This window comes from Cyprinus carpio, chromosome B2 (assembly GCF_018340385.1).
Source record: "Cyprinus carpio isolate SPL01 chromosome B2, ASM1834038v1, whole genome shotgun sequence".
NCBI classification, from domain to species: Eukaryota; Metazoa; Chordata; class Actinopteri; order Cypriniformes; family Cyprinidae; genus Cyprinus; species Cyprinus carpio.
Window position 1 is genome coordinate 5,235,892 of NC_056598.1, and position 72,089 is coordinate 5,307,980.

At 37.0% G+C, this 72,089-nt stretch overlaps 1 protein-coding gene across 2 annotated transcripts; it reads right to left on the minus strand.

The window, feature by feature from the left end:
- Positions 1-19,227: 19,227 nt before the first annotated feature.
- Positions 19,228-37,879, minus strand: LOC109089475 (blue-sensitive opsin-like). 2 transcript variants are annotated; one of them, XM_042717811.1, is made up of 2 exons: positions 37,635-37,879; positions 19,228-21,326 (listed from the first exon to the last, which is right to left on the minus strand). In XM_042717811.1, exons 1-2 carry the CDS (start codon positions 37,845-37,847, stop codon positions 21,081-21,083), a joined length of 459 nt encoding a protein of 152 aa, XP_042573745.1. In that variant the 5' UTR covers positions 37,848-37,879; the 3' UTR covers positions 19,228-21,080. The 2 variants fall into 2 exon arrangements, with proteins under 2 accessions (XP_042573745.1, XP_042573746.1); XM_042717812.1 differs by lacking the exon at positions 19,228-21,326 and adding an exon at positions 30,909-32,566.
- Between the last annotated feature and the right edge of the window lie 34,210 nt (positions 37,880-72,089).

The window sequence follows — 72,089 nt, forward strand, 5'->3', positions numbered from 1 at the left end:
TCTTGGGGTAGGTCACCAAGAACCTCCCCGTCCCGTCCAGGGACCAGACATGAAGTTCGCAGAGGTCTGGACGCATGTGCCAGAGGAGGCCCCATCTCTGAGTCAGTAGATCCTTTCTCAGAGGAATCTGCTAGGGAGGGGCTGTCGCGAGGAGCATTAGTTCTGGGAACCATGTCTGAATGGGCCAATACGGCGCCACAAGCAGGACCTGCTCCTCGTCCTCCCTGACCTTGCACAGCGTCTGTGCGAGAAGGCTCACTGGGGGAAATGCATACTTGTGCAGGCCCCGCAGCCAGCTGTGTGCCATTGCGTCCGTGCTGAGTGTTCCCTCAGTCAGGGAGTAGAACTGGCAGTGAGAGGTTTCTGGGGAGGCAATCTGGTATACCTGAGCTGCTCCGAAAGGTCTCCAAATCAGCTGGACCATCTGGGGATGGAGTCTCCATTCTCCTCTGAGCATAGCTTGTGACAGCTTGTCAGCCATACGGCTGGGCAGACCCGGAATGTTAACCCTCTGAAGTCGATTAACTCGGATACGCATTTTGAGGCATTTTCTCCTGATAACCCTGAAAAGAACTAAAATTACACTTTCAGTTTTGATCGTACAGATAAGAGCACTACATCAATCGAAACTGTAAAGGGTCTACTTTTATTTGTATCCACACAAAATAACAACAAAACTTTGTGCATTTATAAAATAAAGAAAACAAACAGAGTGCGCTGTCTGCAGCCTTGGTCTGCGGTGATCTTCATTCGGAAATGCATCATTAAACTGAACTGTAACTCAGTGAATACTCAACACAGAGACATGAGAGATAGATCTATAGAAAGCTTGACATTTCTACAAAGCAAGTGCTACCAAAAACAAATATTCTGTGATAAAGTAATCCATATGAAAACAACGCGATGTCCATCTTTCACGTCTCCCTTCATTATATCTAATGCGACTACGCCCACGCACCCAGCGCGCTATTATTATTATAAGCATCCACATGAAGTTTGCGGCGGGTAACCGCCCTCATCAGAGCAAACAAAGCAGCGAGACTGTACTTCACGTTTTTTAAATGTTACTGTTCTCTTCACGCTGAGAGGAATAAGACATAATTCACCTCAAGAAGGCCGCTGAGAGGAATATGATTTGGATCACCTCAACTAATCTACTTGTATTAGTTTTCATATAACTTGTACACATTTTACTAGTTAGATTTTTTCCAGACTATAATTCCTGACTAAATGTATAATCAGGTGAAACATTATGAAGTTTAATTTACATCATCTCAATGTTTCACAATGCCAGGATGTTTTTTATTTATTTATTTTTATTAAATTTTTTTATGTTCTATAACATAGACAGCAATACGATATAAAAGTAATATGAGTTATAATGTTGCTAGCTTAATGTCAGTAAGAATGATTAGACAAAACTTTACTGAGATAGGCTATTCTCTGTTCATGAATATAGCCATATATGTTTAGAACTATATATATTTTATAGGCCTTCATACAAAGCATGCTTGTGTTTTCAAGAATGTAACTAAGCTTCTGTTCATCATTATCTGCTCTGGTGTAAAAAAAAAAAAAAAAAAAAAAAAAAGTCTATCAAGTAAGCTGTAAATATCACTGACAATAAATGTTCTATGTGGTAATTGTGTTCTTTTTTTTTCCTGCAAATTACTAATAGTATCAGTGTCCATCACAATAATGTTAATAATGCAGTTTATTTGCATAAACAGCATGCTTACTTTTTTATTTCAGATAAATAATAACCTGTTGCAAAGCGAGTCAATGCAAATAAGCAGCCCACTCAGGAACCTGGAACACAGCTAAGACCAAGCGAGGCACACACTCCCATCTCTTTAAAGTCTCTTCAAAAAAGTATGTCCTTCAGAGCACATAAACAATATACATTTTGGAAATGCCAGGTATGTGATGTTCATATATATATTTCAACATGACACATGAGCCTGCATTTATTTGATCCAAAATACAGAAAGTTGCATTTGCTAAAGCAGTAATATTGTGAAATATTTTAAGTTATTTAAAATAACTGCTTTCTATTTGAATATATTTTAAATTTTAATTTATTCTTAACTTATTTTATATTTATATTTATTTTTATTATATATAAACTTATTTAGAACACAAGTGATGATAAATACAATAATCATGTTAGAAACTATGCTGTTCTTTCAATTAATAAAAAAAATCATCTTTTTTAAATTAATAATAATAATAATAACAATAATAATAAACGTTTTTTTGAGTAACAAATAAGAATATTAGAATGATTTCTGAAAGATTGTGTGACTGGAGTAATGATGCTAAAAATTCAGCTTTGAAAGTCAGCTTTGATTGTTCCTAATAAACTGTTTAACTGCACTCGCCAGGGGAAATCTCAAGTTTTTTTGTGGGATAATTAAATATATTCTAAATAAACTACAAACTTAAAAATATATACATTTATTTTGTCCTCACATTATTTCTTGTAACTCTTCCCTCTCGGTCACATACCTGACTGAAAGGTCCATTATGCAGCTCATTATGTGGGTCTTTGTCTTCTCAGGTGTGAATCACACAAATATTCATGATAGTTGATGCCTACTCATACGCCCTTTAGAAACAAAAAGTGTCTTAGAAATTTTAAATTAATCTATTGTTTTCTGTGAGTGAGTAAACAAGATGATTTTCACATCATTTTGAAGCAAAAATTCTGGGCTACAAGCTCCAGGTTTGACAGGCCTGTGAACAAATGTTCTGTATGTGTTTTATGACCTTATTTCAGTGACTTCAAAATTGTAGTTTTTTACTAACCACGCATAAATGTTGTTTTCTCAAAAACACAATCATGTACATACATGCTATTTATGTATTATTGTAGCCGATTTTGTTTTGTTTTATTTGTTTTTAGAATTTTGACATGTATCTATTTATAAGCAACTGAAAAAAAGCACAAAAGTCAGGGGATGTCAAAATTTCTCCAGGCCCCCAAACCCCCCTAGACCTCAGAGGGTTAATGGCACAAACTGAGCTCAGAACCTTCCGTCTTCAAAGGAGGAGGTGGCAGGCGACAAGCGACAGGAGCGTAGACCACCTTGTTCGTTGATGTACGCAACGGTCACCGTGTTGTCCATTTGGACCAGCATGTGCTTGCCTCGTAAGCGCCATTTGAGACGGTTCAAGCCGCACCGCTAACAACTCTAGGCAATTGATATGCCAGTGCAGTTGGGGGCCCGTCCACACCCCTGACACTGCATGCCCATTGTACATGGCCCCCGAGCTGGTGGTGGAGGCATCCGTGTAAACCACAACATGCCTGGAGACCTGTTCTAGGGGCACTCCGGCCCGGAGGAACGTAAGGTCTGACCACGGGGTGAAGGTTTAGCGACAGGCTGGTGTAACTTGGGCACTGCCATGCCCACCTCGGGACTCGGCCATAAAGCCAGTGCTAAAGCGGTCTTATATGAAGCAGCCCCAGCTGTGTAACTGCCACTACAGCTGCCATATGCCCCAGGAGCCTCTGAAATGAATTCAAGCACTTCAGCACTGTCCTCACACCTTCCTCTGTGAGGCGTGCTGTCTGTTCAACTGAATCTAACTCTTAACCGTGAAAAGAGATCCTCTGCGTCGGGGAGAGTTTGCTTTTTTTTCCAGTTGACCCGAAGACCCAACTGGCTGAGGTGCCAGAGCACCAGGTCCCTGTGCTCGCGCAACTGAACCCGAGACTGTGCTAGTATAAGCCAGTTGTCAAGATAGTTTAGGATGTGAACACTCTGCTCTCTGAGGGAAACAAAAGCCCCCTCCATGACTTTCGTAAAGGCACGGGCAGACAGGGACAGCCCGAAGGGCAGGACCTTGTACTGACATGCACGTCCCTCGAAAGTGAACTGCAGAAATGGTCTGTGGCGTGGAAGGATTGACACATGAAAGTATGTGTCCTTCAGGTCGATCACTGCAAACCTGAAGATGCATTTCTGCATCAACATCTTGAACGGTAACCAGTGAAGGGCCCGGTTAAAGACACGCAGGTCCAAGATTGGTCGTAACCCACTGCCTTTCTTGGGTACAATGAAGTAGGGGCAGTAAAACCCCGTATTTATACTGGCTGGAGGGATCGGCTCTATCACATCCTTTGCATGTAGGACTGTGATTTCCGCACACAAGACAGGAGCATCGATGCCACTGAACTTGGGGGGACGCCGGGCGAACTGAATCGCATAACCGAGGCTGATGATCTGCAGAAGCCAGCAAGACCGTCTAGGTAGAATTAGCCAGGCACCCAGATACCGTGCAAGTGGGACCAGTGGAACCACACCCTTTTCCGGAGTGGGGCAATGAGGTAGAATGCAGGGACCCAACTCGGGCAGCTTGTGAGCGGACTGAAGAAAGGTCTGAGTGTGCAGTGCAATGCTTATGCTTCCACAGGTTGGCAAAGGGTGCGTGAATAGGGCCTTTGTTGACGCTCTCGAACTGCCTTCTGCTGCCTGCTGGCGATGGAGGAGGATGAGTGTGGTCCGGTGTTGGTCCGTCCATGACTCTCCATGCCCTCCTGGGACCCAGGGAAAGATAAAACCACTCTCTCGTTGAGATTTTCCTGATTCTCCATCTATCCCTCCTTCCTCCCTCTCTGGGTCGTCTGTCCCGGGGCCTCTTGCTCTTCCGGTCACCACCAGGTTTGACGGGAGCCAGGACAGGTGGGACCTGCCTATGCCCAGCTCCACAGCACTGCTTGCTTGAGGCTGCTGTGGATGCGTTGCAGGAGCAGGGGTGGACACAGGGGGCCACCCTCGGTGATGAGCAGGCTGGGCGGCTGTTGCCGGCGATGGGGGGGGAAGCAGCTGCCTGCCGGGGCAGGGTGTGACGAACCGCCTCAGTCTGATTCTGTGCAGCCGAGAGCTGCTGGGTCTGGGACACAGGACCATTAAGGAACCCAACTTTGTCGCCGTCCCTCATATCGACAAGACACTACTAGAGATGGTGCTCCTGGACCACAAGTGTGGACATTGCATGACCCAGAGAACTTGTAGTGACCTTTTTCGTTCAGAGCACGAGGTCATTAGCGGTTCGGAGTTCTTTAAGAACTTCCGGATCATGGCCACCCTTGTGCAGGTCCTTCAGTGCCTTCAGTGCCCTCCAGTCTCTCTAAGCGAGATCCCAATTCGTCGGTCACCGACGTGACGTTGAGAGTGACTGACTGAAAGGGAACTGTAGATTTTATTACTAATTACAATTTTCATCATGTAATTTTTAAACAATATGGAGTACAATTTGTAAGTTATTACCCAAAATGAGAGGGCAGAATAAATCAAATGCTCTTTAATTAATTTAATTAAGTTTTTCACTAGGCAATGTCCAAGTATACTGAATCTATGGTTGGCTAGAGATTGTCTTTTTTTTCAACTGCTTTCACACATTTTCAGAACTTTACACACATATCCAAGAATTGCACACACAAAATGCAAAATGCCTCACATCTCTTGCAAAATAAAGCACTACATTCAAAATATCACAAACACATCTCAAAAGCAAACATTTGTTTGATGTTGTAAACACCTTTGCTATAATATTATATACACACAGTTATTCAAAACCTAAAACTCTTCTTTTATGAGCTCCTATGTACAGTACATTTCTGTACAAGACTGAAAATAATTGGCAGAGAGATGTTTAAAAATTTACGGATAAACATGAAAGCAAGATTGAAACCATTTTTTTTACTGTAAGCTTTTGTGGTTGTGAATTACAATATTACACAGTACAAAAGAAAATAAATACATCAATCATGTATAGTTGTGTAGATGTGTATTTATAGGCCTTTTCTAAATCCATGATTGGTTGGTATTACTGTAAGTAAAGCACATGTGAGGAGTTACCGTGAGGCACTGATGAATTAGTGTGGCATTTTGATTGTCTGTGTTTGAAAAAAAAATCAAGATACTTTCTGTTAAATTTTTGTGTTACACAGAGAATTGTGTGTTGTAAAAGTACTTTATGAAATTGAAAACTGAGTCAAAGTCCAAGAATTATTGCATGGTTTTGCAGATTTGGTGTGTGGCTCTGGTGTTTGAGTGTCAGGTTTCAGAAATTGTGTGACAAGTAAAGATTCTGCGTGTAAGCAGTTGAAAAAAAAAAAAAATCCTGTAGGTAGACTATCAGATGTGTCTAGTAGAAGAGTAATAGAGATCATTACTGATTTAATTAAGCAGTTTGAGTCTGACATAGAAAAGTGTGTGTGTGTTAGAAGGAGAGAGATGGAAAAAAGAGATAGTAGAGCAGTAATTCCTGGTTTGTCAAAATGTTAAAGAAAGTGGATGGGAATACAGCCAGTTCTCTTCCAGTAGAAGGAAACTTTGCTGTGCGCATATTAAGTAGGCTCAAGGTGAAAATATTTTAGAAAAAATCATTCATATGTCTGGCACAGGCCAACAAACCTGACTATGCAACACAAACCACGACTATGTTTTCAAAGTTGAAATACATTATTTTTGTATGTCATTGAGCAAAGTATGTAAAAGACCTGATGCATTAACCTAAGGCCGTGTTCTATTCAATGTATTTATTGTATCATATTTATTTGCAAGAAACATGTTTGATATAGCAGTATTAGTTTTAGTATTAGCAGTATTTTATTAATTATTTCAATTTGATGAGTATTTTCATTGCCAAAACCAGGGCAAGTATTTCATTTTACAGTAGATACATGTAAATACATGCTTTGTTAATACATCACCAGCGCAAGTATTATGAATATATTGAAAAAATTACATGAAGGTCAGGATAATCATGGGGGATGTAAAGTATTACCTCACCCCGAGACTCCTGGCTGGGCATAAAAGTGAATATTTATTAATAATGCAAGCTTTTCATAGTGTGCTCGTGTGTGGAAAACCCTTCCAGATGTTGACTGGAACTGAAATACTCAGTCAAAGCCAGTGTCTGAACTATGCCTATGAGGATGATGATGGCTCCCTGATGGAAGAAGACACTAGGAGAATAGCAGTCTGTGCCCTGTAACACCTGTTTCCTTTAAAAGTGAATGCATCATAGTTCACATTATTCACGTTATTATGGTGTGCATGTGTAATGTAAAGTTAAATGCAGGAAACTCAAAGACTTGGAGAATATGGAAAATAAGTTATAGAGAGTGACATACTTTAATTATGAACTTTCTGCCAAACAGCCCATCAAAAACAAGGCCAAGTGGACAGTATCAGGTCAGCTTTATACCTCAGACCAATAAGGTCATCTTCAAATAGCAACTAGAACTCTTTTAAGAAACTTCCACTCTGTTGAGAGGAGCTCCCTGTGTACCACAGTATAGGCAATATTTCCTTCAGGCCAACAGGAACTTTAGTCTGTGAAGTAAAAATTGCATATGCCAGCTTGTGCTGTGATGAATAGAACTGTTACAGATAATGTTTTATATTTGTTTATATTTTATTCTGCTGTAAATTATGTTGTTTGCTATGTAGTAAATAACAGCAACAGTCTGCATTTATCTAGAGGCTTTTATCCCAAGCAATTTACTATGCATTCAAGGTTTAATCTGTTTGTGTATTCCCTGGGAATTTACCCCATGACCTCAGTGTTGCTGCTAGAACCAAGCTCTATCATTTGAGCTACAGAAACATCAGTTATGTAAAGCAGGCTAGCAATGTTTATGTTTCGCTTAAATTTTAGACCAAGTTATGCGGACAGACAGTAAATAACTGGGAATCTGAATAACAATCACTAATCTTTTTATTCTTTATATGGGCTGAAGCTGTCTCTGACAAGATGTTGATGTCTTCTCTAATGGCAGCTAATACAACATCATATTGTATGATGTTGACTCTCATACTGACTCTCTCTTGCTCTCTATCGAGAGGGAACATGTTCAATGGCCTCCTTACTCAAGAGAGTGTCTACTTCCTGTTCTATTACCAGATCCTGCTCAGGGAATGACCACGTTGAAACTACGCAGACGAGAACCAAACTGGATTCGGTACCCTCTTTCTACAGTCTGCAGGACCCACTGTGAGACATTTGGCAGAAGTTTCCACACTGCCAGAAAGTCTACTAAGGGGAGAGGAGTCACTTCGGTGCCCTGAAGCGGATGATCGGCAGGAAACAACCAACCTGACTGCTCTAGTGCCTTCTCTGGAGGGGATGAGCAATCCCATGCTGTACCGATGCTGGGCGGCAGCTAGGAAAATCACTCGTTGGGGCCCACTGAGCCCTGAAGCAACGGGGGTGGAGGGGTATCAGAGTGGCCCCCTGAGGCCACTAAGAAGGATCGGGCACTGTGTGTGAGATGTGTACCTCTCTTCCCCCTTGGTGGTGGGTGCTGCCCTTGATTGAGGCCTTCTTGGCAAGAATGAAGGTCCGCAAATCCGCCTTCTCACCAGATGACCTTGACCGCTTTGCTTTTGGGCTTGGTGGTATGAGGAGCTCAATAACTGGGGCTGCTCCCGCTTAGCAGCCCCGAGGACCTGGCATTGAGGGAGAAAGCACTGGAATGCCGCCACCTGGTTCTTCACCTCCTGAAACCTCTTTCATCCACCAGGAAGAATCTGTCCTTGTATTGTAGTTCGGACAGATTCAACCACAGATGCTGCTCTGTGGCCACAACATATCTGTGGTAAACAAACATATTTGTGCTGTTTAATGCATTTGAGACACTGTGTTTTCCTCAGTGCATAACTGACACGTCACAGGTATATTTTTCATCTGTAAATGTTAGAAAGTCATACAAATATATCCATTTTGCTGTCAGGAGTGGACGAGGCTTACGCGAGTGAACGAGCGCTGCTGCGCGCTACACAGATGGAGCAGAATAGAATAATAGTGCAATAATTCTGTATAAAATATACATTCTGCTAAAATATTTGTTGTTGGACACTAAATGTGACACATGTAGAATTTTAATTCTACATATAAGTAAGTGTATTTTTATGATAGCAGTAACTGTAAATCAAATGTAAGCTGGCTAATACAACCCTACTAGCTCAAATTAGTTTCTCTTATAAGTTAAAATGTAGTCTGATTTTTATTATTTATTTTCATTTTTAATTCAGTGATTTTAACTTTTAAGTTAGTGTCTTTAATGCTTTAATGCTTTAAAGAGGCATTTTAGATTGTAATGTTTTAATGTTCAAATAACCATAAAGGCAAAGCTGTCATAAAATCAGAGAGAAAGGTTGCATGGCTAGAAACTGAATGTGCATGTGAATGTTTTCATACATCTTAAAAAAAAAAAAAAAAAAAAAAAAAAAAAAAAAAAAAAATATATATATATATATATATATATATATATATATACATTAAATACAGTTGATTGTAGCCTATGTTTTTATTTATTTGTTTATTTAAGTTTTCTGTATACTTTTATTTTTGGAGTAATAATAAAGTCAGCTAATTGTATGTGAGAGAGTCCGTGGTAATATTAATTCCTATTGGTCAGTATTAGAGGAGCTCTGCTTAGCCTGACAGTTAGCCTGCTCCTGACCAGGTTAGTTTCCCAGCATAAGTTGCCACAGAGCTTGAGCTGTGGCGACTTTGCTTTCAGAAACCAAATCAAGTGAAAATAAGTCAGAATAACTGAAATACGCCTGGCTTATTTGATAAACGAGTTTTATGAAACCGCCCCCAGATCTCTGTGTGGAGCACTGGCTGATGTCAGACTCATTGTGCAAACAAAAATCTCACCGGATTATTACAATTAATGACCAAATGAATGTTTGGAAATGTAAACTAATATTTTCTACTGACACACTACAGTAGAAGATAGAAATAACTGAAAACACAAATATTCTAATAATTTTAGCCACCACTGTATGCCTCACAATAACTCTTCAGAATACTGCAGTCTGACAATGGGCACAACTATTTAAGACTAACGGGGAGGGAAAGGTAGAAGTAGAACCGTTTTATTATTTATTTATTTATTTTTGTAAAAACGGGAGTGAGGGAGTAAGAGAGAGAAAAGGAGAGATATAGCCTACTGAAGCAAGAAGACATTTGTGTTGGTATTTTATGGCCAATTTCTCTGTGAAGAAAATGGAGGCAGTGTCTCCTCAGACTTCAAGATAGATAGATAAATAAATAAATAAACTAACTAACTACAAAAATAAAGTATAGTGAATATGAAATATAAGATAAATATATAAATAATATATAAAATAATATATATAAAATAATAATATATAAATAATATGTATATATAAATATTGTTTATACAGTGCTTTTTTTTCTAAAGGTGTACTGTACAACAGAGACACCAGCAAATACATTTTCAAAGGAAGGGATTGGTGATTTATCTTTCTGAAATTACATTTGAATTTTTTTTTTTTTATGCATGTAAAGAATATGACCATGTTTACATGTGCCAAATACAGAATCCCGTGTACAAAACATATAACATCAATAAAAAACATAGGCTAAGTAAAGAAAGTGACCATATTTATATGCCAAACACTGAATCACTTGGACAAACAAACATATGTACTGATAGCCAACATTACAAGTTCATGATGTTCCTGTATTTGCATTCATGTGTCTGTGAGCATGCATGTGTGTATGTGTGTGTGTGTGTGTGTGTGTGCACGTCATTGTGTTTAGGGGTGGGGGAGGAAGCATATACAGATATAAGTAGTTTAATAAAAAAAAAGCAACAAATGTTATTAGTATTAGTATATCTTTAAAAATGAAGAAGAAATGTTATTAGCAACAATATTAATAAAAACCATAATAATTCATTAGGACCGGAAAAGGGTGGAGGACACTGAAGAGGGGAAGTAATAATAATAATATTAAGTTATAAATTACTAAATATTTAATAATTACTTCTGATCCCGCAGTGGATACAGCATACCATAACTTAATCCCCAGCCTGTGTCACGCCAAAATGGGAGTGCCAGGGAAAGATGCTGCGGGGCAACATTTGACTGTTAAAGTCAGTGACCTTAACACAATGTCATTGTGATTTTTAACTGTTGGTAAATTGGTGGCTAAATATTTAGAGGTGGACCTCCATACTTTTTTATTAAAAATTATGTTTTTCGATGACTCAAATTATCCAAATTTAAATAAATCCTGTGTATATTGCCTGGTCTGCCTAACTGAATTAAAAATGAGCGACCATAAGTGTCTTGATAGCAATTTGAATCATTTGCAGGAGTGAATATTAAGCATACTAGCAGCAGCATTTACGCATCTGTGTTTATACAGCTGGATCAAACACAGTCAAGAGCATGTAATCACCCTGAGGACATGCCGATAGTAATGGACATGAAAATGAAATAAGCATTCCCGTGTATGCATTTCACCTGGGGTTCGTTATATTCAGTGGCGTAATCTCAATGTCACATTTTTTTAAATAAAAGGTTAATGTTTCATTAGCTGTCTGAGTGTGCGGTCAATTTCAGCTGCACGCAGCATCAAAAGCATGTGATTTTATTGATCCTAATGGCTCTATACAATTAGAAAATATTGTTACAGTAATGACAGTTATCAAAAGACAAATTTATATATTTGCTCAGGAGGGTGATGGGGTCTTATCTATCGGATTGCACTGATATTCTTGTTAACACTTGTGAACATTACACATAGTGCATCTCTGATTAGAGTTAAGCCAGTCAGTGTGGTAGCCCAGGCTCTCGTAGTCATAGGCCACTATTGTTAAGCTAGTCACCGTGGTAGCCCAGGCTCACATAGTCATAGGCCACTAGTGCTAAGCTGGTAGGCATACCCCACGCACACATAGATAGCAATACATGCAGTTTAAATGGCTCTTCGGAACAGCAGCAATACATAGGTCTTGGTGGTAAATCAGATTTGTGGGGTTGTCTTGTTCTATTCCTCTCTGTTAATCTCGTGTGTGGGCACATGTACTGTATGTGCACTGATGCAGCAATTATATCCTTATACTCAGCACACGCACATATTGGCTTGTATTGCTCATTTCTGTGTCTCCTGCATTGTGGGGGGTTATTCATATATGTTATATGTGCAGCAGCAGTATTTCTTACATGCTCACAGCAGCATGTTGTGAATGTGTTGGCAGTAGCAAGTCTTGGTACTTGCTCTGCCACAGCAGCAGCATCATAGCAGATCTATTCAGCCAAGACCAAATACATTAACATTGTCATGTACAGTACATTAACATGCCAATCCCTCCGAGAGTTGTCATGACAGAAATACAAAGTTCTGGCATGAAACTCTAGATGGCGTAGTCCGATATAGCTAACTCAGTATGACATAATGACATCATTATCACATGTCAAAGCTGATTGGTTCTCTCCTGTATCAGTAGCCAATGAGCTTGCTGCTCAACATTCAAATATTTGGCTAATGCTTGTGGTAGCAGTTGCAGCACACTTCATAAACCCTCCACCTTCCAAAGCTTCACCTGTATAGATCTGCTATGGGGTGATCATGTATGCTGTTGGGCTTATTCATATACAGTATGTTATATGTGCAGCAGCAGTATTTCTTACATGCTCACAATAACATGTTTTGGATGTATTGGCAGTAGCAAGTCTTGGTACTTGCTCTACCGCAGCAGCAGCAGCGTAGCAGATTTATTCCGCCAAGACCAAATACATTAACATGGTCATGTACATTACCACGCCAGTCCATCCAAGAGTTGTCATGACAGAAATTACAATTCATATACTGTATCATACATTTCAGTCATATCCGAATGAAACTGAACTTAAAATGATTTTACATATGAGATGAGAGGAAAACTCAAAAAGGCTAATGCAAAAGTGTTCATATATATCCCATTTCATGTTAATTTTTTTTTTTATCACCATGTCCTTTTCAGAGCTCTGTAATGATATACTGTTAAATGAGTCATTTTGGCATGGTTATCTTATCATTTATTTATGCATATTTTAAAATAAGAAGTGAAGACATGGCTGAGAGCAAAGCTTTAACTCTAATTACAATACAAATTGCACCAAATTAGTTTAATAGCTTTATTAAAATTTACCAATTTATACTGGACCAATCTGGTACATGTACAGTTAATACATGACCTGTCTGTATCGGTCTGAGGATTATCTTTGTGCTGTTGGCTGTTGGACTAATCTGGGACTGTTGCCAAGTGTCTCAGAAACAAGTGGGGCTATAGACCAACCACACAACAGTGCATTGCTCCATAGCTGAGATACATGTGGCATACTGAGATTCATGTGCTCTGCATCAGTTTCTTGCTTTCTTCTTTGTTCTATCAGATCCACAATGTTCTGAGGTGTCATAGGTCTCAATTCTCAGGGAAAGGCAATTACTAATGTATGAGAGTTTTGACATGGTGAAAAGATATGGCGTCAGAATGCTGAAAGTTGTAACTTCCTACCAAACATTAAACTTTCTTTCTCTCTAGTAAAAAGAGAGAGAAAGGAAAATGAATAAAAGAAAGACATTACACTGAGCCTAAAGATGTGAGCCATTTTATGTCAAGAGGGAGGTTTTCTCTTTCACTTTGTCATGGTAAAGGATTCAACTCTGCAGACAGTAATTACACACCTCTTAGAGAAACGTCATCAGCAGTAGGACAAATCATTATTCTGCTGCACGACAGAATTAAAATAACAAGTGTCACACATAAACACTGAAGTATAGCTGAATTCTCCCAATAGTGGTTCTGATGTGAACAGTGTCTGTCATATCTGAAGGACTGTATTGCATGTTTATCATCTTCAATTATGTCTGAATCTGCTTACTGTAGCTGTGACCACTTGCTATTAAATTTCAAAATGAAACCAGAAGAGAATGGGAATTATTTTGCACTTCAGGTGCTTTAACTGCTTTTTTACTGTAATAGAGTTGGAGGCTTTTATTTTTAGCCTAAAAGAAAAATCTGTGTGTATCTACAGTATAGAGGGTTTCTATGTGTAAACACTGTAGATATCTCTAGCATATAAATGGCAACTGTATGCTTGATTTGAGCTTGAAATGGTCTATATTGAGCAACTTATGCATTCTTTTTTGCAAAACGAATTATATAAAACATAATTAATGGATAACCTGTACTGTATGGACATTCTCTAATAATGTATTTATTGAAGTACTGACTTCTTATTTTGTGAGTTATTATATGGGACACCTGTAATGCGGGACACTGTTTGATAGTTTGCAATTGGTGTTGTTTGAAACTTTTTTCCAACTGTTTTACAGTATCACAATATCATTTAAAAAAGTTAAAGATCACTGCTCAAGATTAAAAAATTAATATTGAATCTAAAAACTAGAAATGCTCACACCCAGTACACATATTTCAAGGCATTTCTTTTATACTTAATAAACAACAATTTAATTGTAAATATAATCAATTAACATTATCTAATTAAATTAACAATTTTACATTTCACAATCTCTTCCCTGACTGCTGATCTGACCTTTTCATTTCTTTCATTTTCTTTAATGTGTTCAAGGGCTGCGTTATCCTAATGAGCAACCTGGGCTGTAGCCCAAGGCCCCGAACACTATGGGGCCCACGAGTCAATTCTCTTATGCATTTTATACAGGGTTGCCAAACGTTCCATATAATACGTAATCGTCCAATAGTTAATGCATCAGTTTGTCCCGTATTTGCAGGTATATGCCGTATGACCACCTAGACTATACAAATAACAAATAAATTATTCTTTTTCCAAAGCTTTGTTTGAATTGCGAACGTAGCCGCTCATGGAAGGCTTTAAGACCAAGCAGAATCCTCTGCTGCCTAGTTGCTCCCGCTTCACAGCAAGCGGGACTCATGTTTTGATTTCAGCAAATCAGTTTGTTTGAATGCAAAGATGTGATTATTGATCATAAGCACAACATCCAGCTAGAAAACATACTATCTACCTTTTACTAATTGCAATAGTTGGACCGAGGCTATGGTATAACCTTCCTTTATCTGTGAAAGCTTCAAATTCTGTCTATGAGTTTTAAGCTAACTTGAAATCTTATTTTCTTATTGGCCTTTTAAACCTTGTATGTTAAATTATCTTTTGTGTTTACTGATGTTATTCTTTTTACAGATTTTTATTTTATTTGTACAGCACTATGGTCAACTGCTGTTGTGTATATCGGTGCTTAATAAATACAAATACCTGAGGGAAGATGTCTTTCACTATTGTAAGTTAATGTTGTTAAATAAAGAAAAAAATTATACACTTTTAAAATGTCTGTAACTTCTAGCGCATTATAAGAAGAGCAGGAAGAAGCCCTTTTTAGTGGTGAATGATATTTAATTTTATTTGGGCTGTTGTTGATTTGTAAGATTATTACTCGATAATATTGTTTAATTTATGTACATAATATTTTGCCTCCTATGGGATTATGACATGTGCATGTGATGCTTAACATCCAGCGATATCATCGGCTTGATTGCACAGATAATATTTAAACTGAACTAAGCTGGATGATGACATCACTAAATTTAATGAAATTCGATGTTTATTTTGCATTATTAACACACTATTTTCCTATTTAATACTGCAAAGTTGCTTTGACACAATCTGTATAGTTAAAAGCACTATATAAATAAAGGTGACTTGACTTGACTGTTGCTGGCTGCCATAGTAACTGTAATAAGATAAGGAATTCCTTTAAAGTATTTGTTTTGTGCACCAGAAAATCTGTTGTGTCCGGTGCTGAATGCATGGCTTGCAGTGCTTAAGTTAAAATACTGAATGTTAAATAATAAAATAATATGTTATAACGTATGCTTTTATCATTCTGTGGACAAAATCCTGTGAACTTCATCCTGATCAGGAGCTGTATATGCACATGTGTGCTCCTCTGTTTTCAATGCAGCTAACCTCGCGTCACTTCATGTCATCTTCCCACTCATTAAACAAGACAGGTCCTTTACTGAAAAACAGACATTTACTGCGACATTCTAAAGCAGGGATAGGCAACTCCGGTCCTGGAGGGCCACTATCCTGCAGAGTTTAGCTTCAGCCTTCATAAAAACTCACCTGCCTGTATCTATCTAGTAATCCCGAAAACACTAATTGCCTTGTTCAGGTGTGTTTAATTAGGGTTGGAGCTAAACTCTGCAGGACAGTGGCCCTCCAGGACTGAAGTTGCCTATCCCTGTTCTTAAGTGATTAAACTATGGTGCCATGTGCTTTTTTAAAACCATTAGGTTTCACGTTATATTGTTGAGTCTGAATATATGTAAATATGCATGCGCAGTAGCCGCAGCTGTATCCCTTCTAGCCTTAACCACAAATCAGAAAGGAGAGTACTTCGCTGAACTTAAACTTGAAAAGTGTTCCACGGTTGAAATTTAATATTTTCTGATGTTTATTCGTGTTAATTTTACGTGTTTTATGTAAATATGAAAAGACGATTGCTTCATGTGTTTGAACTGAGGCAATAGTCAAGTCAAGTCACCTTTATTTATATTATATTTATATTTATATTTATTTCACCTTATATTTATATAGCATTTTTAACAATACAGATTGTGTCAAAGCAACTGTACAGAATTAATTAGGAAAATAGCGTGTCAATAATGCAAAATGACAATAGTAAACACTTTTCAGATAAAGGCAGTTCATCATTGAATTCAGTGATGTCATCATCCAGCTCAGTTCAGTTTAAAAAGTATCTGTGCAATCAAGTCAACGATATCGCTGGAAATGAAGTCTCCCCAACTAAGCAAGCCAGAGGCAACAGCAAGGAACCAAAACTCCATCGATGACAGAATGGAGAAAAAAACCTTGGGAGAAACCAGGCTCAGTCGGGGGACCAGTTCTCCCCTGGCCAGACGAAACCAGCAGTTTAATTCCAGGCTGCAGCAAACTCACATTGTGCAGAAGAATCATCTTTTTCCTATGGTCTTGTCCCGGTGGTCGTCTAAGACAAGGTCTTTACAGGGGATCTGTCTCTGGGGCTCTAGTTGTCCTGGTCTCCGCTGTCTTTCAGGGCTGTAGAGGTCCTTTCTAGGTGCTGATCCAACATCTGGGCTGGATACATACTGGATCCGGGTGACTGCAGTGACCCTCTGACTTGGATACAGACTGGATCTGGTGGCTACGGCGACCTCGGAATAAGAGAGAAACAGACTAATATGAGCCTAGATGCCATTCTTCTAACAATGTAACAAGTACATCGGGTTTTATGGGAAGTGTTCCCGGTTCCGGTTTACCTAATTAATGCAGCCTAAAAATCCTTTAACGGATTTGGATATTAGAAGTGTATTAGTATGTTATGTGTAATCCAGGTTAAAGAGATGGGTCTTTAATCTAGATTTAAACTGCAAACGTGAATCAGTCACTCACCGACAGCACTTGGGAAGCTAAGGACTGAACGTCCAGCTTGTAAAACCTGGTGAAGATATTCTGAGAAGACCATCCAGTTGCAAAGCATATATCCTGAATAGACATACCTCTCAACCACACCCAGGAGAAGGCAATAGCCCTTGTTGAGTGGGCCCTAATGTGCAATGGACATTCCAAACCTTGGCTCATATAACAGCATCCACAATCCAATGGGAACGCTTCCTTATTGACACAGCCCGGCCCTTCACACAACCATCGTAGCACACAAAAAGCTGGTCAGATTGCCGAAAGCTGATCGAACGGTCAATGTAAATCCTCAAAGCTCTGAAGGGGCACACCGAAGTCTGAGCTTCTGCATCACGTGAGGTCGATGACTTAGAAGACAGGGCAGAAGCGGGGGCTGCATATTGCATTGAATGAGTGAGAGAGTGGAGTACTCTACACATGGCAGCCGCAGATGTGGGGCTGGTTTCATGTGAATAAGAGAGGGTGTCCTCCAAACATGGGAGCTACTGATGAGGGGCTGGTATCGTGTGAATGAGTGAGGAGCCAAAGTGATGAGGCGGGGGGCTGCACACTTAGACAGTGGGTCGTGTGGCATCTGCGGCGACATGAGAACCCTTAGCTCCAGTATCTGCACTCAGCTCTCCGCTCCGCCATGGAAGGGGGACGTGAGAAGCCAGGCTGATGTCCTGCAGGTTTGATGGGTGAGAGAAATTCAGACATTTTGTCAGCATTTTTTCTTTAAACTCCACCACTGATCGAGGGCAGACGGACTCATCAGCGTTGTAGCCTAAATGTTTGTGTAATAAATTTAATGTTGAATCAAATAAAATATTTATTTCTAAAGCTACAATCTGTAATGTCTACTTGATACTTTCTCATTTAACATAAAAATTGCTTTAAATAATTTTTTTTTGTGGATATTTTCAGAGTCAGATTTATTTTGCAATTATTTAATTAACACATCATGTAATTAATTAGATAAAATAAATTTAATCAACTGACAGCCCTAATATACAGTATATATATGCTCATAATTGTAGATGAATACTTCACTTCCAGCTTACTTATTTGTGGAGTGCACTGTATATCTATCTCGAATGTAAAATAAATAGATTTTTATGTTTTACTGGTTTACCTTTCTCAAGTTGAGTCTGCAGTTTATTTGTGACTTTCACAGAAGGGACTGAGCAAGGAAAAAATGTTCAGGGTTTCTTCTATGTGTTTCATTGTGGCTTTTTATCAGTGAGCCCATTTATCACTGAGACAGACTGTATTTCATCTTTGCCAGCAGTGTGTCCGTGACTTCACTAGTGCTGGTATGGGCACATGGACTCCAAACAGCTTTGATGGTATTTGTCTTGTTTAACCAATTTTCTGTTTCAAGATGCCAAGATAGGCTCTCTGCAACTAATTCTGCCTAACATCAAAAGTGTCTTGTTCTTCTTAAAAAGACATTTAATTAAATGCTTTGACGGGAACCCGTCAAAGACCCACAGTCATGACGGGAACTGTCATGAATATCAGGACATGACATCAGTTGGTTAACCAATTTTCCTGCTGACTGTTTGTTTACTTGTTTAGTATTTTCTTTTCTTTCTTTCTTTTTTATTTATTTATTTTTTTATATAAAATGCCAAATTTACCAGAGTTAAATTATCTTCTGTTTTAGAGGAGTTTGAAGTTAACTGCAAAGTATAAGTTTATTTCTGAAGTCCATATAAACCTAATATAGAAAAAGTCTGCCACAACTTTTGCTTGATTGACAGTTTAACTTCTTCACACACTGCCATTCTGTCAAATCACATAATCATCTTCGCCACATTTAAGGGATGGATGAAACTTACTAGACTTTTAACTGTTGACAGAAGCCAGAGATTATGTCGTGGAAGGCCAAAAAAAGGCCAAAAAAATAAAAATAAATAATAAAATAAAAATCTCATACTTTATGTGAAATGGGCCACACTGCTTTCAAAAGACCTTTATTGATCAAACTGTATAAGATCTCAAATGTAACAACTTTGGCTTGAGATTTTCACACTTTACAAAGATACATATTGTAAAATAATACATTTTAAATCATATTCACTGCACACACAAAGGTCACAGCAGTAAGTTTTCATCCTCTTCATGATATTGTGGACGTTTGGAAATGTATACATGAAGGACGTTAACATTTTTTACATAATTAGTTTCTTTCACATTATTATTATTAATTGCACAAGTAGAATTTTAATGAAAAGTTTTTAACAGTCTGAAGCTACAGTAGATGATTTCCAGAATTTGCACTTAATTTGCAGGTCTTCCACATTTCTTTACCTGCCTGCATTCCTTTATATTGAGATACTGCCATTAGCAAGGCAAAAATACTGGTGTTAACTGTGGAGTTCTCTTTTTGCATTATTCTGATATTGCATTATTGATTTAAACACAAAATTTGCAAATATAAACAAATATGACTACAGCATTTCTGCATGGGTGAATGAACATAAACACAGGTCATGCACAACTTATTAAGTTCATTCTTCATTTGTAGAAGCCCACACAGAAGAAAGCTGAATAAAATGCTTAAAAGAGCTTTTAAAAACATCTTACTCTCAAAACATTACAGACCCTTGAACTTATGTTCAGCTCATCTAGAACACTGTAAATTCCAATGTATATGTTTCTAAATGGAATATGTTTGGAGAACGTGACTAATTTGATATGTTAATTGAATGTTAAAGCTAGAATTCCTCAGGAGCACATGAATCTCCAGCCTCACACTAACAATACAAATTATAATAATTTCTAAAGCAAAAATTGAGAAGTGGTTGTCACTGAAATCATATAGAGAATTAATAAATGGTATAATACAGACCAGATATTTCATGTAAATATACATCAATATTTTACATTCCTACATCAGTATTTTGCTACAATGAAATTGTGTCCTTAAAATGCAGTTATCAAGTCTTGATTTGCAGACACACAATCTAAATTGTTAACTGTCATAACACACTACAATCTTTTCCGTTCTTTTCCTTTTTATTCTTCTCTCTGTTTGGTTTAAACATCACTATAGTATGTATCATGTAATTGTAAAACATCTGAGCAAAAATGCTTGAATTGGCAAATACTTATAAGCTATAATAATAATAATAATAATAAATACAAATAATATATATTATTTAAAAAAACATGAAACTTAGAAACTGTAACATACATTCACAGGCCATACAGTAACAGTGCTTACAAGGTTTAAAATCCATTGAAAAGGTCTTACCCATCTTCTCATATGAAAAAAAAATGAATAGATGTAGAAAAACCCTTTTGTTTTAATACCATTCAAAAATGAACTTATTCATTTTATAATTGTATCATTAAAAATGAATATTTGTATCAAGTTGTACATTGATACAAATATTGTTTTCTCATCAGGATTATTACAAAAAAGAGTGTTTTTTAAACACTTGACAGCTGTTGTTTACTGTACTGAGAATAGTCTTTTTCTCTCAGCAGACCTTTTGGACAAGTCTACAAAAATAGTCCTCTTAAGACCCGCAGAATCTGAGAACATTTCAAAGAAAATTAGGAACTGCTAGCTAAATATTACTGCAAGAACATAACACCCTGTTGTTGGATAGCAGACACATATACGGGTAGAACATAAAAATAAACTCCACAAAATCAACCTCCCTCTGGATTTTTTCATTTTCCCGTTTGTTATAGTAATTACACTCAATATTCTTGTAAAATCCTCCCAATCTCACACTGCATTTCCCTCATTTTGTGTGAAAATTTTCTTCAAGTGTCACCATTTTTGAAGCAGAATAACTCTCAACCATTATAATGGGCCACAAGGGAGACCACTGCAGGTTTGGGATTATCTGTTGATAGAGGGCAGTCCTCTGCTGGGTTTGCCTGGTTGGGCAGCACTGTGGGTCCCAATGAAGCAACCACAAAAGTAAAGTTGTCTGTGCGCCGTCCAGGACGAACTGGTTTAGTTACCTTTGAAGAACTTTTCGGACTGGAACCTCGCTGGGGTTTGTCACAGTTGAAAAGAGCCCTGAAACACCTGTAGAACTAACACAGATAAACCCAGACAAACATGTAAAAGACATTAGATCAACAATGCTAAAATATTCAACACATGCACTTATCAGTTTGCAGGAAATATGCATCTGGTTCTTTACACTTTAATTTACTTTTTGACATTGTGATTGCACATCAAATGTGTCAAACTATAGATAAAAAGTACTGTATATGCAGTAAGAACTAAGCCCTTAAAATTCAAAGCCTCTGTAGTGTTGTTGATTTTATTATTTAAATTTAATACAAACCTTTTTCATTTGTTCTTTATAATAACTCAATACTTTAGAGAGCATAAAGCATCATAAGTTAGAAAAACTGCATTAAACACTACAGTAAGTTTGTGGTTAATTAGCTTCTCTCAGTGCTTTAATTTCATATGACCTTGCAAATGAAAATATCCACATTCATTTCAGTACCTGCACTTTCATAAGTGCTGCATGCCACTAATGAATAATCAGCCATGGCTGGGCTTGGACAACAATTACAGCTCATTTAGGAATTCTGATTAGAAAAGGGTACTTCTCTTATCCAAACATACCCATTATCAGTCCTACCATTTGCAAAGAGACTGCTATTCTTTTCACATTCATCATCAGTGCCATTTCAAAATTGTATCAAATTTTCATTTGAAATTGAATAATTGCTGATAATGTACACTGGCTCAATAATTTCCATGGCTGTAATTAAATGTCTGAGAGTAATCTGAAGTTATTGTGCCCATTCCATTCAGAGTAGATAGGGGTAACAAAGGTAAGTGATGCAAATAAGCAGTGAAATGACAGTAATAATCAGGCATAATAAAGCACAAAGCCAGACTTGTCATTTAAGGGTGCTGTATCAATTAATGGGTGTAAAAGTTACAATTAATGTAACACAAAGTTGAAGACTGGAAAAATTAAAACAAACATACAGTATAACATTTTAAGAAAGAAAATTATAATAAAGACAATTCATTTATCAACTTTGCACATTGAAAGGGCCAAAGTTAAAAAATCTGAAAATTTGAAGTGTGGTACAAAAAGGGAAAATCAAAGCTTAAATGCTCTCAATATAATTGCTCTACAGACAAGAGTGAAACATTATCATTTAAAAGAATGGGGGCTTTTCATGTAAAGACCCTGCACCTGCCACACTACAAACTTCTGTTATTAGTGGTTTTGACTACCATTGTGATCTTTCAAATGAAAAACACAGCCAGGTTTGTGATGTCACTTCCCTTAAGAAAACGTAGTGTACTTAGTATACGCATTCTGCTAAGTATACTTATAGTCAACTACATTTCCTCAAGAAATGAAAAAGATGCAACATTTACACACAATGATACATGATGGGGGGTATGGGAAGCTATAACTATCTAGAATTGCAATTCATTAGTAAGAAGAGCATGCACTTCATTTCATGTACAAAGGCAAAACAGTGTAAAGTGTTCAAGTAAAAACAAACAAACAAAAAAAATCTAATGAAAATATGTTACACAAAAATTCAGAGATCACCTTTCCAGGATCTGAACCAGACATTATTAAAGTGGAATGGGAAATGACTGAACATTATTGATTCATAACCCTTCTGATTGTGATAGACTTTCACATTGATCTTGCTCTATTCTGAAAAGCCAGAGGCCTTTTCACACCACATGTGTAAGCAGGTTGTTCCTGCTGTGGAACAAAAGTATAGAAGCCTCTAGAAAGTATATATGTGACCCTGGACCACAAAACCCACGCTTTTCGTCGAACTCCCATGCGAAATTCCATAAGGTGTCCTTGGTTGTAGCTTTCCGGTGTAAAGTGTTTTTCACATACCACCGTGTGTCTTGTCAACGAGGAGGCAGTGAAATTGCTTCTCTTTGCCTGGACGAAACGTATCCAAGCACGGAAATCTTTGTGTTTCTTGTTTGGAAATCGGTGGACCCGATGGCCAGACAAGTTGGAGTTGTTGCATCCAAAACAAACACAAGAATTCACCATTGTGACAACTCAAACCTACTATAACTATAATAACGATAACGACAATCTCTCTTTTCTGTTACCACCAGGTTTACATCATAAACCCACACTGAGAACCAGGGTGGCAGCGCCTGTTTGCCGTTTTTTGGAGCGTAGCTTAGAATAGGTACACTTTTTTCTTAATTTCTGCACGTGGGTGTTGTAAAACATATGTATTCTTATGTATGTCTTTTTAAATTGACATTTTCATACAAGATTCTGTATAAATTAAGTTATACAATTAAATTAAAAGATTGCCTTTAAGTCGCTGGGGTATATTCTTAACAATAGCAAGAAAAAAAAAAAAAACATTGTATGACTCAAATTTATCCTTTTTTATGCCAAAAATCTTTAGGATATTAAGTAAAGATCATGTTCCATTTAGATATTTTGTAAATTTCCTACTGTAAATATATCAAAACTTAATTTTTGATTAGTAATGTGCATTGCTAAGACCTTCATTTGGACAACTTTAAAGGCGATTTTCTCAGTATTTAGATATTTTTGTACCCTCAGATTCCAGATTTAAAATAGTGGTCTCTCAACCAAAGATTTTCCTATTATAGCAAACTATACATCAATGGAAAACTTATTTATTCAGCTTTCAGATTATGCATAAATCTCTTTCGAAAAATTGACACTTAAGACTGGTTTTGTGGTCCAGGGTCTTTCTCTCTCTCTCTCCCTCTCACACACACACACACACACACACACACACACACACACACACACACACACACACACACATATATATATATATATATATATATATATATATATAAATTATAAGTTAATTGTGACTTTATATCTCAAAACTACGTTTTGTTTTACAAATTTTGTTTTTTGCAAATTTTAATCTCACACAAACTCAACAGACATATTTTTAATTTTTCTCCGTAAATTCAGCTCACTGCTGAAACTACTGCTAACACCACTCAGTGTACACATGCAATATAAATGGTGTAGCCTATAATTATGGTCAGTGAAATAAATATGCATAGTTTTTCACTGCTTATTAAAGTGGTGTGAAATAGACTTGTTTTTTTCTTTTTTCTTTTTTTTTATTACTTCCATTTTTATTACCTGTGATTATTGAGAGTTTGAGACAAAAATTAAAACCACAAAATTACTTATGGCGAACTTTCTAATTCATGACGTTTTATAGTTTTACAGATAAAGAGTAGTTAACAGTCCCAAAGAAAAAAATATTGCACACATAATACTTTTTTTTTTTTCATTAGATTAATATGGCAAGAAAACTTTCAAGTGGAAATAATATCATGCTTCAGTAGTAGTGGAAGATTCAGGAGAAAAAAAAGATAATTTATACATTTTTATGCAATTTTCTCTGTGTGCTCAGATGAGTTATGAAATCTTCAATTTGCAATTTAATATCAATTGCATTACTTCATAAAATGAGTTAAGAGGAAATAATATAACATTCCTCTCCAGCAACAACTGTCATCCACCATTTAATACGACAGCAATGCTACTTAATTTGGTCTAATAAAATTTTAGATGTTAAAGGGGTCATATGATGCGATTTCAAATTTTCCTTTCTCTTTGGAGTGTAATAAGCTCTTGGTGAATAAAGGAGATCTGTGAAATTGCAAAGACTTATTCTTTATAAAAGTTAACACCATGGATGAAGCAACGTCCAGCCCGGGGTTGTCACATGTGATTACAGCAAGACCAAGGTACACCCCTTTGTAGAATCTGCCTGCCGCACTGTTCTCAAGCCACCCGTGGCTCACTCTAGACCACGGATCACTCTAGGCCTCCGGCCTCTGCTCACTCAAGGCCGCAGTGTGTGACATTGTTTCGTTGAGAAAGCAAAACTACTTTGTTTTTGCCTTCCAAAAGAAAACACCACTAGAAATCATGTTTATATCACATTTATAATGGGTTTTATGTTTTTGTCTTGTCGCTCCGGCCGGACAAGGCTTCACAAAATTAAGAGGAGTAACATTTCCGTCTCACGTCTGAGGCATTCGGCCAATCACAACACGCTGGATAGCTGGCCAATCACAGCATACCTCGCTTTTCAGAAAGATGAGCCTTGTAAAAATCGATGCGTTTCAGAAGGCGGGGCATAGAGGAGAAACAATAATGTACAGTATTTGGAAATTGTGTTTTTTAACCTTAAACCGCATAAACATATTTCATCACACCAAATACACAAAATAATGTTCTTTTTAGCAGCATCATATGACCCTTTTATGAATTATATAATGTCAGCGCTAAATTGATACTAAATATAGATGGCTTATCACTTCAAAGTGTCATAAAGGGAATCCAAATGTTTGGCCAGGAGAAAAGTTCAGGGTCTTCACTGGTCTGATACTAAAGATCACAGTAATTAAACAGTTGAAATCTATGAAATAGTAAAAACTATGTGAAATCCATAGCTTAAGTCACATCCGTACATTCAGTGAATCAAGTTTGCTATATAACAGATATTTGAGTCACAATTATCAAACACTATGGGAGAAAACTCAGGGCGGACTCACCGGAGATGTTCTGTTCCTGGAATCTCTGATGCATGTTGCTGGCCAAGAAATGTTACTTGTATCTGTACAGCATTTTTAGTCTTCAACTCGCCTCAACTCACAGTTTCCATAGTTACGGGCTGGGAGGAATTGAAGACTGAAAATGACATACAGGAGAATCTTTCTTCATCGACTGGAGTGTGATGAATATCCGGAAACATCACTCAGTCCTTCATGCAGTACACTGATAGATTTGCAACACTCAGAATTTGAGTGGCATGGAACACTGATCATGACTAAAAAAAATATATACATAAAAAAGCGGTTTATATCTCTTCTGTATATCTGTTTCTTTTTAAATCTGCAGATTATTTCGAAATAGATTTCTAATTCTTCAGTGACCTGAAAACAACTCACTTTCTGTGAATAAATAATTGCTGAATAATTAAATGCTATTTATTGTATTTTATTCAACTGTTAGTAGGTCTATAACTTCCACCAGACTTAGCCACTGAATTAAATAAGTTTGAGTTACACTTCCAGCTTCCCATATGTGGACTACCTGCAGTAAACTCACAAAATGTACAAAATGACTGACTGAAGAGTTTCTCAAAAATAAAAACAAATCAAAATAGAACATATTTACTTCTTTACCTGCATGTGACCATTGAGTATTAGCTGACATCAGAGAACCACAAACGTGAATATGCTTTTAAATTAATAAATTACATTTTAACTTCAAGTACGTATGGTAGGTCACTGGGAATCCCTGAGCCAATAAAACATCTGACCATGGCCTGGTTACTTGGTTAGTATATCAGACATTATTATGAATTATTATGAGTCAGCACTCTGAGGAGCTCTTAGGATCATATTACTCCCAGTTCTTGGCTCATTTTCAGTCGGACTAGAACAATCTTGAGACTGAGGCCTGCTCTGACTGAATCACTTAATTAGAGTTCCTATCTGATGTAAAATTCACAATTGACCTATCAGTAAGCCCCGTCTCACTGTTTTACAAGGACTACGTTTACATGGACATCAGTAATCTAATTATTTACCTTATTCTAAATAAGCCAATATTATGATTATGGGGTATACATGAGCTGCTTTTAGAATATTCCTTGCATGTAATTGTTTTACATGTTATAGTCCATAGTTTGATTAATGGCACACATCATTACATCCCCACGTGACGCCATCCGACATCCCCTCTGGAATTTCACGTATAAACATATAGTTCGTCTTCGCGAAGATTCCATGTACAGTTTTGGGTGATCCATTTTTAATTTTATGAAAGCTTCAAGTGCAGTTCATTATTTACGTGCATACAGACGACAGTGGGTGTTGAAGCTCTTGAGCACTGCTGTGTTTGTATCCTGTCACAAAATGCGGCGAAAAGTCCTACACAACGGTAATAATGTGATTAAGGTGTTTACATGTCTATTCTGCACTTCAGTAATGTGACTAATAATATCTTAATTCGATTTCTGTTTACTTCGATTATGACTTTAGCCGGATTAAGGTAATCAAAAATCTCTGTTTATATGGTAGTGTCATGAATCCGGTCTATAAACTTCCGTTCACTCACCACCAGAGGTCACCCGCTCTCCATATGGACTCTCACACTATACTGACAGCTACACATCACCCTGGACTACATTTCCCATGCTCCATTGAACTAATCACAAGCGCACATAAAAAACCAATCACACACAGCTGTAACCAATCACACATTCACTATATAACACTCACTCAGTTCCTTTTCTAACTGCCGAGTATTGTTTAGTTATAGCTACCTTTTTGCGCCAATCCGTGTTCTTTCTGTGTTCCTAGTAAGTCTCGTGTATTGTTCTGCATTTATCACTCCCCAAGTGTTAGCTGCTTTACCAAGCCATTCCGTGTTTCTCTGTTCCAGCTCAGTCTTAGTCTAGTCTTTTCGTGTTGCCTTGTTGTCTGTTCCTTAACCTTCTGGCTGTTTATATTGGATTACCTCTTTTGTCAAGCCCTCTGGATACTGTTCGCCGATCGAAGACCTATGCTAGCCCTAGGAATATTTTTTGTCTTGCCTGTGCCATACCTGTTTGCTGTTGTTCAACCCTGCCTTTGTTTTTGACCTTGTTTATTATTAAAGCTTGCACATGGATCCACACACCTCTCGTCTCGTCAGCTCTGTTACAGGTAGATTTTTAATCAGAGTATTGTCTTTATCATATTAAAATCTGAGTATTGTTGTCTATGTAAACGTACTTAACGTACTTAAATATGCCATGGAGGGATATATAAAAGCTATTAAAATAAATATGTAAAAATACAGATCACAATGCAAATGGGAGAATTATGTTACAGTCGTCACAATCACAAAGGCAACATCCCGGATCAACACCGTTCATATACTGCAGAGTAAGATTAAATTAATTTACATTTAACCAGATCAATATGGAGAGGCACCCTCATATACTGTAGACCTTTGTTTATGTGTATTTGATTTCACTGTACGGTACGTGACATGAGAACAGTTATTTAGATTTGTATGTTAGCATGGACTCCTAAACTGTAATGCTAACGTTAGCTAGTTTTAGCCAGAGATACCTTGCTGAAGCACAAGATGACATTAACCTTCTGCTTGAGCAGATGAAAGGTGTAGCATAATGAGAGCATGACAACCAGAAAATGAATGTTTTCATCTTCATTGTGATTGGGGTTAAATGCTTGGGGACATTTTGCTCTGTTTTGGTTGGATTTAGGAAATGGGATAAAATTAATTTATATTGCCTATCCTCTCAGGATTACTGGAATTAGTGTTACAAGTACCCTAGGCATATTGTTTTTCCTTTTTTGTAGCATAAACACCATTAAACCAATGAGAACTTCGGATCTTCCCATGTTTCTATATGGCTCTGAAACCTAAAGATATCGGAGTTCCTCTCCCTGTAAAACTGATACTCGACTACTATAGGCTGATCTGTGTTCGAGGGGAGGGACTTACCGATAGGTCAATTGAACCATTCAGTGTTATTTAAACAAAACAAAACAAAAAGGTCAAAATGATATGTTTTAAAATCGGGCATTGCTGTAGAGCAGTGCTTCCCATACATGTCCTGGAGGCCCCCCTGCCCTGCACCTTTTGTATGTCTCCCTTATCTGATTCCACTCATCAACTCTTTAGCAGAGACTGCAAGAACTAAATTGGGTGGTCCTCCAGGAAAGGTTTGGGAACCACTGCTGTAGATGATACTAATTTTCTTCACATCAAAACAATAAGGAATTTATTTTTATTCTTTATTTATTTTCTGAAATGAAAATATTCTGATGAAGTACAGCTACTTAATAGTATACTTAGGGTTACAGACAGAGTAAAATACTTTATACTGTCCAGCACTGCTCAGTATTAAATTGTTTAAAGAAATGATTTATATTCAAGTGCTTATAGCCCCATCGTTCTTAGATTCTTTGCATCAGCACTCTTTTTATGTCAAATTGCTTAATAGACCTATTGGTAAGGCCCTCCCCTCGAACGCAGATGAGCCAATGGCAGTTGAGTATCAGTTGTACAGGGACCTTAATTTGGACATCTTGAGGTTTCAGCGCCATAGTGAAACGATGGAAGATCCGAAACTTTAAACAGTTTGATAGTGTTTATGTTTCAAAAATGGTAACGATGTGCCTGAGGTACTTGTAACACTGGTTGTGGGTAGTTTCAACTGAACGCTCCAATTACATTATCTGTGTAACCAAAAACATTATTTGGGCAACACTTTACAATAATTAACTAACACTTTAATAGACTTTAATACATTAACTAACATTAACTAATGGAACCTTACTGTAAAGTGTTACAATTATTTGTTATTAAAGCATATTTGTTCACAAAATACTGTTAAATTAAATTTTATGTCTTTGTTAGAAAGAATTTACGAACATTATAGAACTCAGCACTGGACAAAAAGCGGTGACTGGAGCGATGAGTGGTTGGATTCCAACCTAAACACCTCTGACTGCCCATTGCGTTGTAGAAATCAACAAACATGTCTGTGATTGGCTCACCTCTGTGAAAATGCATTGTAAAATCATTTGAAACTTTCCAAAGCAGACAGGCAGATACACTGGATTGTTAGACAAATCTATTTTGTTATGCTATTATTATGAAGAAAGCAGATCCTAGACCAGGAGTTATGGGCAGCTTTTCCATCTAAAAGAAATCACAAGCAACAGCAGGCAGTTGTAGGCTATTCAACAATTATACACACTAAACTCAAATCTTTTTACTAACCATGTTTATTTTAAATCTTATATACCACTCCATGGCATATTTAAGCCCAACCTGAATGTTCCTCTTGAATGCCCAAAATGTCATTGTAAGACAGTTAGCATCTCTGTTTGTTTGTGTGAGTTAACAACAGTAACTGGGGAGTCTGGCTTACCAATAGGTCAATTGCACACTGGTCTAGTCAGTTTTAAACCCATTACAAGCACACTGCTCAGTGAGACTAATCTATCAGAATATTCAATCCTTTAGACACCAGATAAAAGCTGTGCAACAAAGCAGGACAGAAGTTCTGATATGACATCACATCTGACAAGGGTGACTATGAACTGTCTTGAGAGATCTGTCTCAATGACAGACATGACTTTACATGCTTCTCTGCAGTTTCTTTGCTGTCTGTGCCTTTGATCCATCTGTATGCATCTAGTATGACATCTTTTCTGAACTATTCTAAAGTTTGATTAACTTGGATTAAAGCAGTTTGCAGTAGATCTGTACTTTCTAAATAGACACACACAGCCAAAACTTGGGTTCTGTGTCCACACTGGAGGAAACTGTGCTGACAGTGTTGCATTATCATTTATTTAAATAACAACAGCACATTCACATATTGGACAAAGCTTATTAAAACAAAGAGGTAATTTATCAAGCAGGATGAATGCAGTGTTCCCTCTTTTCCACAGACATTGAAAGACTATAAAGAAGTGGGAGCAGGATGCTGGACACATAATTAACCTCAGCTGAACAAAAATGCACTGATATAGCATCTAAACATAAGTCAAGACATCTGCATTTTTGCTGATGACCATTTCAACAAGCATTAAAGGATGGTTTTCTTGCTGATTCAGAATCAAAATGAGACCTGTTAAAAGAAACTGTACAAAGAGACTGGGTTAAAATACAGACCACAGTCAGTATATTCAAACCATTAGGTTCAGGAGAGATAATAATATGTTTTGAAGGGCATGGAGTTGCAGTGTTTAGAGTGGTGCTTGTCCATCCAAAATTCACACCTCCATGTTTTTCACTCCTCGAGAGCTGAACGCACTTGTTCTTCACCACACACAACACGTGAGCCGTGTGAAACTGCGGGTATCAGAGCAAAGCCTCTGGCGAGAGAACATGTACTCCTAGTCATGTATAGCTTATCGCTAACATAAACAAACGGTCAGTGAAGATGAAGAAAAGGATAACGCATTCTTCCAGCACCCTTTTATACTATGGTTTTTTTAATTTTTAATTCTTAAGGTGGATGCAGGACCATGTCCAAGCAACAGAAGATCCAGGGCAGGAAGGCAGGAATCCATCCAGGGCGGAGCATATGAAGGCAAAGCCCACCAGGGCAGGGCAGAGCAGAGGAAGCCGAAGCCAACCAGGGCGGAACTGACATCCACCAGCATGGAGCAGATGAGGCTGAAGCCCACCAGGGTAGGCAGCAGGCTCACAGATGGCCTCCCTGGCCATGGCAGGACACTCTAGGGGTTCTCGAATGGCTACCTCGGCCTTGAGGACAGAAGTAATCATTAGAACTAACTTGTGAACTGGGACAGGCTCTGGAGCTGATTCAAGGTCAGGAGCAAGCTCTGAGAGGAACTTATGAGCTTGAGCGGATTCTTGGCTTAATTTTAGGGCATGATCAGGAGATTGGCATAACTCATTACTGAGCGTGGGATCTTGGCTAAACTCTGGGATGAGAGTGGACACGATTCGGTGTTCCGAGGCTGAAGTCGGCGCTGAACTGTGCTCAGATAGTAAAGCTGGTCCAGGACGGTGTTAGGGAATGGAAGCCCTCTCCGTGTTAGACTCAGGACCTGGAACATTCTCAGGGTAGACCTCGGGATTTGGAGCCATCTCCCGACTCTGGTCAGGGGTTAGAACCATCTCTTGAATCAGGTCCGGGGCTAGAGCGAGCTCTCCACTCCTAGGAGAGAACTTAGGGCCTTCCTTCTCCAGAGGCGAGTCGGACCTCTCACTCTCTGGAACGGGTTTAGTTACAGCATTCCTTGGGATGGATTCCTGGACTGGGGCAGGCACGGTACCAGATATAGGAACTGGAAAGCACCCCTGGCTGACTCTGTGAAGAACGCCAGATCCAGGCTGTGCTCAGGTAGAGAAGCAGGGAACACTACAGTGCGCTCCAGACAAGCGAACACTGGGAGGCACTCTGGAGGAGTGGACACTGGACTAGAGCAGGATCCTGACAGAGCTCTGAGGCGAGTGCGAGCACAAGACCAATCTTGTGGGCTGGAGCCTGCACTGGACTCTGGATACCGATACTCTCTCTTGGCCAAATTTGGAATCAGAGGCCCTATCTAGGCCAAACTTGAGTCTTTAATACGTCATCACTCCAGGCCACAAGGTGAGAGATTCCGATAAACTCCTCCACATACTCCTCGATAGGGTGGCCATCTTGAGTACGGGAGTAGAGCAGCTCAGCAGGATCAAACAAAATGGAGCTCATCCTGCTGTGTTGTAGGTTGAAGGTCTGGTCTTCTGTCAGCAAACATAACAGGACACAATGGTAAGTCAATTTAACAACAGGTTTATTGAAGACAGAAGATGCAGACGAGACATTGATGTCTAGGTAAGTATTCAGGTCACTGAAATGGACAGGGAGCTTAACTGGGTGAGGTAATGTGTCCTTTCCTTTCTTTCAGGAGGATTGCCAGGAGCAGAGGATTGGTGGAGTGTTGGAGAACCAGGAGCGGATCACTGGAGTACTTGTAGGGATGGCTGATGCGAAACCAACTTTTCGACATTGTGTCGAGATCGCGAAGCACAGATGTTTTAAAACACTGCTCCGAAGTGTGATTCAAAAACTAAAACTAAATCAAAATTTGCGGTCAAAATTAACACTGGTGTTATACATATGTTATCATATTCATATGTTTTGCTCTAATGTCACAATATAATCTCATGTTTACTGGGCTTTACACTATTTTTTTTTTCTTTTTCTTTTGTGTGGGTTTAAGAAGTGGCACATGTGTCCTCCAAAATGACCCACAACCTAATCTGTTTATATGTAAAGAAATCCATTTATTCACAAACTTCTCATGAAACGATTGTTGAACAAACTACTCAGCAAACTACTTCCTCTCACTACTGTCAGCAAGTTCACAGTATAGCAGGGTCAGAACGCTCTTGGATTTCAGCAAAAATTTAAGCAATCCAGTAATGGCACCCTAATATCGAATAGAATTAATATATAATATAAATTCTAATATCTGATATCTTAAGATATATTGAGTGTTATGTTGGGCTTGGACTAAGATCTAAATACATATGTGATCTCCTATGGTTTACTAATGTACTTGGTAATGTTGGGCTTTACCTGAAACAGCTATGCTTGTTGTATTCTGCTAGCTGAGACCTTTTCAACAATACAAGAAGACTGTTATGTATAATGCCTACCAGTTCATACATTCAAGTAAAGTAAACTTTACGTCATGTAATTTTTTATGGCATATATTGTAAAATTATGTAGTTTGAGAGTAGGCACTGAGATGCAGCCTATTTCACCAATGTCCACTCTAAAATTTCTGACCTTGCCACTGGCTGGATCTAAAATCTTCAGATGAATCCACATTTCTGACTTGTGATGCAGCTAAAAAATAAGCTTGAGCCTGGTTTCTCCTAAGGCTTTTTTCTTCTCTATTTCTGTCACAGATTGAGTTTAGGTTCCTTGCCACAGACACCTTTTTCCTTGCTTAGTTGGGGATACTTTGGCAATATTATTATTATTTGAATATTAACCTGTGATGAATCAAACATCAAAATAAAGCAAAACGACGGATCATAAAAATATTTACAGTAAGTAGTCCTCAGCAGTGGTGGACGAGGTACACAAATCAAGTACTTGAGTAAAAGTACAGATACGTATAATAAAATATTACTCCAGTAAAATAAAAGTACTCCTTTTTCAATTTTACTCGAGTGAAAGTACAAAAGTACTCGATTTTTTTATGTACTTAAGTAAAAAAAGTACTGATAGATAGATTTATTTTGCAATTTTATATAGGCTACTAATTTAAATTTTATATTAGCACATATTTTTTATAATCCTACTGCTCAAAATACCCAGGATTTTCCCAAATAACCAATATATAGAGTCAAGATATATTTTTGTTGTTGATATGGACCACGTTGACGAGAGTGATGCAGTATTCACTGTGAAACTTACACTGTGATGTACCTGAGAGAAAACAGATTTGACCATCTGATTTTCACCAGGAAGAAATAAGTGCTTGTTGTTTTGGCAGAACATCACAGTTATATATGACATGAGAATAAAGCCTGAAGTTAGTAAATTTAATATTTTCATAATGATTTTTTTCTTCTCAAACCTTGTCTGTGGTGTAAAAACACCCCTGGCCAAATGCCCCCAGAGGGCATCACTTCTCACTTTGATAAGTACTGCAGTTACCATGTTCTGAACATCACATCCTTTCTTTTTCCCCCAGATGTAATCTATCTAGGTGGTTGAATAAAAATATTTGGACTTTATATCTAAAAATTACCTCAATTTAGCACCAGCAAGCTTGTTAGCTAGACAGTTAGCATCAGCTAACAATATTTACTTATTTTCAATATGGTTATGAATAAACAATCATATCCGTGTACTCGGCTAGTTAATCCAAACAATATGAAAATTTATACTGTTGATAAACAATATAAAAACAGACGTCACACAGGGCTAAATGCGTAGCATTTTAATAAAACTGTTAATGTTATGGCTGAAGGGAATTTAAACGTGCAGTTTATTTTATTTAATCCGGGGTATTTTAATGTTTCCCTTTTTTTAACCTAAAACACTGATGCTGATGTGTGTGCATTCAAGCATTTCAGTGGCCTTAAATAGATCAACCTTTACAGTAGATTTAGTTCACAAACAACTTTTGACCTAAATATGGTTTTCAGTTACAATAATTAATCCTAAAATTCGACATTAGTAATTTACTTTTAGCAGTATCAGTTGCGCGTGCGCTCACAAGATCTCCTGGTTCTTACTTGTGAATTCAGTTCACTGGAGTCTCGCACTAAACGGTTCATTTGAATCAGTGAGTTGACGACTTGAGAACAGCTGCAATCAGGTCATTCTAATTCGTAAACGAATCGTTTGGTGCGATTTGCGATCCGATTTAAAAGGTTCATTGAAAAGACTCAGTTCGTTCATGAATCAGAAACCGCTTCTGCGTCTCGGAGCATGTGATATATTATAAGGAGTAACGATATGTTTTATGAAATGTAGTGAAGTAAAAAGTATGATCTTATGCTTTGGAATGTAGTGAAGTAAAAGTAAAAGTTACTCAAAATAAAACTACTCCAGTAAAGTACAGATACTTAAAAAAAATGTACTTAAGTACAGTAACGAAGTAACGCTACTCCGTTACTGACCACCACTGGTCCTCAGATGTAAGAAATTATGTTGTTCAGATAGCTGCTGAATAAACTGAATGTAAATGATAGTCGGAAATAACATACAGCATGTATGTAATTGGACATTAATTGATTAATTAGCAGATGTTATTCCTTTACCATCTATGTGTGGTGTTATTAACAACAGTCACGTACTGTTAAACCAGTGTGGTCCCAATGCTGAAGGCGCGACCATGTAACTCTAGTTTCGGGGAAACAGTCGAGACTACTAATTAATATCTCCAACAATGCATTGTTATGTGGTTATGCAGCTGGTTAAGTAGTACGGGAAACACACCCCAATATGTTTCTGTGCAGCAGGGGTTCACAGAAACGAGTTGGTCAAAGAATGCCTTAGCAAAACCACTAATGAAAATAATGAGCAGGTAAAGTTAATCAGAATTGTAATGGCTACACAAGCGACTTGAGGGAGGGAATCTTTCAAAGCAGGCTGATTTTCACAGTGTGGATGCACTAGCATTCCTTTCTGTAGCTACATGGAATGTGAAACTTTATGTTGTGCTCTTTGGTTTGTACATAACACTAGACAAGACAAATGACAAGCTCCATGAATCAAACCAGACTCTGGTGCCTAGAGTGAAACATATCTGGGATTTAGAGGAAGTTAAGAATCAAAATGATGTGGTTTTCAAACTGCAGATCTGACAGGCCGGTTATGACCTTTGCATGGCATTCCATTTTTCTCCAGTGAGACCTGCTTTGCTGCATCAAGGCAACACATCGGTACACTCTGCAAGAGGAAAAAGAAACATATTTGCCCTAAAAAACATCTCTTAGACCCAAACGGTGTCAGATTTATTTGAGTTAGGGAATTGTTAACATAGTCTACCTTCTCCTCAGTTGCCAGAAGCTTGATTTGCCTGTATAAATAGTAGGTCCCTAATCACATGTAGAGGGGACAGGCTGCTATTTACCCTCTTCATCAGTGCCACATTGCACAGCTGACGGATTTGACGGATGGTGCAACAAGAACAATGAATAGGATTGTTTCACATGAGAGTACGCCAGTAAACCAGTTGCATCACTTTTATCAAACTGACAATGTAGATTGATTGGACCACAACATCTCTGGCACCCACATTCTGGAGACTCTGAACATATCTAAATGGCTCAGCACTCTCAGCTTTGAAGGAGCTACTTTCTGTTTATGTGGGAAAGCAAAAATCTGGAGAATCATTCAGTTTTGAGCAGGCCCACACAGAATTTGTACACACACACACACACACACACACACACACACACACACAAACACACACACACACACACACACACACACACAAATAAAACAGCAGATTCTACCAGAGCCAGGATTTTAATCTCTATCTTTAGTGTTAAGTGCTACACATGGAAAGAAAGAAAGAAAGAAAGAAAGAAAGAAAGAAAGAAAGAAAGAAAGAAAGAAAGAAAGAAAGAAAGAAATGTAAATTTTATTTGGTAAGATTGTATAGGGTACACAGGTCCAGGGGGCTCACAACTATGCTGGAGATCGTCTGTGTCCCCCATTTGCAACCGGAATCAGTCATGTGACCTTGATGTCATTTGTCAAAACTCTAAACTCAAAACGGATATCATTTGTAACACAGGCTGTCCGATTATCAAAACATTCCATTCAAATCTAAAAAGAATCCTTTCACTTGCAGAATTATTGATTTAAATCCATATTTTATTATGAAATAATATATATTTTGGGGCATAGCATCATTTTGAGCAGCTGTTTTAACTGATAAACCATTGTCATGAATAAACAGTCATCTAATTTTAGGTTCATTTTAGGTTTTATGATCTTAGGTTACGTGTGTGCAATCATAAAAATCATAAAAAGTGGTGGTGTTTTGTGTCTAGAGTACAAAAATGACATCAAGGTTCTTAAATTAGTGCCAAAGTGAACTGTAAAAATTGTTATGTACTATTTAAAAGCACATGATGATCACCCATGCTGCTTAATATAACTTGAAATGTACTGTTTTAGTAGTAGATGTTGAAACTGAACATTGAACATGAAATTTTTAGTGAAGAAACATGATTAGAAAAAAAGAAAAAAAAACATTGTGTACTTCCATTTTTATGCACTATAGCCAAGATTTATGCCAAACCCTGGTGGGACTACACCTTTCTTTATGCTCACCTGTTTATTCATGAAGATGTAGATGATGGGATTGATGACCGTGCTGGACTTCGCTAAGATGGAGGGCACTATGCTAGCCTCCACAGTCACCAGTCCTGGGGCTCCAAAAGTGGCCAGCAGAGCCATGATCCCATAAGGCAGCCAGCAGAGTAGATAGCAGATCACCATGGTGATCACCATGAGAAGAACCCGGTGCTCTCTTTTGCGGCTCATGGGTGTGTTCACACCACTGACTTCATAATAAAGGAATAGATGGAGATAAGGAGATGGACCATCAGTAACAGGCTTAAAATAATTTAAACGGAAAAGTTATATATATATATATATATATATATATATATATATATATATATATATATATATATATATATATATATATATTATATATATATATATATATATATATAAATCACCCCCCTCACAGTTATCATGAAGGGCAAAATTAGCTATATAGACCAAAATCATTTTTTGAACCAGGCTGTAACCATATTTTTTCTGCTGTAAAGTGAGGAGTCTATGGGATTGACTTTTGCAGCCAGCCTCTAGAGGCCAGTTGACGAATTTGTTGGCTTCAAGAGAGAGAGCGGGAGGTTGGCGCTTGGTTTAGAGTTTAGGAAAGATTAGTGGCTTATCAGCTGACCCAGGTGGAATTTGCAGATGGTTTTTGCGCAAAATGTATGGGGGGAATTGAATGGATAGTAAACATGGTGTTTTAAAATTAGCTGAGTGTACCATGCCTTTATTGGTATCTGAAAACATAATTAATTTAGCCAAAATATGATTGACAGGTAGTGCAATAATGAAGAAATCTGCAGAGCTTTCTCATGAGTTCTGTAGGTGCAGACTCCATGTGAATTTGCTCACATGCTCTCATGGACTAACCAGGTCTACATTCAACATTCAGTAATCTTTCACTAAATCAAATCCACTTAATATTCACTCTTTTTCTGTTAACAATGGGGTTTACCTACACAGAGCAGAAACAAAGGGAATCATACGGCTGCTGGGAATGTACAGTGCAGACCAACAGAATATAGAAAGCAGGAAGACAGACAGCATAGGTCAGAATAGATCATGTGTAGCATGTAGTAACTATTGGTACTGTGAGGCTATTTGCACTTCAACTGGTGGTGAACCACATAAAAAGAACATGGTAAAATGGTAGAGCATATGTACTCGTATTTTTAAACAGGTAACTGGAGTCTGATCCCAACTTGCGAAATTTTTATGGCACTATATATGCTGCTGTTGTATAAACAACAGTTCTTCACATTTAAATAGCTTCTAAATAATAATAATAATAATAATAATAATAATAATAATAATAATAATAATACTGTAATGCTATAGCTAAAAAAACGACACTGTTGATTGATTTATGATTGAGCACTGGCTATACTCAGCTCTTGAAAGCAATACGAATCACATTTATAAAAATTGATATAGGCTAGTGGTTTCATCAGTTAGTGTGCTATTGGGGATCAGTAAAATAACTGATGGTCAAGAGCACAACCTTGTCAAACACATTTTATCCTCCCGTAGCCATCAGTGGTAAGAAGATGAAGAGAGACAATATATGGTGTTGAGAGAATATTTAGCATGCACTGTGTGTGCTGAACTTGCCAGAGAGTAGTTGATTTAGATGCAGAATGCAACAGCTGCATGTTTGAGGTTATTTGAAATAAGCTGGAAAAACTGGGTTCACAGGGTTATCCCGTTTTTGAAGCTGTACAGAGAAGTGATATAATGCAAGCCTTGTCAGCACCATCATACTGTATATGCTCCTTAGTTATTTTATATATATATATTATATATATATATATATATATATATATATATATATATATATATATATATATATATATATATGTATGTATGTATGTATATATATATATATACATATATATATATATAGTACAGACCAAAAGTTTGGAAACTTACTACTTACTAATTACTATTTTTAATGTTTTTGAAAGAAGTTTCTTCTGCTCATCAAACCTGCATTTATTTGATCAAAAATACAGAAAAAAAATTTAATATTGTGATATAGTATTACAATTTAAAATAATTGTTTTTAAATTTATTATACTTTAAATTATCATTTATTTCTGTGATGCAAAGCTGAATTTTTAGAATCATTCTAATATGATGATTCATTATCAAAGTTGGAAACAGTTCTGCTGCTTAATATTTTTTCAGAACATGTGATACTTTTTTAGGATACTTTGATGAATAAAAAGTAAAAAAAAAAAAAAAAAAGTAAAAAAAAGTAAAAAAATGTTTTTTAAAATATAAATATTTTGTAATAACATTATACACTACTGGTCAGTAATTTTGGGGTCAGTAATTTTTTTTCTTTCATTTTTTTTAAATAAAATCAATACTTTTATTTTATATAGCAAGGATGTGTTAAATTGATAAAAAGTGATAGTAAAGAAAATATATTATTAGAATATATATTATTAGAATTTTTTTTTTTTTAATAAATGCAGTTCTTTTTAACCTTTTATTCATCAAATATATTAGACAGCAGAACTGTTTCCAACACTCATAATAAATCAGAATATTAGAATGATTTCTAAATGATCATGTGATAGACTGGATGTTACATGTGACACTGAAGGCTGGAGTAATGATGCTGAAAATTCAGCTTTGCATCATAGGAATAATTTTTTTTTTTTTAAGTATATTCAAATAGAAAACTATTATTTTAAGTTGTAATAATATTTCACAATATTACTGTTTTTTCTGTATTTTTGATCAAATAAATGCAGGCTTGATGAGTAGAAGAAACTTCTATCAAAAACATTAAAAATAGTAATGTTTCCAAACTTTTGGTCTGTACTGTATTTATTTATTGGTGATTTGTTTTTGTTTTTTTTGTTTTTTTGTAACAATTAGTTATTTGGTATATACTTATAAAGTAATTTACAAGGTATTGCATTACTTACATTACTTAAATTACATTGCATTACTCCAGTTGGAATTCTATGGATGTAAACAGTACTGCCTTTAGACTGCTAACATCTAACATCATATGTGTAAAGAAAAGTTCAGTTTTAAATTGCTAGGATGTTGTTATAACACTTTGGGTGAACCTGAAGAACCATGGACAGTGGTTCTACACAATAATTATAGTGCTTTTTACAAAACAGATTGTGTCAAGGCAGCTTCAAAGTATTTAACATGGAAATAGTATTCTGTTCTCCTCTGGCCAAACGAAACCAGCAGTTTAATTCTAAGCTGCAAAAAAAGTCAGATTGTGCAAAGTCAGACTCTTAGGTTAGGATCAGGGTTAGTAGAATAAGTTCACATGTAATTGCAAAGTTACTTAGTACATTACATTGTCTTTTGGGGGACCATCAAAATAAAGTGTTAGCAGATTAAGTAGACAGTCTACTAATACTATAATGACTGATAGTTGACATGTAGTTGCAAAGTTACTTACAGCTAATAGAATGTCTAAAGTGGACTATCAAAAAGTGTTACCAATAGCTTTATCAGATCTGGGTTTGGGTTGATAGCTTTGGGTTCAGGTCGGACTATGGTTTGTATTTAAAGTAAAACTATATGCAGTAGGCTAGACTTTCATTGATGCACGCAAACACACATTATTTGCACACAGAGACTGGAGATCGGGCAGAGCAAACACAGAAACACTCTGTTCTACACAGAAACTTTTATTATATAAAATAGCTTCGATACTGACTCTCTGCATTAATTTTCTCAGCAACAAGTGGGTAAAATCTCTGTAATTTAACTCAGCTTCATTGTTGATAGAGAGAGAGAGACACACGGATGCAGGCAATTCACATACGTAACTTTCATCCCCCTCTCTCTCCCTAATTAATTCAAATAAATGTTATAATTAATTCATTTAAATAAACGTGATCTTACCACACTACTTCATCTCCATGTCTGATTAAAACCAGGCAGAATGCTAGAACAAGCCATAACTGACTTTTCCTCCAAGTTGTGCATTAAATTATTTTAAGTCACATGCTAGCTGAATTGTCCCTTACATATAACGTGTGCCTGCCATTTGTTGTATAGGCTATATGTAAAACTTGTGTAAAACTTGCCTTGTGTGTTGACCTGGCCATGAGCCTTGATGAATCTGTTTCTTTGTATTTGTTTACTGACTGTTGCATGCAATTGTGAAATCTAGTGTATTATAAAATTTTGGCTATTCGTTGTGAAAACTGATTTCAGGTTTCACATTTAACAGTGCCGCTCAGGTCGGGCCAGAAGATTTCGGGTACGGGTTCAGGCTTCAGTATAAACCTGTGCAAACCTCTAATACTGATATCTTTTGCAGCTTTCACGGTCACACCAGGCTTTCCCTTACTCACCCAGCCATCAGAAACACAAACTATATTGCCCAGCATTCTTCATGTATCTCACCCTTTCTTACTCAGCTATTAAGCACACCTGTCACTCCGTCACCAGCTCGTTACCGGCTCTATATAACATGCACACACCAAACCTTAAGCCTCAAAGTTCTTCAGCAATGTGAGTACATAATCTCCAAGTCATGCAAGTCATCGTCTTGTCTTATACCTCCTTGTGTATGTGTGCCCTGCAATCTTCTAAAAAACATCCAGTTAATATCAAAGTTATCTGCGTAGTTATTTACACTGCTCTTCAGTACTCACCTGCCTTCCATTGTGTTCCCCTGTCTATTTAAATAAACTTACCTGTTGTTCATTCATCCACCTCTATCTTCATCGTTGTGTTCAAGCCCAATTGTGACAGCAGCAGTATATTAATGCTAAAGGTTTCCCAAACAGGCACAGTTGGATGCCTCTGTCATCTGTGTAGTGATGCGCTGAACTCTTGGTCAAGCGATATCAGATTTATTATTTGGGTGATTAAAACACCCAAATTTTTTTTAACCCAAATGCTGGGTTCAGCCTTTTGGGTTAGTTTTTGTTTGCAGCTCCTGGGTCAAATGTAACAACCCACTGTTTGGGTTGTTTTGAAGCTCCTGGGTCAAATTTAACAACCCAATGTCTGGGTAGTTTTTGTATTACTCAGATCTTGGGTCAGACGTAACCCAGCGGTTGAGTTATTTATCGCGGGGATTTTGCTTCTCTTCTGGAGAGAGCATCTTGGGTCAGAATTGAATTGGTGGTTTAGTTGTTTATTTAGGGGTTTGTATACATTTTATTTTATCTATAAAACTTTCCTGCCCATCCACATCATCTCCATAAGGCAAACAGTAATTCCAAAAGTAAAGCTGCTCCCATTCTCAAACTGAGCCAAGTTGTATCAAAAGCATCCAGAAAGTCTGTCTTCTGAGCTTAAACTTTTCAGTGGTGAGTTTAAAATATTTTAGAGGTCCATCCAGAGTGAGTTTTATTAAGGCGATCATTATTTTAGAACGTTTGCCCTTACTGTTTCCATGGCACCGTGTCAGGCTTGTCACATGACACACTGCGGCCAAAATAACACTGCATACCATGTCATAAACAGTCTGATATTCCAATTCACAAATATGTGTAAATGAGTGTGTTTTGTCGTTTAAAAACCTTTATAAATGATCTTGATCGTGATCTGTAATGTGAGATGGGAGCCACCAGGTTTGTTCACACTGCAGTTCAGAGTCCTGTTAGTCGGATTTATAGCACATGAATTCATCAATTTCTCCCGAAATACAAGTAATAAGTGGCCGGTGAACTGGGTGAAGAATAGAGTGATATTTATAGTTACTTACACTATGTGTATCTGATATGAATAAAACACATCGGCAAATTAAATTTGAATGGATTGTTATTGTTGCTTCCATAGACATATGAGTGTATTTTTTAAACTCTAAATGTATTGTTTTACTAGTACTTATGTGTATTTAAATGTCTGAAACCTAAAATATGCATTATGTAGTTAGGAACACTGCATAGTTGTGACAATATGATAAGAGCAGTGCATGTCTCTCTCTGGCTCAGCGCCAGCTAAAGCACAAAAGCACAGTTTGAATTTGGCAGTTATGTGACTTGCAGAACATTCTAAATACCATATGTGGGACATTACTCCCAGGGGCAGGGAAATAAAAATCCCATATGTGGGACCGTACCGCTCAAAGGGTTAAGCAACTCAGTGTAGTTTGCAGTCAATATGAAGACAGATGGTATCTGAGAAAGCAAGAGAGAGTCTTCAGCAAAGGACAGGCACACAGCTTGTCCTCAGGGTTCTCATTAGCCTTGAGCTACAAAACAGATACTGCTATGCAGACAGTGACCCATAGCTGAGTGGACGATTATGCTCTAAGGTCCATGTAATAAGTCAAAATTAGGGTTCTGGACTGCAGAAGTAGATCAGAGGAAAAGAAATGAACTCGAACAGGGGGCAAATGGACTTATGCAATCTGTGCTATAGCAGCCTGAGCTTGTATCATCATAGAGATACGACTCCAAGTGGTAATTACATTGGACTGAAGGAGGCCATGTATAGCTTTACCTGCTGAATACATTCAGTAACAGAACATAAGCCCTGAGACTTCAAACCTATACACATGCAATTATATTTTATTAGTATGACAGCAGGCATCTGTATAGACTTCTGCCACTGGCTCTAGAATTTCTCAGAAACAACCTTCCTAACAAATGATCTGATCTCTCAACCTCAGTCAGACACTGCTGAGCTTGAGTTGAGTTTCAGATTCTCGTCATTAATATTGTGGCTTTGTTGAACTCGTAAAAACAAACATACTTTGTTCAAGGAAAGACAAATAGGTTGATACCATCACATGGGATTTGCCCTTTTGAACTGCAAAGCCAGCATAGTCAAACAAAAGGCATATTCCAAATTGCGTTTTTACTCCCTTGAAGGGGACTGCGGGAAGAGAATGTCATACAACGGATCATATCAGATAAAAAAAAAAAATGGGTAACACTTTACTAAAAGCCTTTATGTATAATGCATTATAAAGGGTTATTAAAGGGTATAATGCATTATAATTATTCATAATGTGCATTGTAATACATTATATCTAATTATAAATAATTATAATAGAATTTAAAATACAGTGTAAGAATAAATTGGTATTAACTGTTGTTACAATTAATCATGATATTGTACAATGCATTATAATGTGCATTAAAAGGCATAATTAGTGCATTAAGACTACTTTTATAATGTATTATACATAAAGGCTTTAAGTAAAGTGTTACCAAAAAATTATTTAGTTTTTCATTGATCCAAGTGTGTTCCACATTATGAGACCCTTTTGCCCTGCTCCCTCTAGAGTTTAATACAATTCAGTTCAATTAAATTCAGAGGAGGCAATAGAGATGCTCAGTTTTACATGTATGCATTCGGCAGACACTTTTACCCATTGTGACTTGCATTGCATTCTGGGTACACATTTTATTGGTCCTTGCTTTCCCAGAAAATCGAACCCATGACCTTGATATTGCTTTACTGTTGGATCTATAGAAAGCCTTCACCCAAAGCCTTACCAAACTCCACAAAGAAGTACAGGCTAAATAAATCCATAAGACCCTCTGTCAAACAAACAGAGAAATGAGGCTGCTACCAAACAGAGAAAAGGGAGAATATAAAAAAAACAACCATATCAAATCAGAGTGCTTGCAACTCTTCTTTATGAATGCAGAGAATATATATATATATATATATATATATATATATATATATATATATATATATATATATATATATATATATATATATATATAAACATTACTTTATGCTCCCCGACATAGCCAGATCCTCACTTTCATTCAAAGAAAGAGAACAAGAGTAAAGAGTAAAGAGAAATTTGTCTCAGCTTAACTATACGTGTCCCCATGGACTAGCTGCCAGTCTTCTCTCTTTTGACCTTAATATGATGGATTGCATGTGCAGGATCATGTGTGTTAACTGTCATGGGGACCTTTCACCCTTTCTGGACTTAATGTCACCAGCAAATACAGCTTCAGGCTTCTCTAAAGCAAGAAGCCTTCCTCTTTGTAGACATGCTCTCTACTTCATCACCCTACCCTATCATGTCTGTCATGCCTTTCAGCATCTCGGCTTGTGGAGGTGTTGCCCTATGAGCAATGGCTGAGCAATGGCTTTAAAAGTATAAACGTCAATCAAAATGAAGCTTTTAAGTCATTCTGAAAAACAGAAAAGCCATTCTGTTCAAAAACACTGCAATCTGTGATGGCTAAAGAGCCTGAAAGTGGTAGGGAAACAGTTATAGCTTCTTTCATTCTATCTTTCAAAGGCTCTGTGGTATATAACCAAAGCCAAGTGCATCTAACAGCACTTATTTCAATTCTGTAATTTTGATGTCCATTTACCAAGAAGTCCAAAAGCAGAGCGATTTGTATTGATGCTTCAATGCACCCTTATTTTTTCAAGAAAAATTGCACTGCTGAAAGGAGTAAATGCTTGGAATGTTGCATAATGTTTGCATCACCCAATTTAAAGAAATCAGAGATTAGGTTTTGAGCCTTTGAATGCAACTATTTTAAATGTGACAAACTGCAAGTCTTGTGATCAAACTGAAAAAAAAAATCTATTTTTTTTTTCTTAGTTTTAGAGCCATTTTCATAAGGAATTTGGCATATAATGTACACGCTTTTATTACTCTAAATCTGCTGCCTCCCAATGAAAAACACATGAAAAACATATCAGGTAGTTCCTGATTCACTTGCATACTCAGTTATTTTCTCTTCTTATAATAATCTGCAAAAAGCCTTGGTATGTCAAGAATATTTAACAGAGACTGCATCCTACCAAAGTAAATCTAATTCCAAAGATTGTATAATACAAATGCACTTACACTGACATTAAACTGAATATAATCATATTCAAACTGCTGATTATTATTCACTGGTGCTGTGTGACTCCATCATAATAGTTAGGACACTAAAATTTTAGTAGCAAACTAAAGCATTTAAATGAATACTGTTATGCAAATAAGACATGGGTGATTAATAAATCTGAACGAATGTAAATATAGTTCTAAAGTAGGTTCAAAATATACATTTGTGACCCTGGATGACCAAACCAGTCATACGGGTAAATTTTGTGAAATTTTTGAACATTTAGATCACCTAAAAGCTAAATAAGCTTTCCATTCATGTATATTTTGTTAGGCTATGACAATATTTGGCTGAGATACATCTATTTGAAATTCTGAGGGTGCAAAAAAAAAAAAAATCTAAATATTGAGAAAATCGCCTTTAAAGTTGTTCAAATGAAGTTCTTATCAATGCATATTTCTTATCAAACAATTAAGTTTTGATATATTTAAGGTAGGAAATTTACAAAATATTTTCATGGAACATGATCTTTATTTAAAGGGTTAGTTCACCCCAAAATTAAAGTTATGTCATTAATGACTCACCCTCATGTCATTTCAAACCCGTAAGACCTCCGTTCATCTTCGGAACACAGTTTAAGATATTTTAGATTTAGTCCGAGAGCTTTCTGTCCCTCCATTGAAAATGTATGTACGGTATACTGTCCACGTCCAGAAAGGTAATAAAAACATCATCAAAGTAGTCCATGTGAAATCAGAGGGTCCGTTAGAATTTATTGAAGCATCGAAAATACATTTTGCTCCAAAAATAACAAAAATTACGACTTTATTCAGGATTGTCTTCTCTTCTGGGTCTGTTGTGAACGCGCCTGCTGTGACTGTTGACGTACCACGCTGCTGACGTGTTCTCTGGTGTGTCCAATAACAAAGAAAACACGTCAGCAGCATCGTACGTCAGCGGCGTCACTGAAGTGTTGTGAACGCGCTCACAACAGACCCGGAAGAGAAGAAAATGCTGAATAAAGTCGTAATTTTTGTTATTTTTGGAGCAAAATGTATATTCGATGCTTCAGCAAATTCTAACGGACCCTCTGATGTCACATGAACTACTTTGATGATGTTTTTATTACCTTTCTGGACGTGGACAGTATACCGTACATACATTTTCAATGGAGGGACTGAAAGCTCTCGGACTAAATCTAAAATATCTTAAACTGTGTTCCGAAGATGAACGGGGGTCTTACAGGTTTGGAACGACATGAGGGTGAGTCATTAATGACATAATTTTCATTTTTGGCTGAACTAACCCTTTAATATCCTAATGATTTTTGTCATTAAACCCAATATACCTGTGCAATATACCCATGCTACTTATGACTGGTTTTGTGGTTCAGGGTCACATTTCAGTAATTCTGTATTACTCCTTATTTACAGAACTTTACATTAGTTCACAAATGTGTCCATAAATAGTGTGAAAGTAACGTGACATACAGCCAAGTATGGTGACCCATACTCGGAATTTGTGCTCTGCTTTTAACCCATCCAAAGTGCACACACACAGCAGTGAACACACACACACCATGAACACACACCCGGAGCAGTGGGCAGCCATTTTATGCTGCGGCGCAAGGGGAGCAGTTGGAGGTTCGGTGTCTTGCTCAAGGGCACCTCAGTCGTGGTATTGAAAGTGGAGAGAGCACTGTACATTCATTCCCCCCACCTACAATTCCTGCCGGCCTGAGACTCGAACTCGCAACCCTTGGATTGCAACTCTAACCGTTAGGCCCCTAAGTATAGCTATATGATATAGCTAATAGCTAAATAGCTAATGAGATATAGAATCCAGTTTAAAGGGTTCCTCTGGCCAACAAAGGAAAGTAATCAATCCAAAACTTGCAACTGCCTTGCATGGACTGTATAAGCAATGTGTGCAGCGTTGAAATAAAACAATCACAATCTGACATATGGTCAGCAGTGCTAAAGAGGACAGAACAGGGCTCTAGATCAGGATGCGAATTACATAGTGACCAACCGGGGGGTCAGATCATTTGGGGGGAGTATTTTTTATATAAGGCTATTAAATAGGGCTGTCAAGTGATTATTTGATTTTTTTAATCTAATTAATTACATAATGTGCCGATTAATTAATCAAATTAATCTCAAATTAACAAGAATAATTATTTAAGATGCACATCATGTGCTGATTAATTAAAGATAAAGTTACTATTAAAGATAATAGTTATCATTGTATTAATTTAGAAAAAAAAAACTGAATAGAGATATCAAAAAAAGTACCGTTAGAAAGAAATATTTTAATTCAACATACAAAAATTCAAATAAATAGAGAGATATGAAATTATTTTTAAAAAGAAACAATTTTAAATAAAAAACTAAAAGCGTCAATAGGTGGTCGCAAATCCCTGTCTTAATAAGTGAGTCATTTAGTCATTCATCGATTTGTTCAAATGGCTGATTCCTTCAGAAATGAAGCAAGTGACTGTCTTTATGAATGGCTCACTGAATCATTGATTTGCTATTTGTTTAAAAACGTGGATTCATTAATGAAACCGCTGTGTGTTGATCAGAGATGCACAATAGCTCTCCTAGGCCTTTATTTTCGCTGGCTAAATTACTGACAATTGTCTTAAATGTTATGTACTTTTATTTACACCTTTACCTTACATAAAATTTAAGGTAAAAAACTTCTATGTAACCTATTTTTTCTTTCTACCAGCCAATGATAATTCTGAAATAAAACATGCAGTTTTGTTATAGTAACATAACAACGCACACATATTTCAGTGTTGCTGATTATGTTAGGGTTATTTTAGAAAATAGTTTGCTCTGTAAATTCTATTCAACAGCATTAAGTTGAAGAGGGTAGCCTAAACTTTATCACTCGACTGAATCTACACATGCATTTTAGGTGTTCATGCTTCGTCTACGTCTTCGAATGAACGCTGTAGCGTATGCTTCATTTGCTCAGGTATGTCAGTACGACCCTTTTCAGAGGCTGCCAAAATTACATTTTAAAACCAGTCAGGGCTATAGAAATGCATCTTAATATTTACAAGTAAATCTCCATATTATGCGTAGGCTAGCCTACTTTATATCTGACCCCCATCTAGTTTTGACATCCATCGGGAGGATCAAGCCTTTGGTCGGACCAGTTTAGGATCAGCACATGACCAGCTAAGGACCAGCATAAACCGGCAAAGGACCAGCATAAAACAGCAAAGGACCACCTTAAACCAGCTCAAACCAGCATCCCAGCTTCAAAACATACCTAACCAGCATATGCTGTTTTTTTTTCAACAGGGCTGTTTCATTGTATTAATAGCATGCGTTAACAAATTAGCTGTTGCTAGCATGTTTTTCCATGTTTGTAGCATGTTGCTAGCCTATTTACACTTGTTGAGACTTTTTAATACATTTCTAGAAGTCCATTACAGTGTTAAACATGTCCTTACTGTTGCCAGCAGGTGGTGCTATGATTATAACCGAATTTGGTCATGTAGATGTGTTAAGGACAAGACTTGTATCAAACCTGTTAAATTTGAGGCAGATTGAACACTGCATGCCCCAGTTACAGCAACTTCCTGTTTCACTGCATTAATAGCATGCTTTAGCACTTAGCTAAGTGTTGCTAGCATGTTTTAGTATGTTTCCAGCATGTTGCCAGCCTATTTAACACTTGTTGATGCTTTTTAATATGTTCCTAGGAGTCCATAACAGTGTTGATGATCCAATTAAAACTGTAAGCAGAGTACATCAAAGTACGAAGCTTGGAAATGGCAAAAACTGCACAAAAATCGTACAGGAAATTCAAAATAACGTACTTCCTTTTGGGTTTTGGATTTTGTACCAAGAGACTTTTTTGTAGGTAATGGTGTGTTACATGTGTATACCGATTTTTGTACATGTAAAACGTAGCTCGAGGCGCACTCCGTTGAATGCGTACAGGTGGTACTATCAAGCCATTTTGCCACAGCCAATTCTGAAACCCATATCAGATGTAAATGTTCTCCAATTCTGACGCGTGTGCAAAGTTATGAGTCATGAGTTTTGGAGCATTTTTAGGCCCTCAAAAATGCGATTCACTTTGGGAGAGGAGAAGAAGAAGAAGAATTACACTGCAATAAGGACGTTATAATAATGTGTAACTAAAATTTCTATTTCAACATTTATTCTTATAAAGTTATATGTTAACAATTTGATGGGATGTTTGTGATGTTAATATTTTGATGCCTTGATGGCTGTTAATTGTTTTGCCAATACAGTGTTCAGATTAAAGTTTAGCTAGTATATTGTCAGGGTTTGGCAAGGGAGGACCCAACTGCAGAATTAACAGGGAGAACAGTTTATTAACAAGAGAGAGAGAACAGATGAGGCAGGAAGACAGTCCACACAATAAGGCAGGGCACACGACAGGAGAACAGGCTGGTCGGAAGGAGGCAGCTCCAGACTCTGTGGCAAAGGAGACCTGGTAGCAACTCAAGGAACCACAGGCTTGACTCTGTTGATGGGAGCTCTTGAAGCACCAAAATGTCTGTCAGGTCAGAAGAACCAGCGACCAGGGAGGACTCAGGAAACAGGGCAGGAACCAACACAACTGACATACAAAGACAGTACAACAGGAGAGACAAGAGAGACAGATCAAAAGTAAACTTGCAAACCAATGCCTAGGGAGAAAAGAAAAACTACAAAGGAAAAACAAAAGTAACAAAATACTAGGAAAAAAACTAGAACTAAATGAAAACAAAAGGATAACGATTGGGGAAAAGGTAGGAATAAATAACTAGAAGTATAAACAAAAACAAATAAAAAAAGGCAAGACAGCAACCTTGCTGAAAACTAGAAAGAAAAACAATGGGGGGGGGGGGGGGGGGAACCCCAAAAGGTTCAAGAACTAAAATAAAAACTAAACCACAAAGACTGGAACTAGACTATAGACGGAAACAAACAAAAACTAGAACAACAAGAGTGAACTACACAAGATGCAATATTCTGATGAAAGCGTTCTAACGAGACTAAATATGCAAGCAAGAGACTGTACACAAGGCACACACAAAAAAAACGAACCAGCAAAGACCAGAAGGAAATGAGCCCAATATAAAGGGAGCAGAGCACACAAGGATCAGGTGAACCTAATTGGAAAGACAAGGACTAAACAAGGGGGCGTGGTGATTGAAAACGAGTAGGCAGGACAAGAGGAGCACACGGCCAACATAAACAAAGACACAACCATGTGCTCAGGCACAATATAAACAGAGACACATTAAACAAAGACAGGACAGACAAGACTGTCAGGGCAGGATCCTGACAGTATATAACTTTAATTGGAAAATAATGAGAATGTAAATACAGTTGGTGAGTCCATAAAGATATAGAAATGCATACCAAGAACTCAACAGTCTGTACCCTGAAATTAATAACTACCTATTTATACAAGCATTAATAGTGTTTATGTAAAAGTGTGTCAGATGGAACATTTGATAATCAGCTCGAGTTGCTGCCCTGATTCTTTCGTGCAACTTCCAAGGGAATTGGGATTGATACTCCCTCAAGGAGATGCAAGAGAAATTAATAATGACAGCATATACACAGAATCCCATTCTTACACAGAAATGAACAAGGACCACAAATGCCAGAATGTTCTGTAGTTTCTCTGTTCACTTAATTTTAAAACCGTGTTTGTGAGAGAAAGGGCTGTACTTTTTCAGTCATCGAAACCACAGTAGGCAGACACCATAAATGAATTAGCGAAGCCTCAGTGACTAATTTTACAAATTTCTGGCAAAAGGCCAAGGACCCACATGATGATCAGATGCAAGATTAACATCAAATTACAATCAGAGGCTCAATTCAGCCCCTCTGCACAAAGGATCTTGCGGTGTGAGGTTTCGTCTGATTGCTGCAAATTAAGGGAATTATAAGAAGACTGGAAGCTGGAAGTGGACTTTCTGTAATGTGCAAAGAGTTCAACTTGACTCACCCAAATGAGCAAGAGTTGCTTCTTGTGCCCATTATTGTTCACACCATGTACAATAACAATAAGGATAAAGATATAGTTGTCCTCGTCCTGTAGGTGTCGCTGTTGGACAGAGTTATTCCTGCTTCCTGTCTGTCATGCTGCTGGTTTGTGTTTGTAGCTCCGTGTAGCTTCACTTTTCTTACTATCTTACTATCTTACTATCACTCTCTGTTGTTTAAAGTGATAAAATATACAGTAACTTAATTCCCACCATATTTCGGATATTATCTATCAACCTAATCTGATTAATTGTTCGCTTTTATTCTAAAACTGCGAGTGCAGTGTGCATGCAGCACGTTACCATTCTTTAGCTGGTCAGCTTGTAATTAGCATTTCCATTCGCACCTATTGCTGTTTTTTCTCTCTTTCTTTATCGCTCTGTTTCTTTTCTCTCTCGCTCTGTTTTTTCACAAGTTCATCAAACAACTGTGGTAAGTAAGAATCATTCATCAATCAGGGTGAGTAATGGCTTCTTCTCCTGCTATCTCTCTCTGCCGGCGATGAGGGATTCACATGTGATAAATGCAGGGAAATAGTTAGGCGACAGAGAAGATTTCTGAATTAGAGACACGCATCCAAACTTTAATGGAGGACAGTAAGAATGTGAGGGCTATAGATATGGCTTTGGATGCAACTAGCTCAGGTAGTCCTGTACATTGTTCGGTTCTGGTTACAGCACCTCTGCAGCAGGGCGACTGGGTGACTGTGAGATGGCATAGTCATGGGTCAAAACACCGCTCTTCCATTCCGATCAAAACATTAAACAGGTTCTCCCCACTCAGTGACACACCCACTGAGAAATCTGATCAAAGTGCTCTAGTTAGAACGTGACAATAGAGACACCAGCTACCATAGTTTAATGTTTACTGGGAGCCAGAGTGCCTGAAATCTTGGCAAATTTAAATGTGCTGGCTAATGCTAAATGTAAATACAGTAAGATTGTTATTCACGCCGGCGCTAATGATGTTCAACTTCACCAGTCGGAGATCACTAAAAATAACATTAAAGAGGTGTGTGAACTTGCAAGTATGATGTCAGATACTGTAATATGCTCTAGTACCCTCCCTGCTTACTGTGGTGATGAGATACACAGCAGACTGTCATCACTTAATGGCTGGATGTCTAAGTGATGCCCGCAGAATAACATAGGTTTTATAGACAATTGGAAATCAGTTCATTCTCAGCACATAGAGACTCTTTCACCTAGATATCACACTATAGGGACTGTGTCTGTTCCCCGAACTGGAAAAAACAAAAAAAAAACAAAAAAAAAAAAAAACAACCTCCAAACCAATTTAAGAGTAACAATTTAATTGATGTTCAACAAATAAAAAACAGATGTAATACGGATAACCAAATGATTAAGCTTGGCTTATTGAATATCAGGTCCCTTTCTATGAAAGCACTTTCTGTAAATGATATGATCACTGATCATAACCTAGATGTGCTCTGTTTGACAGAAACCTGGCTAAAACCTGATGATTACATTATTTTAAATAAGTCTATCCCCCAAGATTACTGTTATAAACATCAGTCACGTCCAAAAGGTAAAGGGGGAGGTGTTGCTTCAGTTCATAACAATGTTTTCAGTATTTCTCAGAGGGCGGACTACAAGTATAACTTGTTTGAAGTAATGGTGCTTCATATAACATTATCCAGAGAAACACGTTAATGATAAATCCCCTGTGATGTTTGTGCTGGCTACTGTATACAGGGCACCATACAGACTTTATTAAAGAATGTGCTGATTTTATATCTGAGTTAGTGCTTGCTGCAGATAAAGTTTTAATTGTTGGTGTTTTTAATATCCAAGTTATTAATTAAAAAGATGCATTGGGATCAGCATTCATAGACTTTCTGAACTCTATTGGGGTTAGAAAACATGTCTCAGGACCTACTCATTGTCAAATTCATACTCTAGATTTAATACTGTCACATAGAATTGGTGTTAAAATTATGCAGCCAAGCGATGATATCTCAGATCATTATTTAGTCTTATGCAAACTTCATATAGCTAAAACTTTAAATTCTACTCCATGTTACAAGTATGGTAAAACCATCACTTCTGCCACAAAAGACTGCTTTGTAAGTAAATTTCCTGATTTATTCCAATTCCATAGCATATCCAAAACCTCACACTGTAAAACCAAACAGTGAAATTGATTAAATGAAATGAGTTAATTTCACTCAAATAATAATGAAAGTTAATTTGACTTAATTGAAATAAGGTCTGTCAACTCAAAATGCTGTTATAGTAAGGTGAACTTAAACTTAAAAGGTGAACTTAGGTGTGCTATTTGATAGCAATCTTTCCTTAGAAAGCCACGTTTCTAGCATTTGTAAAACTGCATTTTTCCATCTCAAAAATATATCTAAATTATGACCAATGTCAAATGCAGAAATGTTAATCCATGCGTTTATGACCTCAAGGTTAGATTATTGTAATGCTATATTGGGTGGTTGTTCTGCACGCTTAATAAACAAACTCCAGCTAGTCCAAAATGCAGCAGCTAGAGTTCTTACTAGAACCAGGAAGTATGACCATATTAGCCCAGTTCTATCACTCAACACTGCACTGGCTACCTATTAAACATCGTATAGATTTTAAAATCTTGCTTATTACTTATAAACAGAGGCGGACAGAGTACACAGCTTCATTACTTGTGTAAAAGTACAGATACCCCCTGCTAAATTTTACTCAAGTACAAGTAAAAGTACTACAGTCCGATGTCTACTTAAGTAAAAGTACTGAAGTACTTGTTTTTAAAAGTACTTGAGTATCAAGAGTACATTTTCTAAATATTGCATTACTACTGCCACAGTGCTTACATTTATGTACAGAAACGTCCTACATGGAGTTATGAAAATTTTTAATGTTAATACCTTGGAGAATGTAAGAGGAATTGAAAGTAAAATAAAGTCATTTTCATCTTTTTACCATGTTGCTTTATTTAACATTTCTTACTTGCGCACAATGGCAACGCTCTGACAAACCTCTGCTAGAGTTTTAATTGAATTTTTGCACCCACATTTGAACCTGACTGTGTTAAACACACCGCATACTCAAGAACATCAAAGCAAATGCTCAGCTTAGATTAATGTGTAATATCAGAAAAGAAAATTCAGCTAAGAATTGTGTGTACATGTGAGTTTCTCTGTTTTTTCATCAATCAAATCAATAAACCTAAATCAGCAAAGGCGGCAATATAGCAATGTTCTGACACACCTCTGAACCTGACCGTGTTATACACGCAGCATAGAAGAGAAAATAATAATTATTAAAGAAAATCAGCTAATTAGCTGTGTTTAGGTCAGCGTACAAAGAAGGAAAAATAAAATTCAGATAATTTGAGTGACAGTATCATAGGGTTAGTTCACCCAAAAATGAAAATTATGTCATTAATGACTCACCCTCATGTCGTTCCAAACCCATAAGACCTCAGTTCATCTTCGGAACACAGTTTAAGATATTTTAGATTTAGTCCGAGAGCTTTCTGTCCCTCCATTGAAAATGTATGTACGGTACACAGTCCATGTCCAGAAAGGTAATAAAAACATCATCAAAGTAGTCCATGTGACATCAGAGGGTCAGTTAGAATTTGTTGAAGCATCGAAAATGCATTTTGGTCCAAAAAATAACTAAAATTATGACTTTATTCAGCATTGTCTTCTCTTCCGGGTCTGTTGTGAGCGCGGGGGCGGGACAGATGGGGGTTGGGTTTGGGGCGGGTCAGAGGCAAATTAAATACACATAAGTAAATACATAATACATAATTATTAATAAGAATTATTGTGATTATAATGATACTTATTCATGTTTCTTTTTTCTTTATCTTTATTATAACAAATTTTATATTACATAATAGGAAACAATGTGGTGCATGTAGAACATGTAACAAGAAATTTCATGTACTTAAAGTACATGGAAACACCTTCATGTTAAATACATGAGGTAAAGTACTTCATGTATTTAACATGAAGGCGGTTCTTGAACCGGTTCTTGACTAGAGAACGAGTCAATCTTTTGTTCGTTATCTGGCTCGGCTCGGTGTTCATCTTCAGTTCTCTCTTCACAGAAGTTCAGTTCGTGTACTGTTTGAGTAAATGAATTACTCCGGGATATTGGTTTATTTGAACTCAGAGGGAGTGTCAGCCATGTTAAAAAAGTTAACAGCTTAAGTCATTTGTGGATTAATGCTTATTTGAGATGCGAACCATTTCAAACGATTCAGTTCGATTTGGTGAACTGGTTCAAGAAGATCCGGTTACACCGAGTGATTCGTTCGCGAACCGGATATCACTAAACTTCAGTGCTGTGAATGCGCTCACAACAGACCCGGAAGAGAAGACAATGCTGAATAAAGTCATAGTTTTTGCTATTTTTGGAGCAAAATGTATTTTCGATGCTTCAACAAATTCTAACGGACCCTCTGATGTCACATGGACTACTTTAAAGATGTTTTATTTACCTTTCTGTACATGGACAGTATACCGTACATACATTTTCAATGGACGGTCAGAAAGCTCTCGGACTAAATCTAAAATATCTTAAACTGTGTTCAGAAGATGAACGGAGGTCTTACGGGTTTGGAACAACATGAGGGTGAGTCATTAATGACATAATTTTTATATTTGGGAGAACTAACCCTTTAAGCCCCTTCCTCTCACAGACATACAGGCAAAGGCAGGAGAAAATACTTTCAGCTGAATAACACCATTCTCACACACACAATCTATGTGTGACAACTCTGTGTGTGTGTGTGTACTGTACTTCAATTCAGTCAAATGTCATGAAGTCTTTGGCGGATAGATGAAGGTGATTGCTGATAGGCTGTGTCCCAATCAGTGGCGCCTGCACAATCCAATCACGTTTGAGAGGGAAACAACACATTTCCGAGATTTTTCTTTTTTTTCCGTCGCACAAGTTTTTTTATCGGATAGGCGTTTCGTCCACACGGAATCCGGCGTTTTGGAAGAGTGAAACCGATGTTTTTTGAAACCGGTTCCCAGAGTGGATACATTTGAAAACGCCGCCCTTGGGTTTTCGTCTGGATGGCGAATCAGTATATTTTCTGAAATTAAGAAGTCATCAGCCCACGTCTCGCCCTAATCAGACACCGCTACGTCACGTAATAGCAACAAAAACCTGAACAAACACTGAACGATTGTTTTTTTTTAAATTAACATTAACACAGATTAATAAATTAATTGTTCCATGTTCGTTTGTGTACCACGCGCAAGGTTTATGAGCATAGTCCAAGTCTTCTTCTCCGTTTTTAGTGCATCTCTGTGGCAGAATTACAGCGCCACATGCTGGTCTGGCATGTTTACTACATCGTTTTGCGGTTTCGTGTGGACGCGGATATTTCTTGAGACGAGGGGAAAAAAGATCGGATTGGGGTAAACTCCGTCTCCGTGTGGACGGGGCCGAAGAAGTAACGGTTACTTACGGTTATGGATAGAAATGTAGCGGAGTAAAAAGTACAATATTTGCCTCTCAAATGTACTTGAGTAAAGTCATTAGTACTCCCCAAAAAATGATACTCGAGTAAAGTACAGATCCCTCAAAATTGTACTTAAGTACTGTACTCAAGTAAATGTACTCCGTTACTGTCCGGCTCTGCTTATAAAGCCCTGAATGGTTTAGCACCTCAGTATTTGAACGAGCCCTTGTTACATTATAGTCCTCCACATCTGCTGCATTCTCAAAAATCTGGCATTTTGATAATACCTAGAATATCAAAATCAACTGCAGGCGGCAGATCCTTTTTCTATTTAGCGCCAAAACTGGAATAACCTGGAATAACCTACCTAACATTGTTCGGGAGGCAGACACACTCTGTAAGTTTAAATCTAGATTAAAGACCTATCTCTTTATCCTGGCTTATACATAACACACAAATAGGGTTGCACAATCTGTGTAGTAAACGCTGTTTTATGTGAAATCACGCACGCGATGGAATTTACCGCTGATTAGAGAACTGGCTTTACTGACAAGATGTGCATTAATTATTGGCCGATATTTATCATGCACCCCTACACACTAACACATTTCTAATATTCAAATCCTCTGATGGATTATTAGGCTGCATTAATTAGGTCAACCGGAACCGGGAACACTTCCCATAACACCCAATGTACTTGTTACATTGATAGAAGAATGGCATCTACGCTAATACTAGTCTGTTTATTTCTTATTCCGAGATCACTGTAGCCACCAGATCCAGTCTGTATCCATATCAGATGGTCACTGCAGTAATTGTTATATTGTTTGTATAATGGCATTATGGTGGAACAGCACCTAGAGAGGACCTCTACGGCCCTGAAAGTCAGCGGAGACCAGGACAACTAGATGAGCCCCAGATTAACTGTAAGGACCTTGTGTCAGTGGGCCACTGGGACAAGACCACAGGAACCAGTTGAGTCCTCTGCACAATGTGACTTGCTGCAACCTGGAATTGAACTGCTGGTTTCGTCTGGCCAGAGGAGAACTGGCCCCCCGACTGAGCCCGGTTTCTCCCAAGGTTTCCCATTCTGTCACTGATGGAGTTTTGGTTCCTTGCCGCTATCGCCTCTGGCTTGCTTAGTTGGGGACACTTTATTTCCAGCGATATCGTTGACTTGATTGCACAGATACTATTTAAACTGAACTGAGGATGATGACATCACTGAATTCAGTGATGAAAAATTACTGTTTACTATTGTCATTTTGCATTATTGACACCCTATTTTCTTAATTAATGCTGTACAGTTGCTTTGACACAATCTGTATTGTTAAAAGCACTATATAAATAAAGGTGATTTGACTTGACTTGACTTGATTTGATAGTTTTAAAAGTCATTCTAAATTATAATACATAGCAGAGTACACACCTCAATAACAATAACAGCACCATAAAAAAAAAAAAACTATCATTGGAATTACTTTCACAAAGATTTTGTCCAGCTGATGAACAATATAAGCATTGACAGCCAATCAGAATCCATTCAGCTTTAAAGAGCTCAAGAATTGAAAGCAGAATACAACAGAAATGTGGCACATGCTTATTTTAAACAGAATGGTATTGTGGATGCATATTGTTCTTGGTATGAATGGGCCTTATTCTAGAGGTTGTTTGTTTCAGCCTAAACCCCTTGAGACCAGCGACCCGGGATTTTCATCACACATCAATCACAACAAACCAACTCCACTGACTGAATTAGTTTGTCACTACAGTAGTCATGTCCAAAACTATTGGCTGTTTCTCACTATGTAGGAACTTACAAATGAGTCACAACTTCATTTGGGGGTTGGATGAGAGATAGAGACGCAGATGGTGTGCACTGCTTGACATGATCATCTGGCTCGCTACTCTTGTGAAAAAGTGTTTACAGATCAACACACAGCATCACAATTTCAGCCTTGGACATTGCCTCAGTCTTCTCCAGATGAAGGATTTTATTAGAAAATTGATTTAACCAATTAACCCTCATATAAGCTTCTTTTGATGGATGTAGAGATAGATTAATTGACTTATCCTGCATCTAAGAACATCAAGTATATTCTTTTTTTATGGGGTTATTTTTCTGCCACAATTCTGAGCGCGAAACATCATATTTTGAGCATGCAAAAGTGCATTTTGAGCATGTGCGAACTGAGTTTTGTGGGGAAAATGTTCATCTTGCAGAGAAGAAAGTACTTTGAGCGCACAAAAATTAATTTTGCGTTTAAAATTAGTTTTTGAATGTGTGCAAACCTTCTCTTTTGAGTGTGCTCTCTACATGCAGACGGCTCGCTTGCTCAACACAACCCAGCATTACAATCTGCCATAATTCCAGCCAATCAGAGAGGAGGCTGCTAAATTCTGATTGGCTGCTTTGACAACTAATCACAACATTCCCTGCATTCCCAACAACAGCGGCAGAGGAAAAAACAGTGCTTGCATAATTATTATGCAAGCTGATATTCTTATCCTTTTTCCAAGCACAACTTACCAATTATCTTAATAACTACTATTAATCTTGTATTTAATCATTATTAACTGAAATATAATTGTTCATGAAGGCTGAACGTGAAAAATGTCTTATATTCTGGTGTGCATTATTATTAAGCAGGTTTTATTTTACAGATAAAATGAGCCAAAAAAAAAAAAAAAAAGGTTTAACTCAGACTGATTGTCAAGAATTATTAAATGCCCATGAGAAATATCCAAAACTAATGCAATATTAGAAATTGCAAAGTTAAGACATTACCATTTGACAGCAAAATGAATTAGTGGGTCAGCAGGGTCAGACAAAAACATGTGGAGAAGAAAAGATGCATGTTAACCGCAAAGGAATTAGGAATTAAGGTGAAGAATTAGGTCTGAAATCACTAGGAACCATTTAGTCTCCAGCGCCACCATTTTTTCTAGAACTGCAACCTACCTGGAGTCTCCAGAAATACAAGGTGTCAGGTTCTCAGAGACTTAGGTTAAGTAAAGAATCCTAAAAAATGACCCCTACTTAATAAGAATCACATACTAGAGTGTAGTAAAATATAGAACACTGATTTTCTTTAAAATATATACCACTGTTTGAAAAATTTATCTTCCAGAATCTGACAGTAAGTTTTGAGTGTTCATTTTAAGTCCATCTTGAGCTTTTATCTGTAGAAGAAAACCTGCTTAATTATTATGCACACCTGAGTATAAGGCATTTTTCACTTCCAGACTTCATGAATAATTATATATCACTTATAAGTACAAATACTTCAATCCTCTTCAACTGTTGTCGTTAATGCAGGGAATGTTGTGATTGGTTGTCAAAGTAGCCAATCAGAATTTAGCAGCCTCGTTTCTGATTGGCTGGAATTATGGGAGATTGTAACGCTGGGTTGTGTTGAGCAAGCGAGCCGTCTGCATGTAGAGAGCACAGAAGGCGGGCATCAGGGGAGCAAGCTAGTGAGACATTGCACGCGCAAATGAGAAGGTCTGCACACATCCAAAAACTCATTTAAAAGCAAAATTTATTTTCGTGTGCTCAAAGTACTTTCTTCTTTGCAAGACGAACATTTGTTCCACAAAAATCAGTTTGCCCATGCTTAAAATATAATCTTTCGTGCTCAGAATTGTGGCAGAGAAATAATCCCAAACTTTTTAGTCATGGTTAATTATACAAATATTATACATGGAATGGAGTTTTAAATGCATGTTCACAGAATTCTTATCTCTGCTCATAACAATCAGGCTACTAAATTGAATTAGAACATTTTTAAGTTATTTCTGTCTTTTGCATTAATGTGTCATTAGGGAATATGCATGTTATATTAACAAACAAACATGCAAACATTTTAATAGTCGTGATTTTTGCATGAACAAAGAGTCCCACTACAGATGGTATGGCCCACACAGAGATTTGATCTCACCATCACCGAGTCAGTCTGGAATTACACTAGAAGACAGACAACCTAAATCCATAGTAGAACTGTGGCAACTTAATATATACTGTAATATCCTTTGCCCATCATGTTTGGTCCCTTGCAGCTGAGGAGACTCATGTGAATACAGAAGTGTGATGAGGCACCCTGACACAAATCATTTTCACTGAGAGCGGTAGGTGGAATTTAGAGCAGGCACAATCTCATAAAACTGCAATAGACAAGTGGAGTGTATGAGATCTGCAACTCTGCCTACAGATATTGTCCATCAACAGGGTTCGCAGCCTAATTGGGCTGACTCAATGATAGTTGATTTTATTTATTTTTTTATTTTATTTTATTTTCTATAAATAAGTTGGTACATTTACAGTGCACTGCATGTGAAATTGTTTTTGCACTGTTGGATTTTTATGGAGTTATATAATAGATAGATAGATAGATAGATAGATAGATAGATAGATAGATAGATAGATAGATAGATAGATAGATAGATAGATAGATAGATAGATAGATAGATAGATAGATAGATAGATAGATAGATAGATAGATAGATAGATATTTTCATTTTGGCATCTTGATGCTGAACTGCATTCTTTCATTCTTTTGCAGCTGTTCTATTGTCACAGGTCAGTTCCAGAACAATCTATTGGCTTGTCAGGCATATTTGGCAAACCGTGAATTCAAATTATTTTCCCTTCCAAGAAACAGTCAACTGCCATCTGAATAAATATTTTAAATACAATTTGCTCACAAAGACATTCAGCTTGAACAAATCACAAGAAATTATTTGAGAGATGAAGCTGTCAACCATTATGCAAGCAATTTCTACAGAACAAACTGAGGAGTAAGACACAACATAATTGAATGTAAATTACAGGCATGGGGCACTGGCTTTATTGATGAGATATGGATGATGGGACATAGTAATGTGCACACTGTCAGCAATTGAAAACATTCCTCAAAATGATTACAATAAGTCAAGTTCCTGACACAACCAGTACTTCAAATGTCACTCACTCTCAAAAGAAACCATGTACTAAAGGATCTCTCACAGGTGAATAATTTATCTTTGCCTCAGTGTGTCAGTCAAAGCAGCTCACACCATATGGGAACACATGAGATTTTAATTAAATAAAATGACAGTGAATGAATAGGAAATATGCTTTCAAGAGAATAATTTCTTCTTAAGTGCTCAAAGATTGCATGGTGTTATTCCCCATGAACTTTTAGTTATGATTAGTCCAGGTCTTGCGTATAATGACATGCAAATTGCTGAGGTATTTGATAATGCCTGAAAGTAGGGATGTTATTAAATGCACATGTATCACTGCTCAAACACATAGGCTTGTATACAACTTGAGCATTGTTATAAATGCATAATAATTTTAACCCTCATGAATGCATTCAGATCCATTTTCAAGTTGGAACCCTAGTAACCTTTAAAACTTTGACATTTTTGTGCATTCACACATTAATTAGAAGTTATTGATCAGATACAAAATGTTCTAAGCTGAAAAATATTAACTTATGTAAATTTCAAAATGCAGTACACACAAATCAGCTGGTGTTGCTGTTAATGCCAATCTAGTGCAAAAGCAGGCAGACAAGAGGATTTTGAGATGACAGATTTTTAGTGCAATAATGGGATTAGATTTTAAACTTGTAGCTTTCAAGTGATCACTATAGTGTGAGAGTGACCCTTCTTTCAAACTGTGGATTCTTCTGTTTGAAGTTAAAGCACAACATGAAGGTAAGCACAATACTATTATTGAGCATGTGTGAGATGAGCATATCACTGTCACCCAAAAAGTTAGCTTGTTACATTGTTACATTGCTTATTCAATTCAATTCAAGTTTACTTGTATAGCGCTTTTTACGATATTAACTTATTCCTCTGACTTATACCAGACTTTTGTCTGCACTTGCATTGGCTTGTTTTTACTGTTGACATTGAAAACAATGTGTGTTTCTGAGGGTTAAGGTCTGTTAATTTCTTGACTGCCATTTGCAAATATTTTCTGTTGTACTGTTCTCCTGTCTGGTAAATTTATTGATTTTATTATTTTATTTTGTCCCTATCTAGTTTTAAGGAGGTAAAAACGGTCCTTATCAGCCTTGATTGACATGGAAATAGAAATCTATCACATTCTTTTGGCAGTGAATTGGCAGCGAGGCAACAAGCCAGCTGTCTAAGCTTTCGGACACACCTATTTAACATTTCAAAACAAAAGACATGCCATAATTAACATGATTTCAAAACATGATTTTGAAATGTTTTCAAACCTTTGACAACCTTCTGAAAGTACTCAACCTTCTGAAAGTAAACTTAATGGTTAAGAAGTGAACACACATGTATTCAATAAGTAAGAAATAAATGCTATTACTTTTTACTTGACGATTACACCGCATGGCATTTTTAGTCAATAGTCAATCAAAATTTATTGTGGACACTCTTATTTGTCACTGATACAATTATGATGTATGAAACTTTATTAAACTTTAAAAAATGCTGGAAACACTTTATAATAAGTATACACTAATAAAGTACGTACAAACCATTAACAAACTATTAGTTTATTGTTAATACATAGTTTATAAACTGTAGTTAATACAATAGACCATACAAATAATGAGTCCTACATTAGTGTCACTGTAATTAACATAATTATTATTGTTTAATTAGCTCGTAATAAAGGAATTGTAAATTGGTAATAAGGAGTGAAGAGTTCACACTTTACATTAGGTCACAGAAAACAGAAAAACTTTATTAATTAAAGTGCTTTAAACCAACCTTTATTGAACATTAATTGCATTCATATTTAATGTTCCTTAAAATGTTTACAAATACATTTATGTATTCTTTTGGGAAACGCACTCCAGGTTGGGAAAAAAGGGTGGGCCAGATACTCAAGGCTTGCTAATGACTCCTGGTATAGGCATTCTGCCAGGTACAATTTATGTAAGGGATAATGTGAACGCGAAATATTGATTTGAGTTGAAATATTTGAACGCAAGGCTTCCATTAAAACAGCAGTTGCGAGCAAGCGGCAAATTCAAACTAAACGGACATTTAAGGGAATTTGAGTTTAAATTATGTTGCTATTTTGTTTTTATAGATAAATAATGAATTGTGTTGTGGCCTCAAGATACTAAATCGTGGCCTCAAGATACTAACTCGTGGCCTCAAGATAAGTAACTCGTGGCCTCAAGATACTAACTCGTGGCCTCAAGATAGTGAAGTGTCTGACACATGGACCCTTTGTTATTAAACTGGACCCTGTACTATAGTGCAATGTAATACTTCACATTCTGTGCAATATTCTCTGTTTTAATATTCAGTGTAATATAGTTTGCTGCAGTTCTGCTTCTATTTATTTAATATTAGTGTTTATTGGAATCAATTTAATTATTTTTATTAGTTAATGTAAATCTTGTAGGCTGCATATCCATAGTGCTTTATAATTCTTCTTCATATTTTATAGCATATATTTATACTTTTTACATGTATATAGGCTACTTGTTTATTTACCAGCTTCTATTATTATTTATGTTCCTTTAAATGTCTTGATGTGCACATCAACTGTGACACAAGAATTGTCCCCCGAGTTATCAATATCAATTAATATCAATAAAGTATTTCTGATTCTGATTTTAAGTTATCCTATGGAAGTGTGCAGACTGGTTCATTAATTATTGAAGTGTTTCACATTTTGGAAAAGCATGTCCGTGTAGCCTACTATAAAACGTCAGCAGAGGGCGTTCTAGGCTTAGGTCACGGTACCTCCGTTTGGCTGTATGTATTTATGTGTATTTCCCGGTATTTCCCAGCCAGTACTTGTGATGTCACATGCAAAGTATGAATTAATAGGATCTTGCCAGGACGTTGCCAGTTTTAATATATAAAAGTTGGTGTTTTGAGGTGTAAACAATCGTCGCCTGCATGGCAGATAGTTGTTGTGCGATTGGATGCACACTTGTGGATGCATTTTGTCAGCGTTTGTTGCCCGCCAGGTATCCATGGTAGTCACGTGACTGCAAAGTATGAATTGCGTGTTTACATTAATCACAACAACAAAGTTGTCAGGCGTCTATGTCATGAGGAGATTTACGTTACAAAGATTAACCGAGTGTTGTATTATGTATCATTGCAATTACTTGGTTTTGTTTAACTCAGAAACATATGCTATAAAAAATGATGAAAAAAAATATAAAGGACTATGGATATGCAGCCTACAAGATTTACATTACTGTATTAACAGAATTGAATTGATTGTGATGAACAGTACTAGTAAATAAATAGAAGCAGAACTGCAGCAAACTATATTACACTGAATATTAAAACAGAGAATATTACACAGAATGTGAAGTATTACATTGCACTACAGTACAGGGTCCAGTTTAATAACAAATGGTCCATGTGGCATACACTTCACTATCTTGAGGCCACGAGTTAGTATCTTGAGGCCACGAGTTAGTATCTTGAGGCCACGAGGTAGTATCTTGAGGCCACGAGGTAGTATCTTGAGGCCACGAGTTAGTATCTTGAGGCCACGAGGTAGTATCTTGAGGCCACGAGTTAGTATCTTGAGGCCACGAGTTAGTATCTTGAGGCCACGAGTTACTTATCTTGAGGCCACAAGTTAGTATCTTGAGGCCACGAGTTAGTATCTTGAGGCCAAGAGGTAGTATCTTGAGGCCACGAGTTAGTATCTTGAAGGCCACGAGTTAGTATCTTGAGGCATTGAGTTACTTGTGTTGTGGGAAACATGGGTGTTGAATCAATCACGAGTTAGTATCTTGAGGCCACGAGGTAGTATCTTGAGGCCACGAGTTAGTATCTTGAAGGCCACGAGTTAGTATCTTGAGGCCACGAGTTAGTATCTTGAGGCCACAAGATAGTTTTTTTTTTTTTTTTGACAAAGTGGGAGCAGAGGGGCTCCGTAGGAAACAGTGCAGGCAAACCACGTATTACACAACATTTCACCACAAAATAATTAAGGCAATAAAAGAATTAAGACAAAAATGTTTTAAAACCTTACCAATTTGTTAGTTATAATCCATTACAGCGTACAAAACAATCAAAGCAAAATGGCAGCAGCTGGGTTTGTATGAAACGAGTCCGTGATACCAGAATGACATTAAACAACTGTACACCATTTTGAATCGAGTTTTAATATTTTATTAGCTAAACAAACAGAAAAGCTTACAAAAAGAAAAAAATAGTTCAAGCAAGAGTACAGCGCCGACTGCTGTTATCCGGATGAGCCTGTGTTATTAGCTTTTACAGGTTGTTATCCAGGGATAACATACCTCGGAATGTCGCAACTGACCAATCAGAATCAAGTATTCCACAGAGCCGTGTAATAAGCAAGGATAATATGTTCTCCAAGCATGAATAACACACACACACATACGCACGTCTCCATACTGCACTATACTGCAAATAATTGTAGGCTTAATCTCAGCCTACAATCCACAAGGTGCTAAGTAGTCATGAGAAACAATGCATTGAGCTCTCGAGGAAGCTAATTACATGTTTCTTTCACCAATTAGAGTTAACGTAATCTTATGCAAGAGAAGCCTGAGAATGCCACTTACTGAGTTTACAAGCATCTATTACATGGTCGCACTTAGAACTGCTGTAATATTATCTGTAGCTCATACCTAATTAAATCCAATCAAAGCTACATCATAAAAAAAAAACAAGTTATGGTTTTCAGCTGAGAATTACCAACAAGAGCACTTGTTTCCTTTTCTCTTTGCACACAGATTTTTCTCCCCTGTAGGTTGGAGTGTTAGTCCTCAGGCTGTAAAAAGCATGTGTGGTTTTGTATCTGTGTGTGAGGAGTCTGCGCCCAGGGCAATGAGCTGCTCAGACTGTAACCTCCACACAGCTGCAGCAGGACTGATAATGTCCAAACCGGTCCATCCAATGTCTCTGTAGCCCCAAGAACACATCCAGTACCTGAGGCAAAACTCTGAGTTATGTCATGTCCTACACTAAGCTGTCTCTCAAAGTACTGCTGAATCACACCAATGCAGGCCCTGTTGGCTATGCTCCCCAGACTGATGTGAAACATGCACCAGTACAACCTGTTTTTTAATTAGAAATTATATCTACACATCCCCAGTCTCTTCTGACAGGCACGTGTCTCTAGACCCCTGTGTTCTGATACATGCCTTCAGTCTAGCCATTTTGGTATTGTGACACAAGTGATATGAGATATAATGATATTGGTAGTGGGTTTATTGAGCATTTTTCTGCCACATTATGGTGAGTAGCATGACATATATAGGACATTCTGTGGTTGCATTCTAAATATCCTGTTGTACTACTTATACAGTGACCACTGTGAATCAAACAATGATCATCAAACACACTTTGACAACTGTCACACCATGACATGTCTGACTTTTTCATGTTGGCAGAAATCAATCATCTATCAAGAGTGTTGGCAAGGTTACTTTGGAAATGTAATGGGTTACAAATTACAAGTTACCTCATTTAAAATGTAATAAGTAGTGTAATTATTTCAGTTACTTTACTAAAGTAATGTAACTGATTACATTTGATTACTTTTTGATTACTTTTCTACATTTTCAAATATGTTTATATAGGGGGAAAATTATCTGTATTCATCAAGAAGAGTTGCAAGCACTCCGATTTAAAAAGTCCTGCCCTACGCCTCACTATCGGAGCACTCACAATACATTCCTTTGTACAAACAGAGCACAACAGTTCTTGCCACATACTTCGAGAACCTTTTTCTTCGTTTGTTAGTTTCCATTATTTAAACAGAAAAAAAAATCATTAAAGAGTTTTAAAACATGAACCAAACCAACCATCTCTGAAGGGATTCAAAACAAACTATGATTAGAAGGAAAAAAGTATTTGAAAACTGAACAGAAATACAACACACACTGGCTTTCTCCCTTTGTAGGCATTGGTTTCCCTATTTTTTTATTTTTTTAATGGAGATGCTTAATCGCTAGTAACTGTGTGTTAGCCCTACAATAGGCGGGCCATTCATCTGTCCATGGTGTTTTTTTGTGAATGTTGAGTCAAAAACATTAACAAAATCACTCATTGCAGTAGAGTTATCAGATTTACTGAGTTAGGCTGGTTTGATATGGTTGTTTCTTTGTATGTTTGCTCCTTTTTCTCTGTTTGGTAACAACCTCATTTCTCTGTTTGTTTGACAGAGGGTGTTATGGATTTATTTAGCCTGTACTTCTTTGTGGAGTTTGGTAAGGCTTTGGGTGAAGTCTTTCTATAGATCCAACAGTAAAGCAATGTCAAGGTCAAGGGTTTGATTTCCTGGGAAAGCAAGAACCAATAAAATGTGTACCCAGAATGCAATGCAAGTCACCTTGGGGTAAAAACTGGGCATCCCTATTGCCTCCTCTGAACTGAATTTAACTGAATTTTATTGAACTCTAGAGGGAGCATAAGCTTGCTGTTCGAAACACACTTGTATCAATGAAAAACAAAATAACTTTTTTGGTAACACTTTACTTAAAGCCTTTATGTATAATGCATTATAAAAGTAGTCTTAATGCACTAATTATGCCTTTTAATGCACATTATAATACACTGTACAATCTCATGATTAATTGTAACAACAGTTAATACATTATAATACTTAACAAATTATTGTTACACTATGTATTTTAAATTCTATTATAATTATTTAGAATTAGCTATAACGTATTACAATGCACATTATGAATAATTATATTGCATTATACCCTTTAATAACCCTTTATAATGCATTATACATAAAGGCTTTAAGTAAATTGTTACCCATTATTTTATCTGGAATGATCCATTGTATGGCGCTCTCTTCCTGCAGTCCCCTTCAAAGGAGTAAAAACGCCATTTGGAATTTGCCTTTTGTTTGACTATGCTGGCTTTGCAGCTGAAAAGGGCAAATCCCATATGATGGTATCAACCTATTTGTCTTTCCTTGAGCAAACGTCAGTATGTTTGTTTTTATGAGTCCAACAAAGCCACAATATTAATGACGAGAATCTGAAACTCAACTCAAGCTCAGCATTGTCTGACTGAGGTTGAGAGATCAGATAATTTGTTAGGAAGGTTGTTTTCAAGAAATTCTAGAGCCAGTGGCAGAAGTCTATACAGATGCCTGCTGTCATACTAATGAAATATAACTGCATGTGTATAGGCTTGAAGTCTCAGGACTTATGTTCTGTTACTGAATGTATTCAGCAGGTAAACCTATACATGGCCCCCTTCAGTCCAATGTAATTACCACTTGGAGTCGTATCTCTCTGATGATACAAGCTCAGGCTGCTGGCACAGATTGCATAAGTCCATTTGCCCCCTGTTCGAGTTCGTTTCTTTTCCTCTGATCTACTTCTGCAGTCCAGAACCCTAATTTTGACTTATTACATGGACCTTAGAGCATAATCGTCCACTCAGCTATGGGTCACTGTCTGCATAGCAGTATCTGTTTTGTAGCTCAAGGCTAATGAGAACCCTGAGGACAAGCTGTGTGCCTGTCCTTTGCTGAAGACTCTCTCTTGCTTTCTCAGATACCATCTGTCTTCATATTGACTGCAAACTACACTGAGTTGCTGAGTTGAGTTGTTTAAGCTCAGAAGACAGACTTTCTGGATGCTTTTGATACAACTTGGCTCAGTGTTTGCCTTATGGAGATGATGTGGATGGGCAGGAAAGTGGTCCCATAAGAACTTCAGCTGGTGGTTGTCCATATGAGCAAACCGGCTGTAATGTTGCCAGTTTCAGTTTGTAAAAACAAGTATTTTTTTATTGAAATTCAATAAATTGCTAAAGATAGTACAGTACATGCCTTTTTAAAGAATAGACAATACCAATTTATGAATGAAATGCAGTAGATTTTCAGTCCCTCCTATATTTTGCAATGACAAATGTAAATTATTCAATGACATTTAATAGTCAATGAAAATTCAACCAAATATATTATTATTTTAATTTTATTGAATAAAAAGGGGCCCAGGCTGTTAAAATATTACACTGGAAATCTTAACAGATCCTGTATTTATGTTTTTATTTTTATTTTATTTTTTTGTACGGAAACAGGATTTCTTTTAATCTTCTCTTTAATCTTCAAGCTGCTTTTAATCACAAATAAATCTGATATTGCTTGACCAAGAGTTCAGCGCATCACTACACAGATGACAGAGGCGTTCGACTGTGCCTGTTTGGGAAACTTTTAGCATTAATATACTGCTGCTGTCACAATTAGGCTTGACAATGATGATGATAGAGGTGGATGAATGGACAACAGGTAAGTTTATTTAAACAGACAGGGGAACACAATGGACGGCAGGTGAGTACTGAAGAGCAGGGTAAATAACTACGCAGATAACTTTGATATTAGCTGGATGTTTTTAGAAGATTGCTGGGCACACATGCACAAGGAGGTATAAGACAAGATGATGACTTTGATGACTAGGAGATGAGGTAATCACATTGCTGAAGAACTTTGAGGCTTACGGTAGGTAATTCTCAGTTGCCCAGTAGCTCAGTCTGTGATCTCTAGGCAAGGCCAGACAACTACTGATGGTGTGTACAAGTTATATAGAGCTGGTAACGAGCTGGTGATGGAGTGACAGGTGTGCTTAAACAGACAGGGTTAACATTACACTAGTACTCGGCACTGATTAATCCTTCATCACTTGAATTAAGATTATAATAATTTAATTGTAATGCACAGCCACCACAAAATCAGACTTTAGCACCTCTTTTTACTTTGAAATCATTCTGAGGTTAAATACATATTTTAAAATCATAACAAAATATAGCTTAATAGCTATGATACTATTTTTGAAATCAAACCTTCGCTTAGCTATGACAGGAAAAAACTGGTAATTTAAAAAATAAAGCATATACATAAACCCAAACAGGAAATAAAAGTTATCAAACAAACATGTGTCCTGTTCTTTCTCATATTTAAGAGCAGTCAATGCAACTTTGGAAAAAAAAAAAAATCTATCAAATCTGTGTGTGAAAATGCATAACTGTTATGCAATCGTTAATATTTTCATAAGTAACTGTAATTTAATTACACATTTTTTGAGTAACTGTAACAGATTACAGTAACTAGTTACTCCCCAACACTGTCTATCAAAAGCTTTTTGTTGATATTAAAAATACTTTAGGTGATTTCAGCCATTTTGCTAACTTTAAACATACACCCTTACTGCAAAACTCCACTTTACTGTCTGTAAATCCAAAGACATCTCTGT

Excerpts from the sequence above, each read along its gene's own strand:
- LOC109089475 (XM_042717811.1), bottom strand. The coding sequence starts at position 37,847 with ATGAGCCGCAAAAGAGAGCACCGGGTTCTTCTCATGGTGATCACCATG. Across the intron at positions 21,327-37,634 it reads ACATCTTCATGAATAAACAG|TTCTACAGGTGTTTCAGGGC; the intron begins GTGAGCATAAAG and ends TATCTGTGTTAG.